The sequence below is a fragment of the Centroberyx gerrardi genome, chromosome 12 (genome assembly GCF_048128805.1).
Source record: "Centroberyx gerrardi isolate f3 chromosome 12, fCenGer3.hap1.cur.20231027, whole genome shotgun sequence".
Lineage (NCBI taxonomy): Eukaryota > Metazoa > Chordata > Actinopteri > Beryciformes > Berycidae > Centroberyx > Centroberyx gerrardi.
This window is the reverse complement of record NC_136008.1, coordinates 26451103-26523191: the sequence shown is the minus strand read 5'-3', so window position 1 is coordinate 26523191 and position 72089 is coordinate 26451103. Positions and strand designations below refer to the sequence as shown.

Here is a 72089-nt window from a genome sequence, read left to right as displayed (position 1 = left end):
CTGGCTGTGCCACATTTCAAACATCACCCTCGGTCCTGTACACACACACACACACCCACACACACGCACACACACACACACACACACACACACACACACACAATTACACAGAGATTATGGAGAGGCCACTGCAAATGACCACAGCCAGTCAGTCCTGTACACACACACACACACACACACACATACACACACACACACAGAGAGAGACAAATGTCAATTGGCTGTGGCCATTGGCAGTGGCCTTGCCATAATCTCTCTCTAATTATATACACAGCCAGGCTTACTGTTTCAGCACAGAGACCTGGGAAAATACAACCTGCTAATCTTATTTACACACAGTGGCAATAACCTGCTGGGAGAGGAGAGGAGAGGAGAGGAGAAGAGAGGAGAGGAGAGGAGAGGAGAGGAGAGGAGAGGAGAGGAGAGGAGAGGAGAGGAGAGGAGAGGAGAGGAGAGGAATTGAAGGAAGAAGGGGAAAGGAGCAAAAAGGAGAGAAGGGCTAAAAGAGCAGAAGGAATAGGAAGGAAAAACATCTCCTTTCAGTAGTCAGATGGCACAACGACTAGTTGAACATTTGGTCATTGGGACCCATGAGTTTTGTGTGGTAATAAGGCTTTTCAATTCCTCTTTAAATCAATTGAGAAAGGAAATGCTGCAGCTGTCACAATGGCTACCACTGTAATAACTATCAATTATATATTATATATATATATACTGTATCAAGTAACACAGAAAACAAATACTTCCAGACAGTAATGAATGAAGACTGAATGATCGAAGACTCTCTAATCTTCCTAATTACCTCTGACTTATGATCTTCAGTTATTAACAGGGTTTCTTCTTCCCAAACTACACACAATGCTTAAAATTGTAATCAGTATTTTAATCCACTGGACTACTCAGATCCAGTAAGGTATTCTAATTACTTTCAATATGTTTTGGATAACTGTTCACCTAAAATCCATAGATTATGAAGTTAAATGTTTTCTCGAGTTATATAGTCTTCACCAACTACAGTATCAACCTTTATTATAATATGGGGAAAAATATGACTGTTATGCCTGTAATATGATATGACAGTCTAAATGTTTGTTACCTTCAATTATATTTTTGATGAAACAAAAAAAATCACTTATTTATTTATTTTTCAAAAGTATCCCATATCTGATAACTGCATTTTTTTTTTACACTAACTGCAACTGTAAATTCCCACTTTTTTAAATATAAGAACACATGTAATTTTGCTCTCCAGCCCTGGTTATGAATAGTGTCAAAGGCGATATTTCCATTTCAACCCTGCTCTCTGGAGGTGTGTATATAGTCTATATGGAGAATGGGTGAGTCCTTGTTTCCACTTGGATGCCCTGTGATAGAATATATTCCTTCTCTAAATGAGGTGCAATGCAGACAGTGTGTCTCACACACGCTCTCTCGCTTGCACACACACACACACACACACACACAGACACACACCCTCACACATACACACACTATGTAAATAATGCATGTGTCTTAAAGGGTTTCACCCCGCCACAGCTGGCCCACTTCAATTAGAACGCTTTGCACTTGCCTTTTCCTTCCCTTCCCTTCCTCTCTCATGCCTCCTTCCTCTTCCTCCCTCGCTCATTCCAAACAGTGTGTGTGCTCTTCTATCATTCGCATCCTAAAGTTTAGCCACTGTGTTGTACTATACTGTACAATGATATCTCTATGTGAGAAATCCATTGTACAGTTCACAGGTCAATATGTTTTGCAATATGCCACATTGATGGGCATGCATGTAAGAACATTCATTCCTTTTTCCTTTTTCACTTAAATCCTCCTCTTTGAACCAGAGAAACTAAATTCAAAGTTTATGTATTGCATATGGTTAATATCCTGAAGAAACGGTATACACCCCCAAAGAAGCCAAAAATATGTCTTTATCCATTGACACCTATGCATTTTTCACATTTTACAATGCACTTTCAATGGTTTAGGCTAGGAAACATGCTGTCCTTCAAACTCTACATTTGAAGGACAACACTGTGTGAAAATTACTGTGAAAAAGAATTGAAAAAATTAGAGATAAATATATTTTTTGCAGAACCCTGACTGTAGGAAACGACTGTGCGCCCCATTTTCTCTCAAAATTTCTGCTCTCCTTCTTCTCTTCTTCTTACCTATTCGTATTTAATTGAAAGTGCTGAAGCTGCTGCATGGCATATCGCCGCATCATGTCTGAACCTCCCTGAAGAAACCACAGAAGCACCTGTCTCACCAGCTCTGCAACATGCTGAGCTGTGGCACAGTCTGCCTTGCTGTGCCGCCCAATGTTACGTTGCAGCAACTGCTAGTTCATCACCAAGACTGTAGTTGTGCAGGTCGTCGCTGATCCTTGGTTCCACTATGAAGAGGCTTTAGAATATCAATAAAGTAGCTGCAGTTTATCATTACACGCTCTCAAAACTCTCTCGTTGAAAAGCTACAAAATGCTTAACCTTACTCGTCTCTCTCTCTCTCTCTCTCTCTCTCTCTCTCTCTCTCCTGATCTCTTAAATTTAGTGGAGGCCTTGTGTGACCCTTGCGTAACCCACTCTCTCTCTGACTACCCCCCCCCCCCCCCCCCCCAAAGTGAAGCCTAGTCTTGTCTAGTCCTACTTTTTCACCTTACCTCTCTCTCTCTCTCTCTCTCTCTCTCTCTCTTTCTCCCCCCTCTCCCTTACACCCCTCTTTCCCTTCCACTCACCATAAGTGGAGGCCCTGGCCCTAGTCGAGTCTCCTCCAAACACATCTAATTACCCCGGTGCCAAGCGTTTCCCATCCATCACATTATCTTTCAGAGACGAGGTATTAGCGCTCCCCGTCCCGTCAGCCAATTACCTGCTGCCTTCTGCTTGAGTCACCTGCATTGCAAATGTGACCTTTACTTAGAGGGCTGATTGCATGTTTCCTAGGGTGTGTGAGAGAGAGCGCCGGGTGTCGGAGTGTGTGTGCGTGCGTGTGTGTGTGAGAGAGAGAGAGGGAGAGAGAGAGAGCATGTGGTGTGTGAAAGGGTGTGTTAAGAGAATGAAAATGTGTGTATGTGCACACATGCATGTGTCCGACAGTATATGTATGCAATGTGTGTGTGTGTCTAATAGTGTTCATACACATTATCTAAGAGCCTGCATGTGCTGTAACTGTGTGTCTTATGGTGTGTTTATTTCTGTGTGCCTGTGTGATGTGTATGTGCATATGAAATGCCTATGTAATGTGTGTGCGTGCGTGTGTGTGTGAAGTGTGTGTGTGTCTGGGGCGGGCCGGGGCAGTGAGCAGACCCCCTCAGACACCCTTCTGACCCCCTCACCCTCCCTCATGTGACGGGCTGTCGTGAATGTTAATGTCCTGTGATGGCTGTGGAACAAATAAGTGTTTCTGACACAGTACAGGCTCCCATTACAGCAGCAGGCCAAATGGGCTCGCTAGTGCCTTAATGAGCAGGCAGGTCAGTCAGCCGCAGCCGCTGCAGCAGTCCCACACATTGCTTATGCAGGGACGGAAGCTCAGCACCCTCAACCGGAGCAAGGTGAAAACTGTCTGTAGTTCGGCATTGTGCGAAAACCCCCTGATTCTGCTTTTAGCGATTTTCATGTTTTTTACCTGAATTGAGGGCTTACTGTGCCTTGAAGTTTTCTGACTCGCAGTCAAATGAAACCCATTCAAAACCCAATATGTGTTCTTGAAAATGGTTTCAAATATATAAACAATACAGTATTTCCAAAAGTTAACAATGTATTGGCACCGCTATTGGAGGACGATGCAATAGTTCCAGTCGCGACTAAAAGTCTACAATGTCAAAAATCCGAAAATCTCACCTCCAGGCCTCTAGTATCACAATTAAGTTAAAGTCAAACTGAAATCAACGAAGAAAACAAAGATGTAATATATTCCAAACAGAATCAACAATGTTGGAATAGATGTTCACACATTGTCCATGAGATATTGCCACTGACAAGCTGGGGAAAACAAAGTGTGCAGGTGCAGAATGTATTTATGGCTGTCATTGATGTAACATTATGTGGCGTCATTTGAATTCACAATCAACAAGCACTTTTATCAATTTTCTTTGCACTTCTTTGCATACAGAATATTTATTTATAAAGTGAATACTCCTTTATAGAGTAAATATCTCTTAGTTTCAGAAATATAAAATAATGTCCAAATGTACTTGTTCTTTATTAAACGACAAAATGCATGTTAGTGGCACATGTCAATTTTCTACATGAACGTAATGGTAATCAAAATCTCACTTTAGTCGTTCTGAAAATGTTCTGTAAAGAACATCCTTAGAAACATATTGTTTAGCATGGCAGACTTTTCCCATGGAGGAAGGAGTTAGAAGGAGTTAGTTAAGTTACACCCTTGAACATTATCAAAAACATTAGTGTCAGTTAGCACTGTAGTTTAGTTTAGTACCTCTATATTTGATGCTGTACATTATAATGTGTCTACAGAAACATAGTTACCAAACTATTCCAGTTCAAGCATTTTCTCTACACAGAATGTGACAATGTAACAACATTGACAACCAGCAGAAAGTAACCTTCAACTGCTGCAGAAGCAAGCCTTAAATTAAGCGTTTGTCATGGATCACATTTCATATCATCAGTGTCCCTCAGGAACTGAGAATAAAATGATGTGTTTTTACATTGACATCCATGCATTTTGGTGCCAGGGTTATTTGGAAGAGGGTGAATGTTAGCTGTCAGATATAGTACAGAAAACAACAAAAAAAATGGCAAAATTGGCTATACCCTTGTGAGGTTTCTGCAGAACACTGAAATTATGCCGAAAGGGAAACCGAGGCCCTTGTCCAGCTTAAAGTCCCAGTTAGCTTGATAGCCCGTGGACACAGTAAACTCAGTCACAACCAGTCTAGTGCGGCTACAAGCCCCACGAACAAAGAAGCTGTCTCTTCCCCCTCCGGGTCGTCAAGACTGGGAGCGGCTGGGAAAGAACATTAACAGCTTGTAGGCTGGAGTCGAACAGTTATTTCTAAGAAGGTGGAAACCACACCGCTTGGCTGACTCATCAAAATTTGGAGGGGAAAATGAATCCCCCTTCTTCCAGCGGAGGAGAGGAGGGAGCCGACCAAAAAAAAAAAAAAAAAAAAAAAAAAAAAAGGAGCGAGAAGGGTAGAGAGAGAGAGAAAAGCCGGGAAGCGGACATTAGGCTTGATTGAGACGCGCGGCAGACGGAGAATCACCTAGCGCGTCCGAGCACATCCTCACAGTTGGCCGGGCTGTCTCTCAAAACTCTCCAAATAGTCTAAAGTAGACCTGTTGGAGTTACTGAGTCGTCACACTACATGTTGTAGCCCGGGAGCAGTGGGCCCACCGAGGTGTCTCTTCTCCCCTCTCCGCGGGACTTGTTAGAGGCTCTATTTTGGAACCTCTCTGCCTTTCGCACTCGCTGCCAGAAAACACCTTGAGATGTGCTGCACACTTAGGACAGTTCTGCATCCGCTCCTAAAGCAGTCCAGGCAATGTTGTTTGACTTGGACGCTCAAATAACCTGTTTTCAAGGCAACTGCAGTATTTTACGCATAGCCACAAAATTACTTCAACCTGATATCACAGAAAAACGTGAAATGAACACGACTTGTTAACAGCAAATTACATGTCGGTGGCACGTAAAATGTTAAAATTACGTTTTCCCAGCACAAAATGGTTACGTGAAGGAGACACAACTATAAACAGGAAGTAGTGTCACATTGAAGTAGCACGTGGAGAGTAAGGGCGTTAGCCTTCGATGCCGGCGACTGGGGTTCAATTCCCAGTGTTTACGAAGGACATATCTACCGTGAGTCACATTTTCATTTTTAGCGAACATTTTTCTTATTTAACCATGACCAAAGCCTTTCCCTAACCTTAACCAAGTTGTTTTAGTTGCCTAACCCAAACCTTAACCAAAGTTGTTTTCCTTGCCTAAACTTAACCGTTAGCTAACCTTTGGAACGTATTTCAATTCATTGCGGGGGAACGTAATTCAATTTGTGGTAGAGAAACGTTATTTTCACATACTACGTGTTCACAGCATGTAAATCAGAGTTTGTGTGTTTTTTTGTCAGTTTTGGACGATAGCGGAAGCGGCTACATTAGCCTACCCATGATCCTCAGCGACCGTTACTATGAAAAAAAGATATAAAAGATGTATCTACTGAATATATCAAATATCTAGTACAGCCGAATTAGTAATTACACTGCATCTAGATGATCTATGTTAAGAAAAAGTAAAGATATTGGTTTACACGTTGGATGACGTGGAAGGGCTGTTGTTTGGCGGACTTGGCGCATTCGACTCCTGTTTTGGCTAAAATATCTGAAATAAACCAACATCTTTACTTTTTTTTTTAACATAGATCATCAAGATGCAGTGTAATTACTAGTTCGGCTGTACTAGATATTTGATATATTCAGTAGATATTTCTTTTATATCTTTTTTTCATAGTAACGGTCGCTGAGGATCATGGGTAGGCTAATGTAGCCGCTTCCGCTATCGTCCAAAACTGACAAAAAAACGTGATTTCTCAGAATCGAAGGTGAAATAATTAACGGATGGCCATAACATTAACCTTAACATTAACATTAACCTATCGTATCGTTGAGTTATCAAGGACACTTTCGTGTTTTTGTGTTGAGAAAAAGATATCATTAAAATCGAAGGTTATGTTACGGCTTCTGTGCTCCCGAGTCCTGACTGACAGAAAAAAAAATGTGCTGCAGGCACGAAAGATACTTCCAATTGAAATACATTAGTTTGAAAGTTGTGCTGAGTGTCACGAAAAAAATGGAAAAATCGTGTCCATGAACACGAATCGATAGATTAAATTACGTGACTATTTCACAAACTGCTGTGAGACCGGGTTGTCATTTCATGTATTTGTGCGAGATCATGTTGAACTACTTGCTCATGCTCATGTTAGAGAGAGTGAACTCTTTGCTATAGTGATAGCTCCAATGAGGAATGTCTTTGTCAGAGACGGGGATCCACTTCTGAATCAAATGTCCGCTTTCTACAAGATGGAACATGGTACTGTGCACAACAAAACTATTTGTGAAACTGCTGTGGAAATTTTGTTTACACACAGTTCCTGATACCATGTAGGACAGTTTCTGGCCTCAAAGGGTACATTCACATTAAAGGCCTTAATGCTCAATTCCCATATCTGGCATCAGTACAAACAGACCTCGACTGTGAAACAACCTACATGCGCAAATGAACAACAACAAATAATGTCATATTTGCAAGACAGTATATCATGGAAGCTGGTACTTGATCTGCTGCTGAAGATGACTTCCATCGTTGTTGCGCCCACCCAGAGTAACAACGACCTGCTGTGGAATGTGAGGTAAAAACCACATGAATTCTGATCTGACTGGGCCACATTGCCACGTATCAGATATGTATCGGATCTAGAACCACATATGAATGTGACCCAAATTGGAATTTCAAAGATATTTTTGGTGTTCACACTGCTCTGAAAAAAATCGTATTTGTGTCACTTGTAGGCAAAATAATTTGGGCCACTTCTACCTGTAGTGTGAACATAGCCTAAGAAATGCATCAGAAAAGGAGACACTTACTGCAAAACAAATGTAATTCTTACAACACTATCAACTTCCGATTAAGATAGTAAATAGGTTATGCTGACTTGACAGTATAGCCATATCACAACATGGGGAAGAGGTTTTCTCTTTTAGGTATCCTGAAAAAATGGCTTTCATAGAATTGTTAGTGTTCTTCATTGAAAACAGTGGTTTCTGCATTACAGTGAGTCATGCAAACAACGCTAATACACCATTTTCAGATAATGGAAGTGCCAATGCAGAAACCTTTCACCATAATGAGACTCAAAAGGTCACAGTATAACTTCAACAGAAAAGTCTCCACACTCTGTCAAAACGGAATGATGCACGATGAGAAATAATTATTGAAAAAGTACACAAGCAAAAACTCTAATAAGACACACCATGGGTAGACACTGACGTACTTTGGTAAAATTAAAAAAGTGCCCACAATTTTTTCACACATAGCACTGTGAGACACTATGGAGAAAAGTCCACATCAAATTTCCTCTGTCTTAAATCTTTTAGGAAATCAACTTTATTGTAGCAAAAGTAAAATATCCACACAACACCATAAGAAACCTTTTGTTTCCAGAAAAACCTGAGGGCCTCATTTGTATGTTTTGTTGGCCCTCCTGAACACAATGGAAAATGGAAGCAAAGGTCAGCGTTAAGTCTCCCTCGGCTTTTGTTCTTTAAAACAACAATATTGTATTGATCTGTCCTGAATGATAAACACAAATGTGTTGGTAAAACACAGTCTCCTTTGACCTTTAGCAATTACTTCTACATGGCTTTAACGGTGCTTGTATTGTAGATGAAAAAATATCCAACATGTTTTCTTTATTTTTTGCCTTCAGTTGTCTTTTGTTGGCTGTTGTTTGGCTGTAGTTTTGTACCACAACTGTATCAACTTCTTACATAATGTGGGATTTTAGTGGCTGTTCATTACAATTACAGGCTGTTCATTACAATCATTTAATTACAGTAAATGGTATTTTATTTGTTACATGGTGCTATAATATTGCTATACTAGTTGTAGACTTAATGGTGATCCCATATAGGTAATGTTTTTTTAAGCAACAAGATTTGACTCAGCATTGCTGCTTTAACTATAGGAACATCATATTGCTGGAGAACATTTGAATATATTTTTGACCCTTTTGTTGTCTGTCACTGGGAGTGTCACCCATCTGTATTGTCCAATGGAAGTGCCAAATATGTACCAAGTGCCCTTTTAAGGCAGTAACATATAGGAAGAGTTTTTATGCAATGCTGAGGGTTAAAATTGCTTAGCAAGTTGCGTCAGCATTGTTGCATTGCAGTGGGTGAATTGGCAATTTCTTGCTGAAAAAAGTTTAGATAACGTTTTTTAGTCATTTTGTTTCCTACTGCTGAGAATACAGTCTCAGGCACACGTCCAACTACAACACACAAATACTCTCAGTATATCCTCAGCTTTGAAATTGAATGTGCTACTCGAACAGTCTGGTGTTAGATGTCTGATGTTAGATGTCTCATTAACTTGGTGGCTCAACAGACTATTTAGGTCGAGACAATAATGACAAAACATTCAAATTTCCCTGACAGTAATGCAGAGGTTTGGTGACTCAAACCACTTCAAAGCACTTCAGCAGCAGGTTGGTCCTGTAAGACACTGGTGCCATACCAGGCCATGAATTTTTTTCTTCTGAAAATCATGATCTAACCTCATAACAACCAACACAGCTCAGAGCTACAGGAAGCCTGCTGAGACTGCTAATCTCAGTTATCTGGTAGTCGGCTTAACTCAGTCCAAACTGGGTGACAGAGTTGAAGTGTGTAGTGATGACCTGTGATTTGGCCCTCTTGACCTTCCTCTGACTATAAGAGGGTGTGGGATAACAATCCTGCACTTATTTAGGATATAACTATTGGTTGGCATAGTAATTTAAAGGGAAAAAAAGGATAATAATGAAGTTTTACGTTTTGGAAACTGGGACACTGTATCTCAGCAGTTATCTTTACAACTATGCTGTGGTTGGTTATTCCATCAATCAGTTAGCTGAAAGAATTGAGAAGTGTGGGGTCACTAGAGAATCATCATAATAAACTTTATTTACATAGCACTTTTCAAAACAAAGTTACAAAGTGCTTCACATCAGGAAAAAAAGTTTAAAAAAATATGAGCAATGTATGAGCAATATCATATCATCAATATCATATCAAACAATAAAAATAGGCTACATTAAAAATGAGACATCAAGAAAAAGTACCAATTGAGAACAACACAACAAAATTATAGATGTAAGTTATAACCCGGTAGTCATGATTATGATTATTGTTCATGAGATTTTAACTTACAAGCTGTTCAACTAAAAAGAAAATGATTTATATGGGGATGTTACAAAATATTGATATCAGGTGCACATCATTTATGCCATGATGCTATTCTCTGAACACAATAATAAGGACAAAGTCGATCTGAATATTTCAAACCTCTTGACCTATAGACTTCACAGAGGGATGGTTGTGGTTATTATTCATGAATTACAAATCATCAAAACTGGTTTCAGTGTTTCCCTGACTGTTTTATTCTTGGCAGGGTGGAAGAGCCTCTGAAACAGCATTTAGACCACGGGGTGCTAAACTCTCCACTGAAACCCAGACTAATGAAATTCTTTTAGGGTTTAGGAGCTCTTCAAGACAGGGAGAACCTTCCTCTGGGATAGAAGAGTCAGTCAATCAGACAGATGTGGCTGCATGAGACAGTTGAGAGAGGTGAAGTGTGTAGAGACTGCAGATATCCCTCCAGCTAAAACCTCTTGACCTTCTCTAGGGCTGCAGATGAAAATACAATCTGCATTATATTTGTCCATCTACATTTTGGGTCATATTTACATGTGTGCTTGAAGAACTTGGTGTGTTAAGAGAAAGAAGAAAGAATGACTTTTTAGAACTTTTTTGTCAGCCCTTTTATCTCTTTCACACATACATACACACACACATATACAGTACTGTGCAAAAGTCTCAGGCAAATTTTGTCTTAGATGTTTATTTGTTTTCTGCATTAGTGTATCAGTAGACTGCTGTTTATAGTATTTTTTTTTATATTTAGAGACTTTTCATTTCATCATTTTTGAAAGCGTCTTCGCTTTATGGATTTTTTTTTTACAAGTGCCCAAGACTTTTGCACAGTACAATATATAATGTAAAAAAATGGCACTTGATATGAATAAACTTCTATGAATTTGTTTTTCTGCTGCAATCAGTCACATTTTAGAGAGGGGTGAAGTGTGTAACAGCTGGAGATGCCCCTCTTGACCTGTGTTATGACTGCAGGGAGGTGATGGATGGGGGAAAAAAAAGTTCAAAACAGTAATGTGGAATATGGAATTTAAATGCTTATTGTTTTTACCACACAATGTAGTTCACTAACACTTCTAAAATAAATATTGAATGACCCTACAATCAATTTATTCAAAAGCAATGAATTTAAATTTGGGAAAAGTGTCTTCATTGTGTCTTGAGTCAGACTGGGCAGAGAGCTGAGAGGGAGGGAGTGTGTGTGCAGGGACTAGCGATGCCTCTCAGGCTAGAACCTCTTGACCTGTGGAATGACTGCAGGGAGGTGATGGCAGCAGGGGGCTGATAGGGGCCAGTCACTGGGGCCTAAAGGCACATCCTGGACACGTCCTGGTGGCGACAGGGCCTCTGCACACAGCCGCCAATACACGCACATACACACACGGTCAGGTGCACTTTCACGCAGACACACACACACACACCTTCTCCACTCATAAGCCATATCTGCAGCCGGTTGGAATGAGAATCAGAGGCGGTGCTTCGGATCTAAAAGTGGTGGGGTAAATATTCTACACCTCAGTATGGCTGCTGTGGAGGGGCAACCTGCGGCCCGTGAATGATGATGATGCAGAGGCAATGCTCTAAAGCAATGGAGATGGGTAATACTGCCCGCAATAGGAATGAGTTTGGCCACACACACACACACACACACAGACAAAAATATTTTCTTTCCCTCTCCACCTTAATCTGTCTCAAGAAAATGCAATGAAAACAACCTGTATAATACTAATACTAATAATTTACAACTCTTACAACTTTCCTGGACAGGTGAAACCCCTAATGAAAGGAAAATAGAGATAGAAACTGCAGCAGATTTGGTTTGTTGGTTTGATGAAAAATGGCTGTGACATGAAACATCTGACGATCATTAAATATGGCATGCAGTATGATCTTACTTTTGCGGCAGACAACAACATAACCCATAAGGTTGTCTATTTAAAATGACTATGGTAACACAAGTAATGCAGTTGAATGGTTAGGAATGTTTAATAGTAATTTTCTCACACGTTTGAATGTGTGTGTGTGTGTGGGGGGTGCTGTTGTTATACATCATTATTTGTATACCACATAAAGAAAAGTGCCATGGTTTTGATTTGAGTTCACCGCCATTCCAATGAGCATCTTCTAAATATTATTTATTGCTTTATAACGATGTAGTGCTCCTGCTTTAACATCCTTTCTGTAAATCTGAATTTGTTCTGGATGTGCCTGTCTGATTAAACAATGAGACAATTATATTAAAGTACAGAAGAGTGCATGAATACATGGTGACATAATGATATCAATAAAGCACTTTTCCAGCCTTATGCATTTTGTCTGTTATCTCAGCTGGTCCACAGCTTAGATGCAGAACCAAGTAAGCAAGCACCATCACCACCAAGCTGACACCCATAACATCACTATCTACTCTACTCTACCCTGCTCTACTCTGCTCTATTCTGCTCTGCTCTGCTCTACTCTACTCTGCTCTGCTCTGCTCTGCTCTACTTTGTACTACTCTACCCTGCTCTACTCTACTCTACTCTACTCTACTCCACTCTGCTCTGCTCTGCTCTACTTTGTACTACTCTACCCTGCTCTACTCTACTCTACTCTACTCTGCTCTGCTCTGCTCTACTTTGTACTACTCTACCCTGCTCTACTCTACTCTACTCTACTCTGCTCTGCTCTGCTCTACTTTGTACTACTCTACTCTGCTCTACTCCACTCTACTCTGCTCTGCTCTGCTGTACTTTGTACTGTTCTACCCTGCTCTACTCTACTCTGCTCTACTCCACTCTACTCTGCTCTGCTCTGCTGTACTTTGTACTGTTCTACCCTGCTCTACTCTACTCTGCTCTACTCCACTCTACTCTGCTCTGCTCTGCTGTACTTTGTACTGTTCTACCCTGCTCTACTCTACTCTGCTCTACTCCACTCTGCTCTGATCTGCTCTACTCTACTCTACTCTACTCTACTCTACTCTATACTACTCTATCCTGCTTTGCTCTACCCTACTTACTCTACTCAATTCTACTATATTGTACTTTATGTACTACTCTACTTTACTCTGTTCAACTGTACTGTACTGTACTGTACTGTACTGTACTCTACCTTGCTTTGCTCTACTCTACTAACTCTACTATACTATACTGTACTTTATGCTACTCTAGTTTACTCTATTCTGTTCAACTTTACTGTACTCCACTCTATACTACTCTACTCTACTGTACTCTACTCCAGGAGTCTTAGGAGCCTATACAGGACAAGTGTTATCCATGTTTATTGTATCAATATATTATTAGCTAAGGAGATCAACTGTGCCACGCATTCGCATCAACTGACATTTAGATATAATTTAATCCTTTTAAGAAAATGTATGTTTTTCAAATGGTATGATTACACACCTACAGGCTGTTTTGTTTATTGTAGCTGTGAATTCATATTTTCTAATAATAATGTGTTTCATCTTAATTGGAATAAAAGGCCATTCCATTGATTCTTGATGGGGCCAATGGGGGGCATAACTGTATTGTTCTTTGTGTGTGTGTGTGTGTGTGTGTGTGTGGTTGTGGCTGTCTGTGATCTCGCTACATGGCTCTTTGTGTGTGGTCATGCTTCATATTTTCATTTAAGCTTTGATCACATTATCGCTATTCTCACCATATTAAAGTTGGTCAATGAATAGATTAAATATTCAATTAAGCCCGGTGCGTGTGTGCAGTGCACATTCGTATATGTGCTTCTGTGTGTGTGTGTGTGTGTGTGTGTGTGTGTGTGTGTGTGTGTTAGGGTGTGTGTATGTTGATGTGTAATGATGTGTAAATATATTTATGGCTCAGGGTCACAGTGGTATTAACCTGACCCAGACTCTCAAGGGATGCTCTGTGCTGCTGATTGTTATGTGTTTTACTCAGCCTTTGTGGGGCCACTACACTGAAAACAGAGCATTTGACAGGAAGGAAGGAGGGAGGGAAGGAAGGAAGGAAGGAAAAGACAGAAGGGAGCATGGAGGAAAGGATGAAAAAATAATTAAGGAAGGAAGAAACGAAGGAAGGAAGGAACGAACGAACGAACGAACGAACGAAGGGAAAAAAGAGATAAGTAAGGAAGGGGGAAAGGATGGAAAAGAAGTAAGGAAGGGAGGAAGCAAGGATGGAAAAGAGGAAAGGGAGGAAGGAAGGAAGGGGGAAAGGATGGAAAAGGGGGGTGGAAGGAAGGATGGAGAGGAAGCAAGGAAGGAAGGAAGGAAGGAAAGAAAGAGTGAAGGAAGGGGGAAAGGAAGGAAAAGAGGAATGAGAGAATGGAAGGAGGGATGGAAAAGAAGGAAGGAAGGAAGGAAGGGAGGAAGGAAGGGAGGAAGGAAGGAAAAGAGAGAAGGAAGGAAGGGGGAAAGGAAGGAAAAGAAGGATGAGAGAATGGAAGAAGGGGTGGCAAGGAGGGAAGGAAGGAAGGGGGAAAGGAAGGAAAAGAAGGATGAGAGAATGGAAGAAGGGGTGGCAAGGAGGGAAGGAAGGAAGGAAGGAAAAGAGATAAGGAAAGGAAGGAAAAGAAGGATGAGAGAATGGAAGGAGGGGTGGAAGGAAGGAAGGAAGGAAGAAAGGAAAATAGATAAGGAAGGGGGAAAGGAAGGAAAAGAAGGATGAGAGAATGGAAGAAGGGATGGCAAGAAGGGAAGGTAGGAAGGAAGGAAGGGAAAGCGATAAGGAAGGAAGGGGGAAAGGAAGGAAAAGAAGGACAGGAGAATGGAAGGAGGGATTGGAAGGAAGGAAGGAAGGAAGGAAAAGAGCAAAGGAAGGAAGGAACAGAAGGGTGAGAGATCGGAAGGATGGATGGAAACGAAGAAAGGAAGGAAGGAAGGAAGTCATATTAGCAGATAGCAGTAACACATTCCTCTCCATTCTACATTAACTGGAGAGAATCTTGTTGCGTAAGACCAGTAGCCAATTTCTTTTGCAAGTGAGATAAAGCTGTGTATTAATCCCTGGGCTGGACTCCCTCACAGGAGGAACACCTTGCGCGCGGTGACGGTATTCAGCTAAATGTCCCATCAGTCAGGCATATGCCATAGGCCTACGTCTTATTCAAGTTTTAAACCTCTAATTGGGAACGTTTAAGAGGCGTTTAAGAGTGCCCTTTCTTCTCCCTTTTCTCATTTCCCATTTAATGTGTTGTGTCAAAGTCTATTACCTCAGTTGGACGTTTCTGTCCCTTAAGTTGAAAAAGCGAATGGGGAGGGGTGGAGGGTGAGAGAGAGAGAGAGAGAGAGAGAGAGAGGGAGGGAGAAAAAAAAAAGAAAAGCCATCAGCTGAGGTTTGCCAGGTCGATAAAGCTTTTAGATTTGGAGATGTTTTCAGGGGGAGCCCATTTCCTGCGGCTAAGAGTTGTTAATGGAGCTTAAGGAATTATCTTATGACTCTCGGTTTGGAGAGCAGTTTATTTCAGACCCGGACCCCCCCGCCTCCCCCCCCCCGCCTCGCTCCCTCGTCGGCGCGGCTGAATATGCTGCTGTCAAACCCGCTTAATGAAAAGTAACGCGTCGCTGATTACAGTTTTATTTGGTCTCCTATGTAAAAAGCCCCTGTTAATTTACCATCCCCGCTCCCTCTGTGTGTTCGTATTTGCCACGGCTGAATTATTTAGTTATAGCCGGGGCTGCGCTCTCTTTCTCTCTTTCTCTCTCTCTCTCTCTCTCTCTCTCTCTCTCTCTCTCTCTCTCTCTCTCTCTCTCTCTCTCTCTCAAATAAAAAGCCACTTGGTGCGATGGTCTAATAAAATCGTCTTCATATTGAATTAATTAAACGTCGCGGCTATTTTGTCTTATCAGTGGGGACTTTAGTGGGAATGTGACGATAACTATAACGCCACACTTTTCTATCAATAGCCATATTAATAAATGGCAATTGAAACGTGTTGTTCACTTCATTTTTGTATGCAGGCTAATAGAAGTGCATTCAATAAAATGTAAAGCACCTGATTCTTATAAAAAGATAAATATCCTGCATATCCCTGTCAAATATTGGCTATATGCTCTATACATTTCTGTCTTCCCTCGCATTTATTTTACGATCATGTCAACTTTGCTCTCGAAATGCCGCAGGCGAGGTTTTTCCCGACCTGAGAAAGCAAATAAAAACATACATCCTGACTCGGATATATAGAAAATCCCTTTTGTCCAGCATAGCACTTCCTTCTAGGGGGGGAGATCTCAATCGTTTGTGCTTTTTCCCATTAAAATTCATCACTGAAGGCCCCCCTTCTCCTCTCTCGCAGGACAGAGTCCCCCGAGAGCTCCACTTTCGCCATTACTGTCAAGTACCCTTGACTCCTTTCTTTTTGCCCTTTTATCTACAACAACTAATTCGAGTTCCTTTGCCCTTTTCACTTTTCGACGACGTGATAGTGCCTCTCCCGTAAAGCCCTTTCACTTTTCAGGGGAGGCGTCGGGAGCCGGGGCCGTTTTTTTCCGAGGGCCCGTCTCGAGGAAATTGAGGGGTTAGTGTCAAAACGAAAACTCCTCGCTTCAAATAATTTTTTCGCAGGGCCTCTCCGCTTTGAACCTATTAATGGACGTATGGCGAATAACTTACCCTTTTGACAGCTGCATCATGGACGAGGTTGAGATGTTTCGATAGTATTATCAGAGAGCGGAGAGGGAAAATCAATAGGCTGACATGAAATATGACTGCGAACATCCCAATTACAGCCTGTTTAGAGGGAATTAATGAGGCAGATCTTAGATACTGATATTGTTCTGTCTTCGGGGCTGAGCGGCCTCATTTTCTCGCTGTCACCGAGTGAGAGTGAATGTTTTCTCGAGAATAACACAGGCTCGGACCCATCTACGATTGGATTGGGCCTGTTTTAATGGGTTTAGAAATAAGAAAACGGCTTTATTTGAGCAGTAAAAAAAAGTAGAAGGCCCCATGTGTCCTCGTTTTAAAAGCTTGGATATTGTTTTACATTGGGGGAAAAAACAGATTTTCAAAAACAGTGCAAGGCCCAAGACAATTTTGAGGCCGCGGAATGGTAAAAGCCTTGCATTTCAGCACCATGGACAGCAACTCTTAACCATGAACCCAACATCACAAGCGCCTTTTTTCAGAAACCGACCTTTTTTATTTTCAGTGAACAAAGTTGAAACGCTCTCACTCAATTTCTAGGAGAGCTGTGCATTTGTGAGACTTTTTTTTTCCTCTTTTCTTTCAATAGTGATACTCATCGGCTGAGACCTAAATAATATTCAATTACATTTGCATGCGCATAATAAAGAACAAAAAAATACCCAAAAAATCCTGTAAACCTTTTTTTTTTTTTTTTCCCAAGATGTAAACTTTCAGTTATACATATAGATAGTTTTGTGCGTGCGTTGAAACGAATAAGCCAAACGTATCCGGATATTTCACTTGTGAAACGCCAATGGAACAGTACATAAATATATCATTGCTTTAAAAAAAAACAAAGAAGAAAACAAAACAGGGGGAAACGTGGAGACGCTGTAGGCTTTTTCCAGCTTGAATGCCATCCCACTGTCAGTCACAAAAGTCTCTCTCTTTTTGCAATAAAAGGGGCATTTTGGTTTTGTTAGGAGCAGAAAAGTTTGTTGATAGTTTTTGGGAAACTCATGCCACTGTCTTTGGAGGAGTCTTGGTGCTGCTGCAAGGCCGCCGCGCTCCTCTCCGTCTCCAGAATGGCGCCTTTGGTGGTCGTGGTCCAAGAGACGGTGGTGTTGGTCAGAGCCTGGTTCAAAGTGCTGTGCCTGAACAACGGGTCGTGGAAAACCCCGTCCACCCAGTTTCTCAGGGTCGTGACCGGCGAGTCCTGCCTGTTGTCCAGGCCGGCCACGGGTGAGGTAGCGGCGGGGGACGGGGTGAGGGAGGAGGGCGGCGGCTGGCACCTCAGCATACAGGACGGGTACTCAGTCTGGTTCAGGGACGTGGCAGTCTGGGCCAAAGACCAGATGCGGGGTTTGCCGTCTAATATCTGGTGCCCTTGTTGTTGCTGTTGCTGCTGCTGCTGATTATAACAAGCCTTCTGCTGTCTGCTGTCCTGCTGGAAATCCTCCGGGCTCGTTTTGAGGCAACTCTTGCCCAAGTCCTGCTCCCCTCCGAGAGAAACGGGGATGGAGATCTTCAGAGACGCGTCCTTGATGAGGTGCTCGGCGGGGCAGTCGGTCGTCGTCGTCATGTGCGTGTTCATGTGGTACCGGTGCTTCAGCTCGCACTCCGAGCTCTCCGACTCCAGCGTGTCGAAGTCGTCCAAGTCGCTCAGCTGGAGGTCCTTATCGGCCCGGCTTCGGTTCTCTGGGAGAAAAAAGAAATGGAGACGGAGACAGCGGAGATGTCAGTCGGAGATATGGTGTCATAAGATGCGCGATCAGATCAGAGTCAGTCTATAATAATACATAACGCTTGTAAACAAATTACAGCTGCGCCATAGCATTAATTGTCACACTATATGACCTCCAGTCGGTGATTATTATAAGGCAAACAACTATAAACGATATAATCAAAAATCAATTAAGAAAAAAACCTTCTTTTTTTTTCATTAAATACTCCATTTGCATTGTTTGCATCAGTTTGATACTGCTTGAATTAATTTATTCAGAAAGGTAAACCCATAAAAAGATGGGCAAACTCTAGTCCATAAATAAAAAGGTTAAACTGAGTTTAACTCCACTACATCCCTGACTGTCACTGAATGAGACCTATTCAATGATGTTCCATGTTTAAAAGTCGTTTACATTGACCAAAGGCCTCTATAAGCAGGCTTGTACATAAACATATCAATTGCTGATGTTATTGGCAAGTTTAATTCATTTTGCATGTGTATAGGACTAAAACTCCAGTCTTTAAAGTGCATACAGTGGTCATTATACACTGCATAACAATATGTTCAGCAAGCACATTATAAGGCAAGCCACCATGTTACAAACAAGGCCATTTGTTTCCAACCATAATCATGGTGCAGTTTAATAATAGTAATAACAACAATAATGATAACAGTAGCACACAATCCCTGTTTGTTTTAATTATAGAAGGTATTATCACTTTAATCAGCAGTGATTGTAAAATATAAGGCTAACAGGGTTTTATGAGGGTTTTGTGACACTTGCATCATTAGAATGTTTATCAGAATAATGGCAGCCTATTCAGAAAGTAAATCTGTTCAAATAAAGTATAGAAAAACACCCAAATGATTCTGATATTTCAATAATCAAATACTATTTAAGGTAAATCTTAAGCACAAATTTCAGTCTGGTATCACCATCCCAATATACAGGGTGTCATAGCTGCAGATGAAATAAATATATTTCATTTTTTCTAGATGTAGTGATTACAGGACCATAATCATTGTCCTTCTACTCATTCTCATTATTATCATCATCATCATCATCAGCATCATCATCAGCATCATATCAGCATCACTTCAAGTGCATCGCTGCCGCAGTAATGACTGTGACAGAAAAAACTGCTTATTTGCCCTTTTTGTAAATATTGTCATTTTAATCTCTAGTCTATCACAAAATAATATTTCAGTGAGGAATGTTTGCAGCCTTCTGACACTAATCATTATAACAATATCAAAGAAACATGGAGTGAAGAATTCTGAAATACACAAGTTTGTTGAACACACCTTTTGAGACAAAAGCTATGGGCCTTCTGATAGTATCGCCATGATAGTAGAATATCAACGGCTGTGCTCAAAGATCTTCTCAACACAAAGCAGAGAGGTGTTTTGATACTAACCATCCTCATTGTTCTCGCTTTTTATCTGCTCCTCCTGAGAGCCGTCCTCGTCCTCGTCGTATCGCTTCTCGTCCGATCCCTTGTTCCTGGGCGGCCACGTCATCTTGTTCTCCTTCTTGAGCCGCCGCCTGGCGTTGGCGAACCAGGTGGAGACCTGTGTCAGGGTCATCTTGGTGATGATGGCCAGCATGATCTTCTCGCCTTTGGTCGGGTACGGGTTCTTCCGGTGTTCCTGCAGCCAGGCCTTCAGCGTGCTGGTCGTCTCGCGCGTGGCGTTCTTCCGCCTCGTCCCCCCATCCATAGACCCATATCTGTGAAAGAATAGACACACCATGGTAAAGAGTTGGTATATAACAAGATGTTTGTTGCATGACATTTTTGGTGTATTGCCCCGACACAGGAGGCCAGGAGGAAATGATAGAGCCACATATTCCTTTGGATTCCCTTGAAATACTGCAGAACATCAGTCTTATAAACCTAGTCCTACCCATATTCCCATTCATTTGTTACAGAACAAACACAGCCACAGTTAGCATTGTGTAAAGACCTAAGGAAGTATATAACTAGTCATCACAAACATATCTGTCAGTGATGAGACATAATTTGGAGAGAATGGGGGTGGGGGATGTAAGGGCTAAACTGTAGATTTTAGGGGAAAAGGGAAGACGGACGAGAATTTACCTTCCCACCATCAGCCTAATATGACATAAATATGTTGTTAATACGTTGTTAACTGATAAGATGAATCTATATAATAGGGCCTTAATAGAGAACAGCCATGGCTGCTTGGACCATGTACAGTAAGTCTGAAGTCAAGGGTGTCATTGTTGACTTCTCTCAAACCCCACCAACAATCCAAAGCCCTTTGAGCAGCAACTGCACCGGTAAATAAATGAAACCCACTATCAATATCTTTTGGAAATGTGCAAAATATTCTATTGACTAAAAATGATTTATGTGCACAATAACAACTTTTTCCCAGCTTAATAAAACAGTCTCTTGGTACAGAATATGACCGCATTCCATATCCTGTCTCTCCTCCCCTCCCCTCAAATATCTAACATAGACCTACACTGTGCATTTAAAATGCACAGCGTTGATTTTCAGTCAGCGTCGAGCAGCAAAAACCCTCTCAGGGGAGGCTTTTATGAGGCCTTTATTGCCCCGTATAGCTTAGTGCAGGTCAAGCACTGCTAGGGGAATCAAAAGAAGAGGAGCGCTGCACCTTTCCTTTACCCTGTGTTGTTCCCCCACAGATAAAATAGACTGTAAAATTGCTTTATTGAGTGTAATGATGGGCCCTCAGGTAAAAGAGGGGCTCAGACTGAGCGGTGCAGCCGTAGGCCTGCTTGTTTATCTAAGTGCCACAGATTCTGTTCTGCCTTCGACTAATGATATCGCCCATATCTTAGGCCTTGAGCTGAATGCGCATTAACTAGAATTCCCTTTGACACCCATTCAGAGCTGGTTTAACCCACTATGCTTAAACAGAAGCCAGCCCATGGGGTTTAGATTGTGTCAACTCTCATTTACCAATAAAGACTAATCTAGATTCCATTAAAACAGAACACTATAGAAACAAGAACTTCATTTTTCCCATTTAGCCTATGAGAGAAGTTCTTCCCTCAGTTATGGTGGCTCTGAAATGTTGCTAGTTCCACTTATCTCCAAGAGGGCAAGGACCATGCTAATCATAATTAGCATAATGACTTAGAGTGATCATCTGGGCCCTACATCTTTACTACATCACGTATGTAATTGGGATTACATGTGATTATTGGGAGGACCTTGACATATGGCTGGCCTGCTCCTCAGAACACTGGGTGAACCCTCATGTCTAGCTGAAAGGGGCATGGTCCTCCTCAAGCACAACACTCCCAGCAAGAAAGAAATGTGTCATGGGATGAAGGCGATCACCCAGTGTTGTTAGACATGATCAGAATAGCCTTGACCTGTCAGGATGACTGACTGGACGACCATGCCAGCAAATACACACAACACACAAGAGTGCTAGACATTGGCGGACTTGGTGTTTACCTATATTTTGACCATACCCGGTTATATGTGGTCTAATCAAGTTGACATAGGCTTCTAAACTTCCTACTGAACTCATACTACTCATATTACAGTGGATCAACAAACAAAGGGGTATGGTGTTTGCACTGATAACCAAGCGTCTTAACATGAACCAGATCAACCACAGTGCGGTTCTCGTAGAAAAGCCACATACCTGTCATACTGATACTGTCCCAAGGTAGGATCATAGGGGTAGTAGGCTGCTGCAGGGGTTATTCCCGCATGCGCAGAGGCTGTGGCATCTTTAGTATCGAATGTGCCCTGCAATCATACATGGAGACAAGCATTTAGAAGAGTGACACAAATGGGAAGTCATTTTTGGCTCGTTAAAACAATTACTCATCTGTGGCTGAAATATGAGGTGACTGGGAGACAGTTGCATTGTTTGTATATTAGAGTTCTGTAATTCTTTTGGGCTATTGAATAGGCTTGAATATGGCTTATTGTATAGGAAAGTTGTATTTTAAACAAGTCACCTTGTGCCAGATGAAACATGCTGTAAGTATATAACTAATAAATTCCCGATGGCATGCTTTATACTCAAATGCATTGGCTTAAGTAACAACTGAAATGACAAAACCTTCCAAACTAAGACTTTCCACACAGACAGACTTGACTTTAAGAAATACGCTATAAAGGAAAACAATAGAAAACAGTATGGAAACTAATAAGGTTTATGTTATAAGCTAACGGTCCTCAATGCAGGGTTCGGGGGTTCAGGAGGATCTCCAGCAAAATAAGGAATGGTTTAATATCTATAGGTACTATAATTTAATTCACTAGAAATTATCCCAATTAGAGAATGTATAAGAATGTCTATTCTAATCATCACTCTCACCACTATTATCTCCCCACATACAGTGTGCACATTCATGCATTTCAATACTAAATCAACAACAAAAATCCCTGCATGGGATAAATTCTCATCAAACGGGTCTGATGTGGGCCTAACGTGTTTCTGCCTGTCTATTCATCTTAAATCATTTAATCCAAAAATCCTATTCCTCTGAAAACAAGTGAAAGAAATCTGTCAATAGGGTCAGATCTTTTCACTCAATATCAGTGGAGTGATCTGCCTGGTTTCAAGATAATAACACTTATCTCCAGAATAATCCTACAAGTGAAACTGCATTGGAAACCTATCCCAGTCTTCTTCACTTGCTTAAAGAAAAATATAAGATTTAAGGCGGATATGAGACTAACTGGCATGTAAAAATAAGGGCATTTTGCAGTGCAGTGTGTGAACAGGAGGAGAGCTGCGCCTGGCTGAAGTCTTTAACACCGCGCGGCTCCATTAATCAATGCCAAGAGGGATCAGATGAAGGGCTTACCAGCGAGTAGAAAGCCGAGGCGTCCGTGCCGTATGTAACGTAATTCCCATAGCCTTGGCCGCCGGTGTAGGGGCTCCCGTACACGCCCAGAGCGGCGGCCGAGCTGAGTTCGTGCCTCGCCGTGGCCAGCAGCCGGCTCTCGTAGACGGGGCAGTAGACCGGCGTCTGGCCGGACGCCGCTACGCCGGAGTCCGCTATGGATCTGCCGGTGGACTCGCAGCAAGTGGTCAGAGAGTTGGTTGTCATCAGGAACTGGATGGAGACCGAGAGAGAATATGATCAATTAGAATAAAGTTATTGATATGCTGCACTGCAAAAAAATGTCAATTTTAACAATTTAGTCTCATATTCAGTCTTAAAAGTCTTATTTGTCTTAAACAAGTGGAAAAATCTCCCCAGTGGAATGAGATAATTCTACTTGTTTTCAGTGCAGTTTCTAAAAACAAGTGTTATCTTCAAACAAGGCATAATAAGGCAGACAGCAAAATGGCACTTGATTCAAGAAAGTTCTTCCAATAACTTGCTTTTACAATATCTCGCCCTCACTGGCATTTTTTTCACTTGTTTTAATAAAAAATATGATTTTAAATCTAAATACTACATTAAATGACTTGTAAGGATAGATAGGCTATTTCATGGGGAAATGATGGATCAAAATCCTGTGGTAAAGTGCGCGTCAAACGTGTCCAAAACGAGCCGTCTATTAGCTCTGATCCTAATGAAACCTTTCACGACACGAGGACGCGTTACCAACAAATATCCTAACACGTTTTCGCAGCACCGTCATGCGTTCGCCCAGCAATGCCCACAGTAATGCCCAAATGATTTTTGTATGGCTCAAAGCCAAAAACAAAACAACAGCTGGGGTTATGGTGCAAAAAACACACACGGCGCGTGCGGTACAAGTTGGCATGTGTGTGTTACAGCGCAGATAAACATATGGTTGACATTACAGAGGCTATTATCTCGCAGAAATCAGTGAACGGGAGGTCGGGGGGTCTCGGTGGTTTCTGGTTACCCCCTTCTTACCCGTTTTCTATCGCTGTCGGAACACAGGTATCACTAGTCACTGGCCGTAAAGCAATACCTTTCCGATACAAGCTGCCCGACACAGAGAGAAGCCTCCCAGATTCTTGGCCAAAGTGCGTAAAAGGATCAAGCGCTGAAATCGATGAGATAATCAATCGCGGCGATATCAAAAAGCAAAACAGCCGATTCACACAACAAAGGTAGTTTTAGGAAACTTACTTGTGGAGCAGACGAATAGGGATATCCAAATTGTGGATATGACATGGTAGAGAGGTCCCCCAATATCCAGAAATAATGCGAGACTGAAGGTCTCCACTGTAACGCAGGCTGCGGCTCTGTTTGACTGTAGTGCCAATTGATTGGTAAGCACAGGCTCCTAGGATGCTTATAGGGCGAAGCAGAGTAGCATGTTTAATTTGTGTAAAATGCCCCCCACTCAAACGCCTTTCAAAGGAAAAAATAAAAAAATAAAAAAAAGCCCTTCGCTCCCCCTTTTTTTCTTTTTTATCTTTCACTTCTTTAAAAGTCTCTGATAAATACGCGAGTGAATGAAGGGGGGGGCGACGAATATAGGCTATCTTTGCCTGAAATAATCACTTTGTTGTCAAATACATATTTTTTGCCTTATAAAAAAGTAGTATAAAAGACGTCAGCAGCAGAGGCAGGTTGTTTTAAACGGCGGCGACTCTGACGTCAGAAGTTTCCCACTCTAAAAATGACCAGACTGTAACTTTAATATGCATTTTCTTTCTTAGGGATGACGAAAAAAAAAAAAAAAGAAAGAACATTCCCAACAAGAAAAGCCGTGAGTGGGGAGCGGGGAGCGGGATCACTTTTAACAGATTTTAATCGAGATTCATTTGCAGTCCCAATCAATCAATTAGACCAATCAGTATCTTGAATATGCGTATTTATCAGTTTAAATGCATTAAGCCTACAATTAACTACAATTCTCCCATTCCTGGGCACTGATGTTAATCGCATGGAGACCTAATTGATTTTAAATTAATTAGCAAAGGATGCTTTCACATGGAGCAGGGGAAACACATTGTAGCCTACTAATAGATGAGATGAATAAGTTCACAAAAATAGGCCTAATTGTTGATTTTGTTTTTTATTTTACTTATTTATTTTTGAATATTTGATATTTTAACACCCGAGTAATTCTAGGCTATATAAAAAACATCAATAATCTTTTGGTTTTATGTAAGCCTCCTATTCCACCTGGAGCAGTATGACTCCCTGGAGTCTTGTAATTACCCTGATGTTCTCCCAAAAGTGCTAAAGAGGATGTAATGAGAGTAAACTTTGCACCTCTCAACATAAACTTCACACGCGTGAAACATCCTCAGAGGATATTTTTTTCCCCCCTTTTTAGTATTTGACACCAAGTTTTCTCATGTGCCAATTTCTGCGCCTCCAAAGAATCTATCTATCTATCTATCTAGCAGAACCCTTGTTTGTAGCCTATTATAAGAACTCTTTAAGGAAGTATGTCAATGATCAGCAGTATTGAAAGAACTTCTGTATTTTTAATAATTTACCTATTTTTTTTTTTTTAATTTGAACAAATCAGTGTCCCTTGAGTCGTTGCAGTTCCAACCCTAAAAGAACCCTTTGATGATCTATCTATCTATCTATCTATCTATCTATCTATCTATCTATCTATCTACCCCCCCCCACCCCCCCCCACCCCCCACCCCCCTCTCTCTCTCTTAGCAGTGTTTTGGACCCGGTAAACATTGTAAACCCCGCAGTAGCCCCCAAAAACAGCCGGACCCGCCTTTGACTCCTTAAAGCCTCCTGTAAACTCGCCACAACGCGCGCGGCGGTGAGCGCCGACTTGCTTGGAGAATCCCGGGTTGAGACATGCGGATAGCCCCGGGGGTCACTCCTCAAATTAATGATGATGTACTCCTCCTCCTCCTCCTCCTCCTCCCTCCTCTACCTCCTCCTCCTCCAGCTGGATCTCTGCCTGCCGGTGACAGGTCGATTGAGAGTGATTGATGACTATCTGGGGGACCGGGGCCAACATAATAATATGATACCCGCACCCTCGCAATAATTGCTTGCTTTCATTTACAGATGAAAGAAGTAATGAAGAGGTATAAACGACAGAGTGGGGAGCGCGTCCTTCGATTAAGTAACTTTTTTTTTGTTGCTTTTCTTTTTTTCTGTGTTGGGACGGAGGTGGGTGGGATGGGGGGGGTTCGGCTATATAAAATGTCTGTTCTCTCACTCATTTTGACAAATTGAATTATAGGGGGTTAGTACCTCGAAGCAAATGGCCGCATTAACGCTGCGAACAGAGAGAGAGAGAGAGAGAGAGAGAGAGAGAGGGGGGGGGGGGGGGGGGGGGGGGGGGGTGTCAAAAGGGATCAGCCAGTGCTTTTTCATTTGCATTAACTCTAATGCCACCTTAACATTAACCACCCCGCCTGAACCGCTCAACCATATAGGCACACGGCTCTATTTTGTCTTATTAATTTAGACTTCTTTTTTTTTTCTTTTAATTCATCGGGGTTAGAACGTGACACGCAGTGCATTAAGGCAGGGCGGGACCCAATTTATCTTCGACATCACACCCACTGGACGAAGTGTTGACACATTGATTTGGGGGGATTTTGTGGGGTGGAGAGCGCACCTGATTCACGCGCACACACACCACACACACACGCACGCGCGCTATAACTTTATGTGCACTTATTCCTCCACAGAGATGTTTGATCTAATTCTGATCATAATTCCATAACTATAATCTATTAACACTTCCTGTGTGTTATGGCCCACATTGGAGGCAGTCTAAAGTTTGATGGACACATTCACTAAACTATATTGTCCACAAGCCCCCACCCCACCCCACCCCACCCCGCCCCCTGTATACGTTTTCATTATCCACTGCGTTGGCCGGTGTTATCGGGCGCTCCCAATAAAATATTTAGGCGCACTAGTATATGCTTTTAGACGGAAAATGAAGGCGACGGCAGGAGTTCATGCTTGTTTAGCGTTTAAAGATTAAAAGAGAAGCTCTTCTTTTTTTCTTTTTTTTTTTTTCTTGGACAGATGTAGGGAAGCAGGGATGCTCTCTGTTTAAAGTAGAGCAATGAGGGAGAAGACGAGCGGTCCCAGGTTAGGAAATGAACAAAGGGGCTTTGTGTCTGTGTCTTGTGTCTTTTTTTTTAATGAATGAATGAAATGTAAATGATAATCAGCTATCAGATGCTATCAATTATCTAGATGAATGCGCGATGTGAAGATAATTTTACTTCATAGACGAGGACAGATAGTGGTGTTCGCTGGTCTAGTGTATAGGAGCATCCATCATCATTCAATGAGCATCATAAATCAACTCCCTCACTGGAATTAACTGATGGGACAATTATCACTGTCCCGAGATTCAATTTTGCAGCTATAAATATGGGCATAGATACACAATAATGTCTCTTGCGATGGATTTAAGATTTTTTATTTTTTTTTTCAATGACACCAACTTCATCCTACTGTAATCTGAATAGCTGTGTTGCATTTTGAAGTAAGCCCCTCCTAATTTGCATCTCCTTTCAAACTAAACTTATATAGAAAAGTTCCCCAGAAACATTGTAATCATGAAGGTGTCACTTTCCTGATAATCTGTCGTTGATTAATGAGCCACAGGGTGGGGTGTGCGCGCGTGTGTGCGTGCGTGTGTGTGTGTGCGCGTGTGAGAGAGAGAGCGAGAGAGAGAGGGAGAGAGAGATAGATAGAGAGAGAGAGAGAGAGAGACACACACACACACACACACACACACACGCACGCACACACGCGCACACACACACACACACACACACACACACACACACACACACACTCCTGAATTAAAAGTGAGATTGGCTGTATGCAAAACAAAACTCAACTTTTTTAACCCCGCCCCCAAGTTGATGCTTTCCAGACAGTGTCTACATGATTCTCATTTATTACAATTTTGATGGATATTCCTGTGTTTTGATGTAAAATGGGTAATTGTTGAGGGTACTTTGAGGATAACACACAATTATTATTATTGATGATGGCGTGGAATGACACTAATTCTACACCTATTATGTATGTAGTTCCAGTATGGCCCCCATTGCACTCAAGTTTGAATAAACACGGTGGTGTTATTGAGTTTATATGCAAGTATGGAGTCTATCTCTGTACTCAGACATCAGCCAACTTACCACTGAAATATATACTGAATGTACAAAATATTAGGAACATCTTCCTGTTATTGAGCTTTTGCACAATCCATATCTCAATAGTCTCAAAGCTTCAAAATCCTTATCTTCTCTTTATCTACATCTCCTCCTTTGTGATTGACATAGATTTAATAAGGGAAATCAATAAGGGATAATGGCTTTTACCTGGATTCACCTCATCAGTGGACTTCATGAAGAGAGTAAGTGTCCCTTTTGTCCATTTAGTGTACAGAATGGAGATGTGGGGTCACAGTCTGGCTGCTTCCCCCTAGCAGTATACCCATCTCTTCAAATACTGTCATACTATTGAGTAGCACTGTTTCTTTGTTAGTAACTTACTGTATGTCATTTCATATGGAGATGGATTAATTATTTCCCTTACTGGAATCAACTAAACAAAAGTATCACAGCGCTCTCCCAAAGTTAGAAACTAGGCAACAAATAGCCTAAAATCAGTGATGCTGTCAAGTGTCAAAGTACTGTAAACTGTTAGTTCTATACTGATGTAAAGCTCATCTGCACAGCAAAGTCAGTCTTAATTGAACTATTAGACTGTAAATCTTAATACTCCACACATGTAAGAGTTAATTTAACAGTTTTAGATAGTTTTGAACAGCTGTCCCAGAGCCATATCAGCTCTATCAGTGGACTAGCATCACTCCTATCATCACTTGTCAATTCCAAATAATTGTGACTGAAAAATCAAATCACAAACACTGGAATATTTTCTGTGTGGATGTTAAAAACCACACACTTCCAATGTATTGTGACTGGAGTATTTCCATGTTTTGTCTTTTGATGACAAGATCTTCCAAGATATGTGTGATTTTCTGTGGGAGAGAGTGGTTTATGTGCACGGAGATTGGTTAAATCCTCTAGTATCATAGGTATAACTTACAGTATGTGAGTTCTAATTTAGGGAGGATTATTGGTTTATTATTAGCTGTAAGTGGCAGCCATCAGAATGTAATGAGCTGCGTCAATTAACTCCTTCACCTGAATAACAAAAAACAGCACAATTTTAGTGTTAGTATTTTAGTTTAAGTATTACTTCACTTCCAGTAATATTTCACTTGCCTCAACTGATTCGATGCCTAATAAGTTGTTCATGTTCACAGATTTTAATTGAAGTGTCTTAAAAGCACAAGAAAAATGCATGAATTCTGTTTTGAGTTTTCAGTTGATGTTCAGGAGGAAATGGACAGTGCTGAAGGCTGAGAGCAGGAATGCTTTCCTTGATGGAGTCTGGTTCAGTGTTAATGCTGGTGTTGACCTCTCCTGTGTTCCAACTCCCCAACGTGGGTTAGCATCGGGTTAAAGGAAAAACTACTTTATTGACTACTTCAAAATGGACTCATCCCTGTTTTCTATCTCTCTGTATCTCTGTATCTATCTCTTTCTGGGTTTCAGACTTGTTTGGTATGTCTCTGTCAATGTTTGTCTTTATCTTTTTCTCACTGTGTGTGTCTCTCTCTCACACAAACATTATTCAACTTTTTTCTTTCATCCCACAATCCAACAGTGCTATTTAGTTGTGCAAAGGAACACAGTCTAATGAAAACATGTTGTTGCTCTTGAGGAACCATCAGGAACATTTTGGCTCCTGAGCCTTAATTTTGACAAACATGGCCCTTAACCTCAAATTAGATTTTTGACTCAGGTTCAGAAAAGTTTGAATGAATCTGATCTAAATATTTTCTTTGCAGAAGGTAAATTCATTCTAATTATCTTCACATTCTCTTCTCTTCTCTTATCTTCTCTTCTCTTCTCTTCAGGTGGTTTATGGCTAAGAAAAGTCATGGATATTAAAGAATAAATCGTTTGCCCAATTTTGAGCTTGGTATTATTATTATCATTGTATATCATGATCTTTGATGACTGTGTGGTGCTATTACTCTTTAAAGAATATTTTGGGGTTAAATATTGAAAGATAGAAAGTTCATAACAGTTTTTCCAGCTGGTATGTCACATCATTGATGCTCAATATCTCAGAACTGCATTCCACCCAGATAGAACCTTGTAATTCCATGCTCACAAAATATCAGTTCTATTCTATTCTATTCTATTCTATTCTGCCCTCCACCATCATAATGCTCCAGCGCTCTGATGTCTTATGCTCCAGTGTCTCACGCTCTGTTTTCCGAGAGTCAACAACGCAGAAACCCAGGCTGACCTCAATAGTTGAGGACAGTTGCGCAGGCTGACTTGCTCTGTGACATGGAGCCCGGAGCTGCTCCCAGGCTCTCCAACAGCGACCATGTTCCCCTCTCTGCACCCCTAGACACAATGTCCAGGCTTACACGCAGAGATGCACACACACACACACACACACACACTGCTTATCCAGCAAAACATTAGCCTATATATTGTCTAGTCTAGTCTTGGAGTCCAAATGGAATATTGATCTCCAACGATCTTCTCAATGTATTTCTTATTTCTTCTCTCGAACACACAATGATTTTTTTTTCTCCTCCCTCGCTTCTCCTCTTTTGGCCCTAAAGCCCTAATGGTTTTTGCATGAGTTAGGTAGTAGCTTCCTCCAGGCGCTCGCTTTAAAAAAAAAATAAAAAATGGGGACTTCTTTTTTTTTTGAAGGTGTCGGAGATGCAGCCAGGTGTTAGTGAACATTATCACCTGGTGGATTGTGTGTGTTGCTGAACACTCTGCTGCATCTTTACCAGTGAAGATGGCTTTTAAAAAATACTTGTCCATCAAGTTACCTTGGTCAGTCTGCGAATTGGATCCTTTTTTATTTCATATTTGGCTGACCCACGTTAACGCCATTAAAGTGTAAATCGAAAGTAGGGAACACGGTATCTTTATATGAATAATAAAGCCAATGAAGACATATTTCCATCAAGTCAGACAACATTTGAACCTCCACAATGTGAGAATCCCTTAAACATTTTCAAGTCTGTATACAAGTCTTCCCTACCAGGTTTCTAGCTAGCATTTTCCTATTTGAAGACGCTCACTGAAGTATATGCTGCTGTACAGTAACCCAGAACATGCATTAGATGCAGTAGATTTTATGATACGCATTGAAGGTATTATGAAGGTGGACATCCAAATGCATTATGCAAATCATGTAGCATGAACTCCCTATATCAGAGCATGACCGTTATCCTGCATGTATTATCCCAAGCAGGGTGCATGCGGATGCCAGTTAAAACCCATCAAAGTGGACCTTCTCCTTTTTTTTTTTTAACAATAACATGTTAATATGCTGCTCTGTCTGAGATGAGTCTGCCCCCCCTCCTCTCTCTCTCTCTCTCTCTGTCTCTCTCTCTCCGTCTTCCTCTCACTCCCTTCTCTCTCGCTCTTCCTCCTCTCCAGCCTCTCTAAGAGGTTTAACATGTCAAAGTTCTTTCGGCTCATCCATAATTGATCACCACGACGGGAGCATCTTCGCTGCACTTAGTTAACTAGCTATCTGCAGGTGTTCCCTTAGCAACTGGCCAGGGACTGAAACACAGACATATATAGACTCCCCAGCCCCAAAAAATGTGAACCCAGTGTGTCTTGTAAATCTCGGTGTTGGCCCCCTTGTTCACCGGTTGTGTTCCTGGACTCGGTATGTATGTCTGCCGATTACACGGGCCAAAATATGGGCTAAAACAATTGAATGTCTTGTAACATTGGCGTTGGCGCCTGCTCTTCTGTGGTCATCTCTGTGGATTATGTGCTGTGTGTAAGGTATTATCTCCCTATTGTACTGTCAAAATGTAGTTAACTTCAGTTTATGTAAGAATGCTGTTGGCTCTTACTGTTGTGGAGAGAATTTTAGGAACTTAGTCAAATATGTATATTTCACACCAACACACCAAACATATGATATGATATGATGTGATACGATACAATATGACATGCTACAATGCGATACGATACAACATGATGCGACACGCCGCTATACGATACAATACGATACAATACGATGCAATACGATACGATACGATACAACGCAACACGATACAATACGATACTATATGATACAATACAATACGATACGATACAATACAATACAATACAATACAATACGATACGATACAATACGATACAATACAATATGATACGATACGATACAATACAATACAATACGATACAATACGATACAATACGATATGATACGATACAATACAATACAATACAATACAATACGATACAATACGATACGATACGATACGATACGATACGATACGATGTGATACAATACAATACAATACAATACGATACTATATGATACGATACTATATGATACAATACGATACGATACAATACAATACAATACGATACGATACGATACGATACGATGTGATACAATACAATACAATACAATACGATACAATATGATACGATACTATATGATACAATACGATACGATACGATACAATACAATACAATACATTACAATACGATACAATACACGATACGATACGATACGATACTATATGATACAACACGATACGATACGATACAATACACGATACGATACGATACGATACTATATGATACAACACGATACGATACGATACAATACAATGCGACATGATACGATACGTTACGCCATGATACAATACGATAGGGTGTGGTACAGTACAATGTGATATTATATCATATTACATTATATGCTTGAATGTCTTGTAACATTGGTGAATGGCGATAGCATAGGACTCTGCTGTGAAGTGTTCTGCAGAAACTTTGCATCTCAAATTTTCTTAAATTAAACTTTTTTTTTTTTAATTCATTATTAGTTTTTTTTTAATGGGAAACTGAAACTGTCTCCCATGTGTAGACTAAACTAATTTCTCTATGTACAGTACAGTAAATGGATTCTGTAATAAATCTGTCCTATAACTTTGTGCCAGTAGGCCAAAGGCTATCTGTCATGTAACTATTAAAGATGCTATTAAAGAACTATTAAAGTATTAAAGTATCCCTCATGCTCCTGGACATTTGATTTATGTCAAAGGACAAGTTTGGTCTTATTCTGTAATGCAAATGGGTTATTTGACAACAATTATTGCATCTAACAGTATTTTTCCTGTACTTTTGTTCTTTATGACCCACTATGATATCCACTTTGACTTTGTTCCAGCTGTTGAAGCCCTCCCATTCTTGCTGTAAGCAGCATCTCTATCCCTTTGAAAGGTTGCCTGTAAATCATCTCCTCTCCTGAGTTATTATCCTTCTGCACTTGTTTTGGACCTTTTATCTGTAATGTACAGATCTGTAATTAAATGTAATGCTTGCAGGTTATGCAGCCTATCAAAGCAGTGGCTAATCCAACAAAAATGCTTTACCTTTTAGACAGCATAACCTGCCAACCTATGCTGTTTCACTCAGATCATTTTATTTTGCTGAGCTTAGGAAGATGATGGCAACATAACACAGCTGACTCAGGCTGCTGGCAGACTGAAACAATGACTATCAACTTTTCCAAAATAATTCGGGGGCCCATTTTGTTCTTTGTGACCCACCTTTCAGTCCCAACCCGAATTTAAAAGGTACTTAATGGCAATGGTGTGCCTGTGTGCCTGGGCTTATTCCATTCACACTACATTTATATTTTTGTCTTACATGTTATACAGAGAGTATTTTACAAGGACAAATGATGGAAAAAGTGAACACTTGTATGTGCTAGAGTAAACATTACAATAAGGGAACATTTGTATGAGCGAGACGGATTGTGAATTTTCATGTATCTGATTATGATGCAGCTTTCTCTTCCCTGCTCTTCTTTAGGAGGGGGAATGCATACAGGCTGGCCCGCCAAACAATGAGACTTGTCAATCACCTTTCTGCCTGGCTGTGTCCTGTCCTGGGCGTGTGTGTGTGTGTGTGTGTGTGTGTCTCCCACTGTTGCCCCATCACCAACGGCAGACCCATCATGTCAGACAGTGGAGTGACACTGATCACACACACACACACACAGGGGCCAGGTGGCTCCTCTCTCTGTCGACAGCCTGCAGACCAGACCAGTGACTCCCTCGACACCTGCGACCACATCCAGCCCAGCCCCAACCATGTGCAGCCACCTGTAGTTGTTGAATACATTTCCAATATCTGAGGAGGGAGCATTTAATTTAACATGCAGTCATTGGTGAAAGCTTGGGATAGTGAAGTATAGGATGTTTTTTTGTTTATTTTCTGGCTATTGCCATGGTTGTAACTAATTTAAAAGATTAGTTCTCAACCATGTGCCATCAAGACCCAAGTAAGCAGGTTTTCATTCCAACCAGTCACTACAGCATAGAGTTAAAGTGATGTTGAACTTTGGTAGTATCTTGGGTTGTGTATAGCTTCCTGGCCATGATACAACCCCAAAATTGACGATTCTCTGTTATCTGTTGCTCCAATAAAGAAAGCCACTCACTTACACAGTACTGTTTTTTTAATATATATTGTCAGAATCTGCCTTCTTCGCATTCGTTTATGTGCTAGAAGTGTGATTTTCAGACCTGTTTCACTATACAATGACAGTGAATGGAGAGAGAGAAAAAACGTAATTCACGAATCTCCTCTACTGGAGCAACAGATAACAGAGAATCACTGATTTTGGGGTTATATTATGGCCAAGCTACACAACCCTGACACCTGACACAAACCCCTAACACTACCAATGTTCAACATCACTTTGAACATGGAGACCTACAGTATAATCACCCATACTCAAAGGTGACATTAGTTTGTTTGCCTCATATATATCTTTTAATGTTAAATCCATGGTGCCCAGTAGATATGTCAACAGCAACACTAATTTTAGCTCATTTTCCCTGTACTTGGACCTTAGCATTATGGACCTTTGTGTGTTGTGGACCAGCATGTCTCATTTGCGGAGGCTATACTGACTGATGTACTTGAGACCAAAAACACTGGCAAGGAGTTACAGCGTTAGAGCAACCTGCAAATACAAGCTTGAAAACAAGTGATGAAAGTTAGTACCCCTGTTTGGACTTGGGTATTACTTGAGTCCCTTACTGTCTCTGCCTGGGTCTTTTGCTTTTTATTTGTTTTTCTCTACCTGTCTATCCTCTCCCGTCCTCTACCTCTCTCACTCTCTTCTGCTCTCCTTCTCTTTGTCTAGAAATAACTGCAGAGAAGAGAGAAAGAATCTCCGAAAATGACCCGTTTTCACCCTCTGCCTCCGTCTCTCCATTTGTTCCCGCTCCCGCTGCACATGGATATTATAAAGTCATGATCCTCTTTCAATATTCACCCACATAATAGAACTAGTACACCGAGCGTAGCTGCGTTGAGGGGCAAGAGAGTGTGTTATAGGCGGTGATTATCCTCCTGAAGACGACGCGGCCCAGGCAGGCACTTACAATTATTTATTCATAATGCATCCACTGAAACACAAATGCACTTTATTGTCTCATTCTGCATCTTATTTTACCCATAAACCAGAAAATGGGCTGGGTTTCTAATGAAAGAGCCATGTTAATATCAAGGCGGATAAGGGCTGGCGTGTGCAGATGGAGGCACAATGTGGAAACCCAATCACAAGTTCCTTCAATCACTCAAAACCAGAACAAGAGGGAATGGATGCATTTGAATATTCCCCCTCTACCTGGAGGTATTAAAACTATACAATTTTAATACCTATTTAACATGCAGTTGCTTTTTGTGCCTCTCGTTTTTGCGCAATTCTGCATAAAAAGCAGGCAGGTAATGCAGGAGTAACTGTGGCAGCTATGGGCATGACATGGTTTTTCCACCAGGCACGTCTGCAGGCTCCCGTCTCTCTAATCGCCGCATTAAGACCCGACTCACTGAATGGGCCGCTCTCCCCCAGCAGTCTAATTCTGACTTCCTTCTTTGTTCCGTTGTCTTCGTTCGTTGCATCAAAATGTCAGAAAAAGTACTTTGTACCTGGGCTTCCTTCAGTACTTTTTGAATTTATTTATTTATTTATTTTTTACTTCAGTCGAGCACTTCTCTCCATATCAGAAAATAGATTTTATCCATCTCTAAAAACATATCACATATGTAATTCCCATGATCTAGGACTGCTGTACCAGTACTTAAGAAGATGAAGAACTGTCAAAATTGGCATAAAAAGAACCAAAACTCAAACATGACATTGAGAAACACATTCAGGAGTTGCACTATTAAAAATTAGGCGACTTTATGGATTCACCAAGTGTTTGCTGGAGCTTTTGCACCAAAACAAGTTTTATTTGATTGAAGCACTTATTGTGACAAAACATGAATTGTACCCATATCCCCAGAAACTCACTATGGGTACTGATACAGTGCCCATTAAATTGATCTCTGGTTTATTGTCATTGTGGCTTCCCCAGAAAGTGTTACTTGTTACTAACTTTAGATTTAAATTTTTCAAGATGACAGGAATTATGTACTTAAGTTTTGTTTCAGGTGATTTTTGCAACAATAAAAAGTATCATATCTTTCACAAGGCAATCTTAATAATAGACCAAATTTAGGAAATCAAGTGTAAAAATGTGTCTAATTTTTCCTCAATTTTGGGTTGAGTGAAAACTTAAAAGTTTTCACAGTGGCAGTTGCACTGTGATTGCTCAACTTTTGGCACTGGTGCATTGACCATTGAGCGCAAAGACTGAGCTAAATGTCCAGCATGGACTAACATGCCCCAGTGTATGACTTATATGCAGGCATCTATACAGACAGCACTGCCAATCACTGCCCTATTTGAAGGTATTGATTCAGGATTTGATTTGATTTTTTTGTATAAAACATTCTCTCCAGCCCCCACCCTGAATAGGAATAAGCAGGTAATGAAAATGAATGAATAAATGGATGAATGAATGAACACTTTATCATCATCTTGAAAAAACAACACTGCACCTCTCTAGATAGTTTTCTGCCTTGAGACAGAAGTCTTAAAGAAGACCTTGGAAAAAAAAAGCAAACACCAACTGGATGTGCACTCTGGATAAAAATATGAAACCTACACATAAATGACAAAAAGAAAGCTCATGTACTCCGATAACATTAAGTAATTTATTTATACTAATGCACACTACAGCAGAGTTTTGCTGAGTTTTGGATTGGCCACAAGCAGATAAAAATGAGTCTGGAGAATAATGTTTCTTCAGTACGTCTGTCTCGTCTATTAGCCACATTAGCTTTCTCAAAACATCAGATGTGAAGGCTTGTTTGTTCCCTCTGTGTCAGGGTCACTTTGAGAAACAAAGTGAAAGAGGAAATCAGGGCTGATATGAATATTATGAAGGAGTGCGGAGAAGGGGGAAGTCATTCCACCCGTCCACGTTCCTTTATTTTCCACTCCGCCGATCGCATTTGAATATTTTGAAAGGAGTGCCGATGTTTGCCTTATCATGCATTATTCTGAGGCATTACCTGGGCCTTAACACTGCAATAAAGATGGCTGGAAAGTCTATCTCCCTTTTTCACAGAGATGCACAACAATAATAATATTCATACACCGCCCCACCACTAGAAAAGGGGTCTTTTGTTTGACTTTATAATTCCTCTGAAGATGTGCATGTTAGTGCTGGAGGTTCGTCTGGAATGAATCATATTAAAGCTGTATTTTTAATGTGGGGGTACAAGGGCAACTTTTTGAGGCAGTGGAGAGGAGCAATTTTACCTTCAGCTGGGATGTGAATTGTCAGAAAATCATTGCGGATAACAGAAAAGCATAAGAAATGAAACTAGAATGGAAGATATGCTGCAGATTTGTCTAATCTATATTATATTAAGGCTTCTGAGTCTATTATATTTCGAATTTTCAATCATTAAGACTCAATAATTCTTCGTTTACAGCTGCTGCATCCACATCGTAGAAAGTGTGATGTTTTCGACGCTTGCTATTGCTGCTCATTATGGATTATGGATACATGAATTTCTGAATTGCTGCAAAGTTGCCCTAATCATGTCAGCAGAGCTTCAATCAGCCAGTCTTGTAGTTCGACATGATTTCTCTGAAGAGTTTTGTTTTTCCCTTTAGAATGTATTGGCTGTGGCAACGAACAATAATAGGGATCATTTGACCGTGGTCAACTGCAAGGTATATCTGTATAGTATTACATTAATTGATTCCAGAACTAATTCTCTCTCTCTCTTCCTTGCATACATACACAACCCCCCCCCCCCCCCCCCCCCCACACACACACACACACACCACAGGTTAGGCAAGGTGTCACATTATTCCCTTATCTTTTGCTTCTTTCATTAGGGTGAACAATGCCCTCAACATGTGTTTTTGCCAAAATGATAAAAGAAAACATTCCTGCTCACGGAGCCCTGCCAGAGCGACGCTGGGAAACAAGACGAGGCTGAAATGTGGCGCTGCATTGTTTTATATTTTAGATACTTTCAGAGCACAGCCACTCAAAGTGGCACGCACACGTCAACTTGGGCCTGTCACTAAATGTTCTGTCTCTCAAAAGGGTTTCCAGAATGAGATACAATATATATATGAGAGTTTTATGGGAGATGCGGTTAACTTTAATAGGAAAATATATAAAAATTTTAGAGCTTTCTCTCTATTTTTTCATATTTAAAATCAAAGTTGGAAAAGTCACTTACACCCTTTACAGCCTTTTTTGAAGCACTACTCTTTATCCACTCATAAAACTGTCTCTAGCTCTTAACGAGTCATTTAGTCTATTATTGAGTCCTAAAATCGTAATTTTCTAAAAGTAAGTGAAAAACTTAACACTTGTTTCCAATGCAAATCAACTTTTCTCAAGAATTTTGTAGAATCAAGTGTCATTTTCTTAATAATAGTGCTGTAATCTGCCTTATTCTGACTTGTTTATTGACACTAATTTCTAGAAAATCCCTGAAACTACATTGGAAACAAGTGGAGTTATCTCTCCTCACTGGCAGAATTTTTCTCTTATTTTAAGTAAAATAGGATTTGAAGTCTGAATATGAGACTAAATGACTCATTAAGATGCATGTTTTTCGCAGTGAACCTAATGATATCTAAGGAGGAATTTTGAGATCTGTTCTGTAATCTAAATTCTATTGGCAGGTATTGCCTCTTCTCTTTTTTTCCTTTTTTTTTTCGCCCCACTGCCCACCAACAAAATAATAGATTTTGGCCTTTTGCCCTCCGTGTCAAAAAGTTTGAGCTGATCTGAGAAACAATCATATTTTCGGTGGAGATAGTTGAGGGAAATGAGAGGGTCTCCTCGGCCTGCTGACTTCTGATGGAGATTTGTTGCTCGGGGGGTTTACACCTTTCCCATACACCTTCCCACTCCCAAATAAAAAAAACAGGCTTGTGTGACATTAGTCTTTGAACAAGCACAGTGCCCCGAAACCATGAATAGAAATACATTTCCCTACTTTTCACCCTGACCCTTAGCCCTATAGCCCATAGCCATTACTGTCACACACCCACCAAGGGTCAACTCTCCAAACCCCCTGAATAAAACCTTTTCTACCTTTCAGAGAGAGAGAGAGAGAGAGAGAGAGAGAGAGAGAGAGAGAGAGAACCACTCCAGTGTCCAGTGAGCTGTTGTTTGTCTCCTTGAGGATGCCTGAAGCCTTGGTGCCTTTTTTTTTTTTATCTAGCCTCTGGACCTATTTTTCTCCCTTCTCTCTCTCTCTCTCTCTCTCTCCCTCCCTCCCTCCCTCTTTCTCACCCTCCCTCCGTCTCTCAATCTCTCTACCTCGTCCACCCCATTGCTCTCCCTCCATTTGTGTCACTCCCCTCTCTCTCTCTCTCTCTCCCTCTCTCTCTCTCTCTCTCCCTCTCTCTCTCCCTGCCCACTTTTCCCTTCCCGGGGCCGAGGATTTGCCGCGGCCCCCTCGGAGGGAAGTGTGTGAAAATGCACAATGCGGGGTCCCCCGGCGTGGCCGCCCCCGGCACAGAGTGTGAGAAGAGAGGGCCCTCGCATTTGATGCCTGACTGACCAAATCTTCTGCCAAGATAGCCGGGGCCCTTTGCTATTCCCCACGGCGCGGCGGAGAGCGCGGCCAGGAGTGGTGCGGATGGAGAGGGGAAGGCACAGTAATTGTATCAAGGTCTGTAGAGATTCCCCCCACCTCTACCCCCCCTCCCCCACCCTTCACCCTCCCTCCACCCCCTCCTCCACCCTCCCCTCCTTCTCCGAACTGCTTCTCGGTTAAAAGGAAAAGGGTCCCTGGGCAGCGCGAGGCAACTTCTCTCCAGAATAACCAAAAAACAGTGTGCACTCATATATGAATAACGTTCAATTTATCACATGAAAGCCCATATATTGAATACAACACCTCGCGCCGTCCCCGACTCCATCTATTTTTCAACAGTCCAAATGACAAAAAAAAAATAACGAAAAAGAAGCGTTTAATTCCCAAAGTCGCTCTTAGATTGTATTCTGTCAGAAAATTGTCATGACAACAACAACCTTGACGTATTTATGGATGAGAACAGGATTTTCACATGTCTTAGCATTCAGCCTGATCGTGTTGCAACATTGTCCTCTAATGCCTCTTACAGATTTGATCAGGCCCCACAGTGTTTCTTATACAGTCACGCCATGGAAATTGCTGTGGTTACTTCTGATATTTTGGTAAGGTAGTGAAAAGTATTTTATCAGTTTTAACAAACAATCTTTTTCGCTGTTGTTATACTCAAATGATGTTGATACCAGTAATCAGCAAGCAGGTATGAACATGTTGCCTGTGATTGGAATTATGATGATGATGGTGGTGGCATGTAGAGAAACTACAGAGATGAGAGACAGAGATAGGTTGTATCCACAACCAAGACAATAGCCATAATGACAATAACAACAAGGAAAATTAACGATAATAACATAACCTGGTAACACTTTACAATAAGGTACACAAAAACGTGCGTAGTTACCAAGGAACGAGTAAGGAACGAACTGCTAGTTAACGAAAGGGAGTTCCTGAATGACTCTGAATCAAGTACAATATAGTACATAATGACAAGTTACTTAAGAACAGACTATTAGATACCATGTTAATGAACCAGTATCTAATGATTAGTTCCTGGATATCTGTGAATCCACATAATGACCACTTACTTAATGTATCGTTCCTGATTAGCTCTGAATAAGGTACTAAATGGCATGTAAACAATAACAAATCTTTACTTCCTTATTACCCCCATATTAGTTACTATTTTTGTGTCCCCTCAAGTAAAGTAGAGCATCATACTGAGTTGTTACTAGGGAATGCATTATTTCTTCATGATTATCTTACCATTAGTTACCATTTTTGTGTCCCCTCAAGTAAAGTAGTGCATCGCCCTACCTAACTAACAAATAACTACTAGAGTTGTTAATGGGTATGCATCATTACTTCATGATTATCTTACCATTAGTTACCATTTTTGTGTCCCCTCAAGTAAAGTTGAGCATCACCTTGTTAACAGAATAAAGCACCAACTGGTCCTCACCAAAATAATGCAGTTTAATGCTGTAAATTGTGAGCTGGCTAAATTTTGAACTATTTGGTTACTAAGTCATTACTTTATAATACCAATTGTTAAGTTTAATTGAGAACAGACAAGTACACGACTAATACACAGTATATAGATGAACATTTTATGCAATGTAATATCAAATGTAATAAAAATCGTATTAACAACAATCACCTACACAAATTTAAAAAACAAAATAACACCCATTTTACAGACATCAGAGATAAAAAAAAAATTACTAACAAAGTGTATTGAGTCTTAGCCTTTTTAAACACAAACACAACAACAGGTACACATGTGCCATCATTCAAATGTAAAAACAGTCATAAACTTGCAAAACACTGAACTGTCATGAAGCACAACAGTTAAAATGTCTGTAGTAGATACACTTAAAAAGACAGCAGCAACTGGTAAAAGACCAACACCTAATTGTGGCATGAGTGACAACTTATTTCAGCTGTAAGTAGCCTCCGCCAGGTTTCCACTGCTTTGGTCCTTGCTGAAAAACTTCTCGCCTCAGCCACTTGCCGTAAGTCGGTTTATACAGATGGTACACATAAAAATGTCCGCTGCTCTGACCATCCAGGAATGCTGATTTTAATGGGAATGACCGCTCTATCCATTCAAGTTCTGTGGGCTCATCTCATCGCAGCTCTGCATCCAGCCGATCTTCTTCCTCCATGTCCTTTCCCTCATGGTCCTCAACAATCTGCTCCACAATGATCCTCATCCACACTCAGCTGCTCTTGTCGGTGTCCATCCACCTCTGCAATACAAAGACATGTATAGACACAGTACATACAGTGTAAATTGATGTCACAGTATTCACTTTGAAACACTTACTGAATTACTTTAGCTTAGGCTCTAGACTGGAAAGAATATTCCTTTAGCAAACACTGATGTCATACTCTGTATGTGGTCATCCCTAAAATGGATTAATAAACGCCTCAGACGTCAGTCAGAGTAGTGAATGCATCAGATCCATGAATACATGAGTTGGGCTTTTAACAGTTGACTAAAACAGTAGTGAAATAATTTACGATTCAGAAATATGAGAAGACAGTCAAGAGCAACGCTTAAGAGCAAAGCTTTGTTTTTGTGTAACTTATTGTAACGTGTTACCCATAACCTTGCCCACAAAGTTTGAAATATGGACGATGAGCATCCAACACACACCACAACAGCGCAGACACACAACAATAGATCCGAGTCAGTGACACCCTCCTCCCTTAAAGAGGCTGCTATTGTAATGCTAAATATTTCATCAGTCGACGGAGGGAGAAGTTCAGAGGGCCTCAGGAGAGAATGCCAGCCGCTACAAGTCCTTGTCAAACCTGCCCGCCCCGTGTAATTTTAGGATATGGCGCTCTTTCTCAGCAGCCCATCATAGAGAGAGAAAGAGAGAGAGAGAGAGAGGTGGTCCTGACTCCTCATTATAGTGGTATAGCCTAATATTTTGAAGCACCTGAGAGAAAATCCTAATGCAATCAGCTTTTTGACCAATGGACTGATCACAGAACTAAAGATGTGTAAAGATAAGAGGGGTACACTGCAAAAAACAAACATCCATCCTAACATTTAGTCTCATATTCAGCCTTCAAATCTTATTTTTGCAGTGTTTTCTAGAAATGAGCGTCAATATCTTGAAACAAGGCAAGGCAGATCACTGCACTGCTATCAAGAAAATGACACTCGATTCTACAAAAGTCTTGAAACAAATTGATTTGCATTGGAAACAAATGAAATTATCTAATCCACTTGATTTTTTTCACTTATTTTAAGAAAATTATGATTTTAGGACTCAATAACAGATCTTAACTATATTAACTAAATGACTTGTTAAGATGGAGATTTTTTGTTAAAACATTGTACAGCATCACAGTTTTTGTTCTATTTTGATTACATTCTGCATACTAACAATGCATTGTATTTGCCATAGCTGCATGTTTTTCCATGTGTCCGTTCACCAAGATATTTTCACAAATGTTCAAGATACAGCCATGAAACTATGACCAGAATGTTCAAATAAATTATTTGCCTTTGACCTAGAATTAAGTTCAAGTTATTTTCTATGCAGTTTTATATCATACTTTTATGGCTGTGACCAATATTTTTAATCTACGACGAAGTCACAAACTATTATAGTTGCTGATTCTTTAATTAAATTGTGCATTACGCGTCTTAGTCCTAAATTGTATAGGTGACAGAAGCTAATTCATCTATCTTTCGTCAAGTGAATATTTAGCCCAACACAATAACCATCCTTATTAATGGCATAAAACATACATACATATCTGACACACCATATCCAGTAGACACAGAGAGTCGTATCATTCAGAATTAGCTTGAGGATAGCTGTCCCTCTTGGACGAAGATGCTTCAGAGGGCATCTGAGCAGTATTTTATGAGAACTCCCCATCCATTTCAAAGGGCCGTGCTCAGCACTGCACATTTTCCCCATCCCTTCCAATTCATTACCCCCTCGCCCACATGTATTATTCTGCCCGCTACGCATTCCCTCCTGTCTCTGGGGGCAAATTTATTGGTCGAAGCGTTTTGACTCCATTTACCTTTTAAAAGCCGCCGTTTAAAGCTCGATATTTTCTCTCGCAACTCCGTTCCTCGATAGCCGGGGATCTATGAGAGTGCCTTCTTTCTGCTTTGATGAGCAGTAGAACTTTACTTGCTTCCACATTATTGGAAAGACTGGAGATAATTTTAGTTAGCTGAACTGTTAGCTGGGTAAAGTTTATGCAACTCTCTGAAGCTGCAGATAGAAGATTGATAACCTTAGCCATCTTGAAATTTCATTATTGAATCTCTGAATATTTCCTTTTTATATTTCTACACAAGGGGCTGTATAAACAAAGAAATACATGCTGAGCTTGATTCAGTGGTCAGCACTTCCTTGTCCATTTAATCTACATCAGCACTTCTAATGATAGTCTGCCTGCAATAACACAACAGAATGGAGCCCTTTGACAGAGCGGGTATAATAGTTTTCTGAAAATAAAACACTACAGGAAATGGGTAACATGAGAGATAAATGCGTTGGCCATTTAATCCTATTTGTTGTCACAAAGCCAGAAAAACCAAAGCAGTAGAACAGCAATAGACTGTAAATTGTATAATGATATGGCTACTGACTAAATGAGCTAGGATGGTACAGTATATAGGACATGTCTCTCCTCTCTCTCTAGGAGGGAAGGACACACTATGCATATTTCAGATGGATTTAAGCGGTGTCCTGTGGGTCCTTTAAGAGCCCATCATATTTATGAGGTCGGCATATTATCGCCATCAGGAGGGTGTCACAGAAGCTCGGAGAGGAGATGACTCTAAGTGTTGCTGGCGTTTGGAGAATACGCTGTGGTAGCCTTACCAGTGCATGGGCAAGGAGGACAATATTCAAGCCTGAACACATATTGCGCTTGTACTAATATCAATCTGCCCTGATTCAGACTGTAAAACTGTAAATCGTAAAAAGGGGAAGAGACAAGGTGCCTAGTTCACATTGCAAAATTGTGACTGGAATCAGCCCCATTCACCCTTCCTATACCAATATATCAGTCAGGGATGGCTGTTGTCTTGTGAATAAATCTACCTCCTACTATCTATCTTTTTTTAACTTGATTTGAACATACACATGATCGTTTATGTCCCGTATAGGCTTCTTGATCCTATGGTTGAGCCATGAAATTCATTCAAAACCAATTGTATAACATCAGAAGTACATGGGTCAATCTTTCTCTTCCTTTCTGCTGCTTCTGATGGATTTCACAGCAGCGAAGTCCAACATCATAGAACCGCTCTCAGGTGACTGGGCGGTTCAATGCTTAGTTAGCTCAAGAAATCCATGCGTGTGCGTCCACTGTAAGTCATTTCCAAACTATCTGTGGCCTCTCTGCTCAGGGAGTAAAGCGTCCCATTGGAAGAGAGTCGTACATTGTTAGTTAGCCTACAGAGTTCAGCGTGATCCAATTCAAAACTTGAACTGTCCCAATAGGGAGCCCCAGTGGACTGTACGCATACACATACACACACACACACCTCAGCTACATGGGAGGAGACAGTGGCTTTGCTGTAAGCGAGGGCCACAGCGGTTCATCGGCAGGACAGAGACATAAATCTTGGTGCCCTGAGGACAGGTGTGGGAACCAGGGAGGGAGAAGTTTAAAGCCCCCCCACAGCAGCTTTGATTCACTGTAATTGTCACAGTACAGTAGAGAACAGCACAGTTACCTCCCCATAGAGGCCAAGCGCTGTTCAAATACTGTTACAAAGCTTAAAATAGAACCCGCTCGAAGGAATTAGATTGCAATTAGCAGGAAAAGAAAGTCTGTTCCCGACAATTATATCGAGTGAAAAAGAAAATGGATCTGATATAATCCTGGACTTAGGTTGAATGATGCAGATGGTACAGTAGCTTTGATTCACTTTATCAAAACTACTCACTGTAATTGTCAGGGCAGTACATAGAAGCCAATGCAAGTGAAGCCACCACAGTGACACAGCAGCTGCACAAAAGAACACAACAGTATACACTCAAAAGAATCAAAGATTCACAGTGGAAGCCATTGTAGAAGTCCCCAGTCGTGTGTCTGTCCTCCATCTGTTCTCCAGGACAATAGTGCAGCAGTGGAAAAAAACCCTACAATGATACAAGGCTTCTACAATGGCTACAACTGTAGAAATTGCAATGAATTTCAATGTCGCTAGTGATCAACTGAATAAGAAACAACTCTGATTTTGCCAATCAATTAGTGACAATGTCAAGTTTCAAGTTCCAATAATACAGTTGCACAATAGCAGCTGAATGTCATTCAAAACAGAATGATGCTTTTTGGCCATTTTTGCAGCAGATCATTTGGCATCCCTATTTGCATTTAGTTTAATTCAACAGGGGATGCAAAGTGGCACCAGCAAAAAACAACCCATATGGAATGCATCTCCCATCAAGTCCATCTCCCACAGTTCAACACTGGGAATCAATCTCCGATATACATATTCACATCAACTCATCAATTCACTTTATCGCCATCTACTTGTGTGGCGTCTCCCTGGTACTTCTATAAGATCTATAACATGATTGACAGGTAGGAATGTGCGGTGCGCACTGCTGCGTTTGTCCATGCAGGCCCCGATTGCATCAGTCACACCTGGAGACTGCCTTGGGCTTACCAGCCTGTAATTTCATGGCTCAAAAGTACAATGTCTCATTCTGTCAACACTCACTTCTGATGGGCGCTCGCTCATTTACTGCGGCATCCAGCTTGCCCATTGCTATTTTAGGTATTATTATATTGCGGCGGAATGTCGCGTAAAATGCATACGGGGTACTAAAATTAGTTTTGTCGTTTATGTTGGTGAAGTAGGAAAAAAGAAGTGAAGGCAAAGAAGAGAGATATTTTACATCTAAATAAAGAAGTGTGTGATTGATTACTTTTAGCCTTATTGGAGACAGCCAACGATGGTGGTCCGCAGTACTTTGGCTGCTTTGTCTCTCTCTCTCTCTCTCTCTCTCTCTCTCTCTCTCTCTCTTCTTCTTCTTCTGTCTCTTTCTCGCTGTTTATTGCTTAGTATGTACTAATCGCCGATGCCAATTCACCCGCAAGGGCTCTCCAAGAGCACCGTGCATAAACAAATTTATCTCTTCTTTTTTCCTCTTGCGTAATTATTAACCAAAGCACTTTGCCGCCTGTGTTAAAGACAGTCCCCCCTATCTATGTGTAAGAAATAATTAACAATAAGATATGCTTCCGCTCGTTCAATCGCTGCGTTAATGGTTTTCAGATAATCAATATGCATATAGTTGTACATTTAAATTAGGATCAATATGCTTGTGCTTAAGTAATACTTTATGCTAACAAGACATGTTGTTAGTTAATTTGGGAGCAGCATTTAAGTATCTGGATGACTTTGGTATAAGGGCTTGACAGTATTGCCTAATGAATTTATATAAGGTGGGATCACTATACTTTCTTTTGAAACAGGTAGTTCCTTACTTAACCAGGGAGTTTACAGATAAAATTGTGCCCTTTCTGCACAACTATATGGCCAAAATGACCATCGATATACTCTTAAAAGGTTATTATGTTCAATAAACACAAATTTACAAGGATGACTGTTGACTGACTGTATCAACAGCATCAACCAAAACCTTTCGCATTTACTTCCTACTCTCCCATGAGATTTGAATCTTTCATTCTCATGGAAACAGAAAAAAAACAGAATTTTGATCGTATCCAAAGCATGAGCGCACTTGAATGTCCGAATGTCATGTTGAACTTTACCGTCCACGGCCAGCGCAGAGCCAGGGGCAACAGTAGCAGGAGTTCAAAGGTTAGGCAAAGTGCGATGCTTTATTACCGATGGAAAAGCCATTTTCTATCAATCGATTTCAAATGATCATAAGCCCTGGGGGGTGTCGATGCTTTATTATCGCCTCATTCAAACCAATCTAAACTTCCTTTGGTAAACAGGAAAATAGATATTTGATCATTAATCTAGTTTATGGATTATATAATTTTGTTGCTGCGACGGTGGGTCAAATTTATCACATAATATCCGATACGCAGTTTTGATGTTGATGTTTTACTGTTATATTGGAATAAAAATATGACTATTGAAGATATTAAATACACAAAGAATAAAGTGAGTATATTGTTGTAAATTGTACAAGGGAAACTGGACAAAATAGCAAAAACACATTTTCTACAGAAACTTAATTTATTCACTACTATCAAAACTCTCATGCATATCCTATTTTTCATTGAAAAAAAGACAACAAATTTGATATAGCTGTCTATATATATTCTGTCAGGCTGGAGGACAGCATGTATGTGTGTGTACATGCATGCGCGCGTGCACAGAGGCACATAGGTGTGTCGATTCATGAATATGTGTATCCCTGTGTGTTTCCTCGCTCTGACAATGGGGCCCTCTTTAGATTTGCTGCTGACGGCGTGTCACGCTGAAATAGATCCCCCTCAGCACTGACACCAGGAGTCAGGCCGTTTGATGGTTCCCAACTTGGGTCGCCTCCCCGTGATTGACGGCTGGTAGATTGCCTGCCGACCAAACACGAGTGTGAGGGAGACACAGCCTAGTCAATATCCCCCCACCTCCTGATGTGTTTTAATGCCTGCGCTTGCATAGAGAGGAGAGCCAGCACCTGCACACACACACACACACTCACACACCCTCACATACACACACGCACACACACAGAGTTGATGCTGTTGTTGAAGTTAACTTTTCTTTTGATCTCCATGATGTCATGGAGTTTGTTGCAGCTGATGTTTTTTGTTGTTTGTTTTTTCTTTTCTTTTTTTTTTTGCACTGCAGTCACATGAGATAACAAAATGATGCACTACACCACACACATACACATACATGGAGACATACACATACATTTCTATGTGTACATATAGACACACCAGACACAGACATAAACATACACACATACAGGAACACACATAGAGACGACAACAAACAAATACACTACACCATATACTTATATGCATACATGTACATATACATGAACACACACACACACACACACACACGAACGAGGGTGCATGGGAGTGCTCAGTGATAGCTACTATTAGAAAGAGAGAGATAAAGAGAAAACAGGACTAGAACGAAAGAAAGAAAGAAAGAAAGAAAGAAAGAAAGAAAGAAAGAAAGAAAGAAAGAAAGAAAGAAAAATATATCATGAAAATAGACTGAATAATCATTGTGATGAAGAGAGAAAGATAAATAGCCATAATGGCAGACAATAAAAGAGAGAGGGAGTGTGATTGTGAGATGGAGAAAGGGAAAGAGAGAGAGACAGAGAGCGAGAATGGGTTAAACAGAGAGAAAGACAGAGAGAACTCCCCAAAACAAAGTGTAGAGAGAGAGAAAGAGAGAGAAATGATGGAGAGAGGTGATGCGACAGAGAGAGACAGCAGTAAAAAGTATATAAGGTGGAGAGAAAGAGAGAGAAAGAGAGAAAGATTGAGAGAAATAAGAAAAAAGAGAGAAAGAGTGGTAATAAGAGAGACAGGAGGGGAAATAAAGAAAAGGTAAAATAATGGAGATAAATAAGAGAGGGGAGCAAAAAAGAAAAAAAGAGAACAAGACAGGAGGGGGGAAGGGAGGGAGAAAAGAAAGAAATGAGCAACGAAATGAAAAATAATGTCAGTAAAAAAAAGGTCTAAATATTATGCAAATCAGGTGTGAGGTGAAAGTGATATGTACTTTACCTGAAGATTTCTTTTTTTATATGATCGTGTTCCTTTTGCCTTTTTTATTATTCATATTTAAAAGTGTTGTTTTCTATCTAATTATCAATTCACTCGCACATATCAGACGACATACACTTGTTCCACGGTAGAGGGGTCTGCATAGGGGAACTGAATATGCAGCCACTGTCCAAACACTGAAACACATCACACACACACACACACACACACACACACACACACACACACACACACACAGGCCGGTGAACTGAGCCCATCATCAAATCACGCTGAGCATTGTTACATTTGAACAGGGGAGGCAGTGGGCCGGAAAGACCCTGTGTTAGTCTGAGAGAGAGGGAAAGAGAGAGGGAACAGGGGAGTGTGTGTGTGTGTGTGTGTGTGTGTGGCGGTGGTGGAGGGATGCAAAAGATGGAGGGATGGAGCGAAGTAAGAGGGGAGAGAAAGGGCAAGATAGAGAGAGAGAAGGAAAGAAGAGGCAAAAGAGGGGGAAGCGGGAGACCGAAAGCAAAAAAAAAGGAGAGGAAGAGGAAGAGGAGAAGAAGGAGGAGGAGGGGGAGTATAGGGAGTGAAAGGGGAATAGAGGCGAAAGAGAGGCAGAGCGGAGAGAAAGAGGGGAGTGGAAGAGTGAAGTCAAGTGATGGAGGGAGAGAGACGCGGCGAGGGAATAGGAGAAAGAGGTGGGGGGGCGGAGGGGGAGGGGGGGTGTTATAGGAAGAGGAGACGAGGAAGAAAGTGGCGAGAGAGGGCAAAGACGAGGAAGAGAGAGGAAGAGAGAGGGCACTCAAGAGACCGACGGGAAAGGAAGACGGGAAGGAGAGAGAGGGAAAGGAAAGGAAAGGAAAGGAAAGGAAAGGAAAGGGAAGGAAGGAGACGAGAGAGAAATAGTGAGAGGGAGAGGAGAGGAGAGGAGAGGAGAGGAGAGTGAGGTCATGGGGGAATAGCCCCCCCACCCCACCCCTTCCCTCTCTCTCTCTCTCTCTCTCTCTCTCTCTCTCTCTCTCTCTCCCTCCCCAATGTGCCCATCCATGCCACTCCTGCAGGTCAGCTATATGAATTCCTCCCTGCTTTGCTTTCCAGGCGCACCATCCACATCTTCTTCTTCTCTCTCTCTTTTTCTTTTTTTCCCTTCAGTAGTATATCCTTCCATCTATCCTCCATCCCTCCATGTTTTTTTCATTTGACTATTTTCAGGAGGATTATCGTCCATTCCTGTACGGATAGAGGGGATTGCGGTTAAAAAAAAAAAAAAAAGAAAGAAATATATATATATATGTGTGTATATTTATTTATTATATTTGAAGATGGATTGTCATTGTTTAAATGGCGGGGAGGGAGTGTCAGAGAGAGAGAGAGAGAGAGAGAGAGAGAAAGAGAAAAGGTCATTCTGTTGGAAGTGACCAGAGGGGGTATTTCGTGCAGGGAAATTGCAGTGTATTGCTTTTGTGACAGAGGAATTGTAAACTGGCCGTGTGGGTGTGTGACCTCTCGGAAAGAGAGAAGAGGGGGGCGGGGTGGTGGAGTGGGGGGGCTAAATGGACACAAAACACCCCCTGGGAAGGTTCTCAACTCCTAATGTAACTAAAACAGCCATAGAGACGTCAGGATGGCTGAATGTTCCTCGGTGTGCCCGCGAGTCGCCCATCTCGCCGAGACAGAACATTTCGGAATATGATGATGACGGCGGCGCCGGTGCAGAGGCTTGAAAGTCATGGTCAGACTCTTCGAAAAGGACGGCAGAGGGAGAATTTCACCTTCAGAAAATGCATCCAGTTGCATCTTTTACAGTGGAAAATAACACTTTGAATGTTGAAATGAATAAAATTATAATGAATTTAACAGATCAATAAAAAAAAAAGGGCATATCGAACAGTAAAAATCCAGTTCAAATCAATTCAAAAGTCAGTAAAACAATGAATATAAAAAAATAAGTTTAAGTATATTTTATTTTTTATTAAAGTTTTTATTCCAAGGCTTGTAGGCAATGATGATGTGATGCTGCTCAGAGTGTGTGTGTCTCATCAGCAGTGGGTCAGGAGCTTGTGGAAACAGTATAAGAGCTGCCACCTGCTGGATCAGTGGAGTATTGCAACTGCAAGGCTGAAAATGAGGAAATAAAAGTGGTGGATCCATCATATTACAGTAGCCTGGCAAAGAAAAGTATAACTCAACCATGAAGTGTCACAAGTGTGGAGCTCAAATGAGAGAAGATCAGATGAACCAATGGCGGTGAACACCTATAGTGACGGAATAACACAGAGCAAATTATATTATATTATATTAAGCATTATCTGAAACAAATGCCAGATGCTAAAAGGAATATGTATCTATTGTCCATACTATCTCTTGCGCTGTCACAGAATTAGCATAAAGAAATAAGAATGATACAATAACTGTATAACCATGAGGCCAAAGGAGAGAGAAATAACCTATGAAAAAAAAAAAAAAGAAAATCCTCCATGTCCTAGATTAGGTATACATTGACTGATGTAAATGTAACATTCTCCTGTGCAGCAGCCCATTAACGCAGAACTAAACACTCCATAATGCGACATCAAAACCTTAACAGTTGACTGGGCCCAGTCACACCTTATCAATGCTGCGACATTTAAACAGGGGCCTGGGCCTCACGTCTGCACCATGCAAAACTTAATGTGATTTAATACCACACACGCACGTACTGCGGCGCGTGCACACACACACACACACACTCATACACACACACACGTTCCTTTCCTCATCTGCTTTCATTCAATCTACATGTGGTTTTGCAGACGCCATGCATAAGAAAAGGCACTTTTCATTTTAGTGGAACTTATTATATATGAGAAAAACACCACATCCACACACACACGTACACACACACACACACACATAGGGGGACAGAAAATGACCACCACGCTGATGTGTGTGTATGTGTAAGTGCACATGTATGTATGCATGGCATTCTTGCTGTTATATGAAATTGCATCAAATTTTGCATGGTGCAGAGGTTTGTGTGTGTGTGTGTGTGTATGTGTAAAAGGGGGTAAAAGTGTCTGACTCTATTCCATTACTGTTGATTAGTTAACCTTTAAGGGCCCAGGATCTGCTGGTCTTTAATAGGTCTCGTCCCCCGTATGCTCCCCTCTCATCCCTCTGTCAGGAAATCAATAGAGTGACAGAGAAGAGAGAGGTGAAGTTTAAAAAGAATCCTCTCTCTTCTGATATGATCCTGTGTGTAAATGTGTGTGTGTGTGTGTGTGTGTGGTCCTTATTCTGATTTAGGTGGTTGAAGGTGAAGCTCAATATTATTTGTGTCCTCTTCCAATATTTTTTACGCGTGTTGGATTTTCACATTGTTTTTTTTATATATATATTACTGTAAATCAGTTACTGAGTCTTCATGTTTGAAGTTGTGTGTTAATTATGCAGATGCAGGTGTGAATGTGTTTTATTGGGGGTCATACATCCATTTTTACATAACATACATTTTTACATACATTTTACATTACATTACATAAATATTCTTCTGAAATATGTCTTTTGTGCATTGCTATATATATTTAATCTTCACACAGTAACTACAACTAATTCCAGTTGCATTTTGTCTTTCTGTAAAGTGTATATTAGAGCTTTATTGAGGTCAGAAAGTGTGAAAAATTTGCCTACAAATCAGTTTAAACCTGAAATAAGCCTTTTTGTTAATAGTGTTTGAGTGTTAATCCAACTAAATTCCCAAATTGCTAATTATTTGTAAAAAAAAACAAAAAAAACTGCATTTTTCAATAGCGCCTACACCAAACCTACAATTAAGCTAGAGACGCAGCCTGACCCGACTCGACCCGAGCCCATCAGGTTCAGGGCACAAATGTCAACCTCTCATATGTACCTCAGCCTCCACCCCTTCCAAACACACACACACACACACATACACACACACACACGCACACATACACACACACACACACACACACATTTTTGCTCTTGTCATGAAACATGAAAAGCTTTTCACGTCTTTAAGTGTTGATTTGTCGGTCACATATGGACTGCAAACAATATTCATTTTAACAAGTAATTTAGTCTAGCATTGAGTCTGAAAATCACATTTTTCTTTAGATAAATGAAAACTTCTGCCACTGAGGTGAGTTGTTCCCAATGCAGTTTCAGGAATTTTCTTATGTCACTATCAAGCAACACGGGTGTAACAAGTGTCAGCATCTTGAAACAAGGTAGAATGAGGCAGATCACATATTGAATTTTTTTTTATTTGTATCACAAACAAGTAGAATCACTGACACAATTTGTAACTTTTTTTAAAAGGAAAAAATTGACTTTTATAACTCAATGCAAAATTAAATGAGTCGTTAGGATGAATATTACCATTTGCCTGGATTCTCCACAGTCTCCTCATTACAGCATTTAGATTGCTACAGAGAGAAAGAGAGAGAGAGAGAGAGACAGAGAGAGAGAGAGAGAGAGAGAGGGAGAGAGAGAGAGAGAGAGAGAGAGAGAGGGAGAGAGAGAGACATGTACAGATTTACAACATGAATCCATATATAGCATCATCCGCAAAGTTACACGCCCCCACTTTGTGAAACATAGGGGTGAAACTGACCCCCCCCCCCCCCCCCCCCCCCCCCCCCCCACACACACACACACACACACACACACACACACACCGGGACAATGATTTTATATATGAGCATGGTGGAGACACGGTGCGGTGGATGGGTGGGTTTGTGTTTTGGTGTTGAATTGATTTTCCTCTTCAAATAGAATTATGTTGCTGCTCTTGTTCCCCATCCAAAGCGTTACTATTTCATTTGTTCAGGATCGGGTCCCTGGGACACTCCTGATGTGTCCCGCAGATACTGTGTGTGAAATACAGAGAGGACACACACACACACACACCCACACACACACGCACACACACACACACACACACAGTCACTCACTCACAGGCAGAAATATAGGCAATACATACAGGAGAGTACACACAGACAGGCAGACATGCATACGTGCACACAGACACAGACACAGACACAGACACAGACACAGACACAGACACACACACACACACACACAAATAGAAACAAACACACAAACATCTCCTCTCCCTCCCCTCCTCTGTCCTGTCAATTATGAGGTGCTGAGTATCACAGTATCCCAGATCTCATTAGCCCCAAATCAATTTAGACATTAGCAATAATGGTGGGTGGCAATAGAGAGGGATAGAGAGAGAGAGAGAGAGAGAGAGAGAGAGAGATTGAAATGCTCAGCACATGAAGACATGCAGGGGAAAACAAAAATGGAGACGGTGGTGATCAGAGATTAAGGAGGAAAACTAAAGAAACAAAGCCATTCATTAAAATGATGGTGATCAAAATGGCACGGGAGATTAAGGAGCAAAAGAAAGAGAAGAAAAGAAAGAAGATAAGAGAGAGGGAGATGAGTTTTGGCAGCTTTAAACAGGCCAGTGGAAACTCAAACTGCCTGGTTGACATCTGGTGCCTCTGGTGCCTCTGGTGGGCTCAGATCATAATCAATAATGGAAGGAATAGAGCGCTCCGTCATTCCCTCTCCTCTTTCTCCTCCATGCCTCCACCCCTCTCTCCACTTTCTATCCTGATATCCCTCCTTCATCCCTCCTTCTCTCCATTTAGTGATTTTTCTCAGATCCTCCACTCATCTTTGTCCCCAATTCTCTCTTCCGCCATCCATATTGTCGATGTTTATTTGTTTGTTTGGCTGGTGGATTGGTTCTTTCTTTCTTTCTTTCTTTCTTTCTTTCTTTCTAGGGGAGCGTCTATGGCTCAGCTTCCTTTCATTGGTTAATTTGTTTGTTCATTTGTTAGTTCATTCATCTGTCACACACAATAGATACTGCTGATCTTTTGACAAAACTTGGGGAATGATGCATCTCACCACTGTGTTGCAGCATTTTCAACACTACACTGATTGGCCCAAGGGGGGCGCCACATTGTCCGGTCGTTTGTTCATTCGTTCGTTTGTTCGTTCATTCGTTTGTTTGTTTGTTTGTTCATTCGTTCTTGAGGGAATGATGAAACTTGAGGGAATGATGCATCTCAGCATTTAAAATTACAATGATTGGCCCAAGAGGTGTGCTACAAATCCAGGTCAAAACAAGGTGACATATTTGTCACTGACTGGCCCAGAGGGGAACTGCATCATCATCAGGACAACATGTTTACTGCTGCCTTGTTCAGTCGTGATATGTTTTTTAAAGATATTCTGAAGACGTTTCTCTGCCTACACTTTTTCTTTGTTACATGTGCATAGTCTATACCAAAATCTTACCATGCTGCCTCTTGTACTCACTTCTAGTACAAGGTCCTGACGGGTGGTCTGATCACACGACTATTCCCAAGTCAGATACCCACAAAACAACAGATTTCCCCCACCGCATTTCCCCCCTTTACTTTTTTTTCTCCCTTCTCAAGTCCCCTTCTAAAACCTTCTCTCTCACTTCTCCAAATTCTTCACCTTGGAGACCACCGTCATATTGCTTTCCTCTCCTCTCGCTTCTCCCCTAAAGTCCTCTCTATTACCCTCTCCCTCTTCTCCTCTGCCTCCTCGCCCGTCTCAGGTCCCAGACCACCCACAGCAACAGATTACCCACTATCTCTATCTGATTACCTATTACACTTCCTCTCCTTCTCCTTCTCCTCTCCTTCTCCTCTCCTCTCCTCTCCTCTCCTCTCCTCTCCTCTCCTCTCCCCTCTAAAATATTCCGCTACCCCCCTCTCTCCCATGTCTCTCCTGTTCCCTCCCCCTTTCTCCTCTCCTCTCCCCTCCCACTCGCCCCCATCTCCTGTCCTCCCCTCTCTGAACTGAGACCCCCCACACCAGTAGCAGATTGCCCCGCCATCATCCCCTCCTCTCCTCTCCAATCCCCTGGTCACTCTTTAGGTTTCAAACTCCATTTGGCTGATCTATAGGCCTCCCCTTGGCGAATGACTCTGAAGTGGTTTGGACAGTTGTAGACAGCTTGTTGGAAGGCCAGCTGCCACATGCCCCGCTTATTTATTCATCTCTACATTGATTAATGGAGAGAGGGGTCACAGGTCAACCTTTTATTGTGGAAGAAGGGTGACCCGAAAACAAATAAATACTGCTGGGATTTTTGTGGTGGAGGGGTCTGATACCTGAGTCTTGTGTTTTGATCATGTTGTCAATAGTTAAAGGGCAGCAGGAGCATCCGTTTCAGTAACAGTTGGCCAAGAAATTAGGCTAGACATCAGTCATTTGAGAATATTTTAGATGACAAAAAACAATTTTCAAACTTATTTCATTATAATATTATATGTGTCTACACGTAATATTATATGTCTACACGTAATATTATGTGTCTCGATAATATTATGTGTCTACTCTGTGTCTATTACTGTCTAACACACCAGAAAGTGCATGCATGCTTTATATGGTCATAGAGTTGTAATGTTTTGCATGTCAAATACAGGATAAAAAATGTCATGCATGTCAAATATAGGGTAAAAAAACACTGTTGCAGGACAATTTTTCATCCTGCTTATATCTTCCCTATGTTTTTACATGTGCAAACATTCACCAGGTCAAAAGCTTATTTTCTTTTGTGCATGCATTGATATCTGGGATATCTGATCACCTTGTGGCTCATGTTTTTGGTCTCAAAATATTGCAAAAACTATATATGCATCAGTGAAAGCTAGTTATTTGTTCACATTATCTGCAGACACAAAGTTGTAAACAGTGTTCCAAATCATCAGCATCCTGCGAAAACGTGATCTACTGAAAGTTTATTGACTTTGTAGCATTAGAGGATGTAATAATTTGTGTTTTTTTAAAAACACTGAGCAACAAACACCATTTAAGATTCCTTTCCAAGATGGATATATAGCATTTTGGGGGCAAAAGCCTTCAAGAACACCCACAATTTGAGAGAAATGTATTGGTCACGAGACGCTCTAAACCTTTTCTCGACACATTGGATCATGTACAACCACTTGGTTATGGACACACATCCACAGACACAGACTTGTAAGCGGTGTTTCATGCGGGCTTATAATGTGCAGCCTGTCAACAATAAGGGAAAGAATCCACAACCTGCGTGACCCAACGCTCAGCATCGAGCGCCGCTGATTGGCAGTAATGCTATTTAATCAAATGTCAAACAGCACAGGTTTATGATACACAAGCCAACCTCTGAATCACTGCTTCGAGTGAACGGGATTTATTCACACACACACACACACACACACAGAAACACATACAAACACACAAGCACAGACACGCTGCATGCTCTCATTGGACGGTAAGAGGGGAGTTTTTGAGTCAATAATTTTGATATCAGAAACAGTATTCTGTCCATTGTGTGTGTGTGTGTGAAGGGGAAGAGAAGGGGAAAAAAGTCATCATTTGAACGTCTTGTTTATGTGCCTGTCATTTATACGCTGTCTGTGGTATATATCCAGGGAAACATTCTCACATTTCAAAAACTCCCCTGCCATTTCAGAAATAATTGGCCAGTTCCTCGCGCTGAGTCGACTCCACGTCCGGCAGATTTTTTTTTTTTTTTCACAAGCGACGGAGCTGCCAATGCTCTCTCTCTCTCTCTCTCTCTCTCTCTCTCTTTTCCTGCTGACAATGTGTCAACACGGAGATGTCAGCAACAATAACAATAAAACCGTTCTGTGTGAATGATTGAGATCTCACTTTGGTCCGGGGCCATGCAACATACATTACAATGAAATACCACACAATGGAGGACGCAGTACAGTGCGGTGCAATGCAGTCAATTATGTAGAGCTTGTGGTCCTTTGGGTTATTACACTGAATGAAATAGTTCAAATGAAATGGTATATTACGGTTCCAGTTTTCATGTGTGCCATTTTTCCAGTAGAATATTTACCTTCTGCCTTCAAACTTGATATAATACTCAAGTGTTACAGAAAGGAATTGAGGCCTATAGGACCTTACGATTGTGTGTGTGTGTGTGTGTGTGTGTGTGTGTGTGTGTGTGTGCATGCATACTTGTACAGTATGTGTTTCTATTCACGTGCATGCTTTTGTGTGTCTGACTGTAAAAATCCCTGCATTTTGACATTTATCCTCATGTTGAATCAAGTCAAACTCACATGCCAAGAATTGCTGAGCTAAGGACAAATGAGAACAAACTCATTGACTCTGTTTTGATTTTCTCCCCAGGCTCACTTCTTTCATTATCTCCTCATTTGTTCCTGTCCCCAAAGTGGCTCACAGTGCCGCACACCCAATTTCAATCACAGGAGCCGTCATAAAAATTAAATGAAAAGAAAAGAAAATTCAGTGCAGATCGGTGTAGCCCACATGGCCTTCACTTCTAAGAAAATCGCCAGTGAAGTAAAATAACAGATCAAATGACATAAATGTAGACTAAACACTTACAGTATAGTGCCAATGTTTTTAACATATGAATTCTATACCATTAATAGGAGCTTATACCACTGTTTGGCATCATTTTCCATAATTGAGATATTTGGGTACCAGATACTGCGATATTTATGCTGATTTATCACCTGATTCATCAACTTTTCATAAAAAATAAATTATACCTCAGAGGTTAGCATGGAATTTTAATCAAGTTTGTGTAGATAATTGCAGTGTTTATGCTCTATTTTCACTTATGGTAGTGGTGAAATAGAACAAAACTAATATCCAAATATCCAAATATCTCAGTAATGGAAAAAATAAGTATAGCCAAACTTGATGTTTGAGCCAAAACACTGGTATTATCCTTTACAAGAGCAATTCAGTGTCAAATGAGGCTTCCCATTCTAAGATACTTGATGCATATGTGCTTTGCACTGCATGATATTTGAATCAAAATTCTCCTTCTGGCCCAGTGGGATGTGAAGTCCTTGGATGACCCTCTCTGCTCTATTTCCATTAGCAGGCCTTCAGCATTTGAGGACATATATTACTGGGAGAATAACTGGTGCTCCAAAGCGTCTCCCAATAATTGAACTGAGCCTCAACCCAGAATTATTCAGTAACTCATCCACTCTCAGTCCTGCAATCCTGCCTTAGGGGTACGGAGTAGTCATGACAGAGAGGGAGGGAGAGAGAGAGAGAGAGAGAGAGAGAGAGAGAGAGAGAGAGAGAGAGAGAGAGAGAGAGAGAGAGAGAGAGAGAGAGAGAGAGGTGAAGTGAAATACCTCATATGATAGGCTAAAGAGAGGACCTGCGAGCTATGGGCTTGCCAGCATAGCAATAGAGAGCCATGGATGAATCTTATCTAAGCAGAGTTAGGTGCGTTTGGCTTCAAGGCTCCTTGGCATTTAACTGGAGAGCTTTTCTCTGCCTTTTGCTGCACACATTTCACCTATCTGACTCTGCTGTTGGCAATTCTTCACTCTAGTACTGTTGCAGCCATTTAAAGCAGTAAAGGTACAGTACTTTACATTAGCTCCATTTTGCCCCAGAAGCACCAGTGAAACAAGTCTAACCCGACCTGTTACACAGTCAGCTGGGACACATCGCAGCACTCATTGAATTTTTCATTGACTATATCTGTATATATCAGGGATGATATGTGGAGATTTATGATATTGTAGTTAGAGCTGAAATGTAAGCTCAACAAGTTACAAGTAAAGTTTGAAGTCACATACTCACAGCGCTTATGGTGCAGTGTTGCTACTTTGAAAATATAGAAGCCAGAGGTGTGACCAAGTCAACTTTGATCAAGTCCCAAGTCAGTCTCAAGTCTTGAGGCACAAGTCTCAAGTCAAGTCTCAAGTCTAAATGTAGATTACCAAGTCAAGTCAGAACAAATCAAGAGTCCAGTATCAATTTAATATCTTAAAGAAAACTAAATATCTAGGACTTTTCAATGCAACATGGTTTTAATAGGATAAAAACTTGGTAAGAGCATCATGAGTTTGATTTCTATAATCAGTTTCAACTTCAATAAATTCAATCATTCCATACAAATTCAGAAAACAGAATTTAAATTCAGTCGTCTGCTGGAACAAATCTCATCACTTTCAATCTAAGTAATTTACACAAACACAAGATCTCAAGTCAAGACTTTAGAAACCTTTTCAAGTCATCAAAGTACAAGTCAGAGTCAAGTCCCAAGTCTCCAGAACCCAAGTCAAGTCAAGTTAGTCAAGTCTTCTCTTCATGGATCAAGTCAAGTCTCAAGCAATTAAAATTGTGACTGGAGTCTTACTTGAGTCCAAGTCATGTGACTCAAGTCAAACTGGAAGAAGATGAACTACAGAAAATCTACTCTCAAAAGAAATATATTTTTGTTAATTAAAGTTACTTTAAAGTACGTAGCTCAGATAATATATCATCAGATGATCTAGTTCAGATTCATCTATCAATCTGGAGCATTTATCAGAGTCAGCCCAAGTATCAGTTCAATTCAATTCAATTTTATTTGTATAGCACCATCTCATACAAAAGCAGTTCAAAGTGCTTTACATGAAAACAGAATAAAACAACAGAAATGTGCAAATAAACAGAAACATCCATGCATACATACACATAAAAACACATATAGCCTACATACACACATACAAACAAACATAATGTACAAATACAGTGTGTTCATTTAAGAAAATGCTCGAGTAAAAAGGAAGGTCTTTAGTTTGGTTTTGAAAGAACAGTGTTGGAGCAAGTCTAAGATCAGCAGGCAAACTGTTCCATTCTTTGTGTGCATAAATACTGAATGCCATCTCACCAGACTTTGAAAGTGCTCTAGGCACATGGAGGAGATTTCCACCTTGTGACCGGAGGGATCTGCAGGGGTTATAAACTGACAGCATGTCAGTATCGACAGGTTCTTCTTGACAGTCAATTTAGTCTCACAATAGAACCAGGTCATCAAAGCATATTAATATTGCAAGAAGCAGGCTTGTAACTCTATAGTTTAGGAAACACTAAAATATATTTGATTATCATGGTAGTTCAATTATATCAGCATGTATATGGAGAAGCAAAACTTCTTCTTAAATTAGAGTCATCTTTTGGAGAGGTATATCATTTTGGCGGGGAATAGAGACACTTGCCTCATGTTTACAGTGGAATTCCTCACCGTAGCGTCTGTGTTGCTAAAACTGACACAGAGCAGTGGAGGGACAGGGGTTCGCTTGCGTCTACAGGCAGACTGTGTGTTCTTCCATTACACACAGCCAGGCAGGGCAGCTTCTCACAAGAACACGGATGAACTGAGGAGAGAGACAGAGAGGGAGCTGCTTGTTTGCTTTTCATCCTGCATATCTGGGAGTAGTACTTGCTTGTCGTCTGGAACAACTGGCGGGCCAAAAAAAAAAAGTTCCAGCACTAGTTGTCTTGTTGTGCACCTAGACATATAAGCATAGACTCAGGTGTAGACATACAGATACAGAGGAGAGTAAAGGTGTACATGAGCATCCTAACTCTCTCTCTCTCTTGCTTTTTCTCGCTGTTTGCTTATAAATGCCTCCAGTTGTTCAAAAATGCAGAATAGTTTGATCTGCAAAGATGAAGTCATAGCTATAAGTACATTGTTATTCATTTTACAGCAAAGTTAAAAGATCCAATGTGGGGGATTTAGACTAAAAAAACAAACTTTTAAAAGGATGCATCTCCATTAGTTAGGACATCCTCTGTTTTCCCCAGGAAAAAAGTCCAAACAAATGCAAATAATGTTTTTTTTTTCCAGTCAAAAAATTACAGTATATATCTTTAAATTGAGTGTTAGACATTTATGAAATTGATGTGATTTTTTCTATATGTTTTGGAGTAAGATAAAACAGGACATACAGTGGGATATACCTCTGGCTGATGGGTATGTACAAGGTCATGGTGGCACTGGAACATTTAGGCTGGTGCTGCAGTGAGATTGGCCCACAGCCACAATTGCCCCACTTGCCTTTGCACCTCCAGACACTCTCTGGACAATACAGGGTTTATGTGATTTTCTGTTCCAAGTCTGTGTCTTGCTGCCATATTCTGTTTCCTTCACAAAGCCACAGTCTCCATGCTCATTCTTGCAGGCCCAGACAGACTTGAGGATGGACAACATTGCCTTTCATGTCCTCCATCATTGGCATTTCTTCACTGCTTTCACCTTATCTCTACTGATGCTTTCTTTCTCCTTGATCATGTCTGCCTCTTTGAGGAAGACCTCCCTCATCTTCTCTAGCCCAGCCTTCTCTTTAATACAGGCCTTCCGCATCATGGCCATCTCTGACATTTCTCGCTGGAAGGTCTCGCTTCCCTTACAGATGTTTTGAAAGGCGCTCCTCTTCATCTGCTGTTGTGTGATTTTTTTTTGGACGGTCTCTCTCTTTCATGACGTTGCCCCTCTCCAACTGGAAGGCCCTCCTCATCTCGATCATCCTCAACCTCTCTTTGAAAGAACGCTCTCTCACACTCTCTCCCTTTTCCATGCCTAGGGCCTTTCTCATTTTGTTGACATCTACCTCCACTTTTAAAAGAGTGGACCTTTTTATCATCGCTTCACTTCTGCTGATCAGGACAGAGTCAGGCTGTCCTTCTCCCTGGTAATCCTCTGCTGGAGGTGATCATATGCTGGATTTTGCTTTCTATAGAAAAAAGGCAAATTTTGTTGAAATGTCAAACAGGAGGCAAACGGCAGCTTGAAAATCCTACTTAGAACTGCTATGCCATACTGTATGTAACAACTCAACTGGTGTCACATTAGACTTCCCCCTCCTCCCTACCTCTATTCTCTCTGAGCTGAACATGGAAAGAAGATAGTCAGCACTGTTGGTCATGATGGTCTTCTGTCTTTCAAGCTGCTGGGTTTTTGAGCCAGCTTCTCCATCTCTTTGCTTAGTTCCTCCAATTGCCGAAACATACAGGGCATCCACCATCATATATAGATATGTATTATAATAAATTATACTGTATTTGTTGCATATTTCTCTGATGAAAATGAGGTGACTGTTCTTCAGTGCACCTGATTACATGTTTAGAAGGTGACAGTGGTTGCAATTGTAGAACTCCCTCATCTATTCTGCATTATTACTCACTATTTCCTGAATGTTACAACTAAATTAGCATATTGTAATACAAAACTCTAGTCTCTCTCAATCACCAGCACATTCCAGAACATTCCTTATAACATCTGATAGCTGGAAAGAGAGCAAAACCTGCAACTCTACAGTGCTGAAGACATTGTTGGTATTGACGGACCTACTAAGCAATAGCTTTAACATAAAAAGATTAATATGAAAATATATTAAAAAAAAAGATATATCCAAACTTTTTCTGATTGTGCGTTGTCAGTTATTATTGGCCACAATGTCCAATAAGAAAACATAAAAAATATATCAGCAAACAAGACCAAACAAAGCTTGCACAATACTTTAAGAGGAAAAAGGAAAAAAAATATATAAGAGTATACAAAGTATAGAAATATAAAGAAAACTGTAAGTTTGAGCAAGATTGAGATGGAGAGAACCAGTAAACAAACAAGTACGTAAATAAATAAAAACGAAAGCAAAAAATAGGAGAAAAAACAAACAAAAACAAGCCGCTCTTTTCAGCAGCCATTACCAGCCAGCCTACTGCTCTCATAATTCCCTCTGATAGTTCCCTGGGGAACAACTTTCCTTGCCAATCTGTGTCCACTCCAATATCCATTCACACACATACACACACACCCCCCACACACACACACAGTCCAATTCCATCATGACTAAAAATGAAGAGTTGCTTAAAGGCCTGCGTCAGTCAGTCCCCCCACAACCAGCCGTAATAAAATATCTCCAGTGTGCATTCTGATCAATGGAGGAGAGAGGAGACACAAGCTGGCAGGGTTAATGGGCCCCATTCCACTTAAATACCAAATGACTGACTCTGGGGAGAGAGGGATGGAGGGAGAAAAGGAGGGAAAGAAGGGGAGGGGAGGGGGGGGCTGTGACAGAGGGTGGGAGGACTGGAAGAGGAGAGAAGGAAGGAGAGAGGATGGGATGGAGGGAGGGAAAGAGGAAGGATGAGGGAAAGAGGAAGTGATGAAAGAAGAAAGGGAGGGTGATAACAATCTGTTATCATAACTGATTATTTTTATTTTTATTGAAAAAAAAACATATTGTTTAAATCAAAAGTTTTTTATTTATTTATAGATTTGTTCATTGTGGTTGTAGATTATAATTAAACTACTGATACAGCAGTCTGAAAATAGGAACATTTTCTCTTTTTAACTTCATCTTCTACAAATGAAATACAATAATGCAATAAACGCAAGTGAAATTAAATCATATTATGTTACTGAGTTGAAGCAGTAATGTGTGCGGTGCTGCTGATTACAGGCCAGTAAATAAATACATTATAAACATAGCTAACCCTGATAGTAATGATACACCAATCAGTATGATTAAATGTGAAAAGGAGATACAAAGGTAATTTAGGGATTTCCTGCATGCTGGCCTCTATAATTTCTCAATGTGTGTGTGTGTGTGTGTGTGTGTATGTGTGTGCATACATGTCCATGTGTCCAGGCATGTGTGAGGTGTGTACAGTGCCTGTGTATGTACATACATGTGTGTCAATAGATAGGTTCACTGTCTATTGCAGTAAGCCATGTGTTCCTTTGCTGTTGCTGAGAAAGGGATTGAGTGTCACTTGAAAGGATTTTCTCTCATCTGCTTGCCAATAACACTTACAATGCTAGCAGCGGGTGACTGATTATTGGCTGAATCTGCTCCCTACAGATGTAGCCACCGAAACAGTCCAACATCTGACTGCATGCATTGCATGCAACAGTGATTTACTGCCACATATTGCTCCACCCCGCCCCCCAAGTGGAACTGTTTGGAAAATCAAAATTTTGCTCTCTTTTCAGGTGGAACGATCTTGTAGCCAGTCAATTGACACATGATATAATAAAGTAGCTTATTTACATATTTACATAATAATATAATGTAGCTTTCCCAGCATAAGATCTAATTAAAAAGGAAGAGTTACCCCATCTTTTGATTTAAAATTCATCCACATTATACTCTAGACAAGTCAACAGAAAAAAAGAAACTTTTGCACTCTGTCCTAATACTTATGCGTACTTCTGAGTCCTTTTCTAAGATCACATACAGTATCCATCATTTGATACATTCAATTATAAAGTAACGGATGATTTGAAAGTTAAAAAAGAAAAAAAAAACACTGATAAAACTATTTATTTTGGTTAGTTATCATATTATCATAAAACCTTTGCTGACCAACTAGTAACACTGACGTTGTAGTCTGTGTTTTCAAATTGTGAGTATAAGGTAATTTCTTTGTTGTTGATTTCAAAATGTATATTTCACACACACACACACACACACACACACACACACACACACACACACACTCACAAATTTACCTGCATTCCCCTATGCATCTTTGTATCTGTATGGGTTGAACCAGCTGCATCTGTGAACACTGATACCAGCATTGATCCAACCTGGCTCTTTGTAATGGACTCCAATAACAACTCCATTACCGCTGGCACGCTGATTAGTGTGTGGGGCCAGCTATAAAATTAGCTGCAAAGGAGCCCTCCAGGATGCACGCACACACACATGCATATGCACACACATGCACACTCACAGACACTCACATACTGTACAACCTGGGGCTGGAGCGAATAGACACTCACAAATACACACACTCACACACACACGCACACGCACACAGTGTCAATATCCATTCAGCATGCAGGCAGAGATTAGTTGGCTACAGGAGAACAAAGGTGTCCCCTCCATTGGCAGGCCGACATCCTAACTCCTCGTCTCGTCAAATTTAAGCCCAGGTATTGATTTCCCTTAACCTCTCTTTCTCTCTCTTTCCCTCTGTCTCTCTTGTCTTTTGCAGAACCATATGAGGTGCAGTGGAAGTACATATGTATGGCGGAGCAACAGCGGCGTACTCGGCGACACTTGCATGCGCGCAAATAACCCGTGACCACTCTGCGTGAACCCGGGTTCAATGAGGGATGTGTGTGTATCCGTCGGCTCTTTTTCTATAGGCACAAAGTGGGGCCCGGGTTGCATTGGGGGGGGGGGGGGGGGGGGGGTGTTAAAACCGCAAGGCAAATTAAATCAATGGGCTTCCCGCTGGCAGATGGCTCACTTTAACACTCAGTTAGCCTTTAGATAATTGAGGCGTCGACTCCGCGGCGCTCGTAAAAAAACGGATGGCTTGTTTATACGTTTCGCCGGAATAGATCAGCGGAGGTTAAATAAATGAAATCCCATTTGTCAGGGAGAGGAACCCCGGTAATAATAAATGCCCTCCCCCCCCCCCCCCCCCTCCTCCCCCCCCCTCTCCTTCTGCAAACACCTCCACTGTTTGGCCTAATAAATAGAGAAGGAGAGGGGGAAGATGTTACCCGCTCGCCCCGGCCCCGTCCGCGCCTGCACCGCCCCGGCCCGCGACGGCGCTCCGCCATTGATAGGGTTTGCCCTGCTTAATGAAACGCTCCTTCCTTCCCCTCCTCTCCGCTTGTTTTTCGGCCCTCCTCCCTCCTGTGCGCCGTGTGATAAGTAGCGAACCAGCGAAGCCTGTAATTACAATCTTACCGAGGAACCCTGGCCCAATCTGTGTATAAATCTCGCCATCCAATTACAAGATGTAATAATTTTGCAGTCAAGCTGGTAATGAGGTCTAATACTCATGCATGTGATAATCCCCCCTGGATGCTGACTCTATCAGATGTTAGCTTTGTAATTATACTGGCAGAAAATCATTATTTCATGTTCAGCAGAAAAATGAGCTTGGTGGGGGGAAGTTAATTTTCTCTATGCTCTGCGAAGCATAGACTAAATTTTAATGATCTAATCATTACCCCCGACTATCCCCGGCTGCAATTGACCCATGTTACTTGTGTGAGGTAACATTTTGCTCGTTTAAGAGTCCCTGATATGCAGTAAAGGCTTGCCAGGTAGGAGCCTTTTTATTTTGTAATTATACCACAATAAAACTATTATGCTAATGATATGGAAATCGATATCGTTGGGCCGCAGTGTCATTTAACAGCTGTACGGAACATAAATCACATTTTTAATTGTAAGCTGTTAACATTTCCACATTATTGCTTTGTGGGTTTTTTTTTTTTTGTTTGAGTGTGTGTGTGTGTGTGTTTATTTGTGTGTGTGTGTTTGAAGGGTTGATGCCAGCAGTGAGAGAAAAGGTCAACCACTGCTCTCTACACACTGAGAACATCTCTGTTTCTTTCTCGTTCTCTCTCTCTTTCTGATGTTGACTGATGTAAATATCTCCAACATGACAGGCAGCAGCCTGAGTAATACAGTGTGAGTATATGTAGTGATATCTGTTTAGAAACCAGCAACTTAATGTATCTTTTGAAATCAGATTACTTGCTGATTGTACATACTGGTATTTTTCTTAACCTTTCTTGACCCAGATCATCTGTCTTGAATTATTTCTGCTAAATTTTCTGAACAGTTCCATCAGGGGTGGTGCAGACAAGCAATGATGAGTGGTTTTTGCAATGGCTTCATCAGTATTGTATAGTATGTGACATAAACTGATACTTTTTTTAGTTATAGTTGTAGTTTTTTGAGGTCATCAGAGGTGTCCAGAGAAGTCCTTCATAGATCCTTTCTGAATTCTTAAAGCCACTGACTGGTTTTAGAGAAGTTTAACTCCTGTTTGCACTATACAGTCAGGCCAGGACTACGTTCTTGAATTGTATTAATAACCTAGCACAGACTGGGCAAACCCTCCAGAGCAGTGCCAACATGTGAGATAAACTACAAACTACTACTGTGTTAGCATTGCAAAGGCAGTAGACAGGAGGTCATGGGTGTGTTTTTTGTATGTCTTAAGAGAAATGTGTGTATTTTCAGAATGCTTCTTAATGTTATCACAAAAATACTACAATTAACACTTGGGTCATGTGAACACCTAATTATGGTCATAAGAGCCTGAGAAATCCAATGTGTTTCTTGTCATCATAAAAAAGTTGCAGCTAGCCAGTGCTTACCAACACACACACACACACGCACGCGCACACGCGCACACACACACACACACACACACACACACACACACACATTCACAAAATAATAGTAATACTTGATCATGCATTAATTCCCTTACATAATGTAAGTTTCCACAGTAGTAAAAGTAACTGTGATAGTTTGATAGTATTTATGGAACTAATTTTTTGCAGAAATGAAATCTAAACCCTTCATAGCATTTTTAACATACAGTACAAAAATAAGTTACTGCTGTTTGTCTTTGTAGGGCAGTGTGCCATAAATTGCAAATGACATGCTATATATACAGTACTGCTCAAGTCTGTCTGGATCTGATGGCAAACTGTACAAGGTGAAACTTTTCCATGATTTGTTACAAAAATTCTCTCTCCAGTTGAAGTTACTTAAACTACTGAAGATATTTTGACTTTTGCAAGCTCACCTTTTAAAGGGGCCCTATTATAGGAATTAAAATTTTCCTCTATTCATGTATGATCAAAGGTGTTTAATGAAGACACTGCTAAAATGTGATTCTGTTGAAGTGGTTCATTTTAAAGTTATTTCATTTTCAAATATCCATCCTTTTTTGTACAGGCAGACTTAATAAGTCCGGTCAATGCATCACAACTGGACTTGGTCTTGATTCTCGTTAAACAACTGCTAACATCCTTCCAATCAGGCCAGTTTGCAACATTTGATCTGGAAAGCCTCCACTCAGCAGGTTCGCCTCATTTGAACTAAAGGAGCTGCTGTTGTCGGCCAATCCAGATCCAGTATTGTGACTGTTCTGCCTGTGAGTCTTCAAATTCTTTCAATAAATACCTTTTTAACTAAATACACATATTTGCAAAACATCATGAAGAACATTATCCTTGTCCTGAGCCATATTGTATTTGAAAATAAACTAAAAATATGGCACCTTTAAAAATCCATATTCATGTATAACCATGGACTCAGGTCAAAAGTTACTAACACTCAACACTCAATAACATACTCAAATATACTTAATAAAAATCCATGTCTGGGATTTCAAACCCTAATAAAAAGCTTTGTATTTTTACAGTGTTTAGTAGTAAGAGATATTGACTGGTTGGCTATTTAACATATTGAAGTTACTGCGGGGGCCAGGCTCAGCAGTGGTTGCACTGATAAAACACCAGTGGCTGCAGGACATGAACAGGCTAACTCACTGACCAGATCATAGTAAAATGCCAGCTCTGACACGTCTTTTCCCTGTCTTTCTTTTTGTATATACCTATTGTTGATATTCCTGAGAACAATTTTGCATTAGGTAAAAAAAGAAGAAATGGAAAAACAAAAAAACAAAACTTCTTTACAATGACAATTTAACAGTGTAGTGATTTTAGCAACAGAAACATGTTATAAGTGCACAATGATATTGGGTAAGTACATAACAAAAATCTCTTTCTTGTGCATGTAATACTGTCTTAAACTCTCTTACAAGAATGTAACAACAAAATCTAAAAGAGTACAATGTAATTGTTTGCACTCATTGGATTGTTACACTCTCATTACATTATGTGTAAAGGATATTTTCTTCAAGAACTTACACAGCATTATGGTGCACTTACATTGCTTTTGCATAGGTTGATATACACTATAATGAGGCCACTTTAAAGTAAAGTGTTCACAAAATCTTCAAATCGTTGCTTCTGTTTTGTGTAGAGTTCAGTTGTCCGAGATGTTTCGGGTTATTCGGGTTGCCGAGGGGGCCACAACGAGCCATGGCAATACCCCGATAAAACAGCTACAAGACAACAGGACGCTTAAAACACCACATGAGCAGACAGCAGAGAGAGGCGCAAGGCAGCGCAGGGGTGTCGGGGAAAGTAAAACGTGGCGTACACGCGGCGATAAAATCTGAGCTCAGCTGTCCAGGGGTCATGGCTGGCGGAGCGCGAGATATGGCCGTTAATAGAGATGATTGATTATAGCGGTGGCGACCCGACGGCGTCTGAAGCATGAGAAATTATTAAACACATGATCTGCGTCTTTCATAGAGGCTGTGTTTTTTTTTGTTTTTTTCCCCCACATATGATAGAGTCAGATGCAAAGGCTTAATATGCAGATAATATATAGACAAGGAAGGACAAAGGTTAGGCTTTCTGACAAATGTCGGCGTAATCGGAACGTCAGTAAATGTCAAAGATTACACAATGTTTTGTGTCCCGAGTGAAGTTAAATGTTGATACATATTCTGGTTGCAGTTGTTTGCTGCGTGTTAAGCCTGGCAAGTTTATATGAAGGTTACATATTTATGATATACCATGGGATTTTCATGATAACACCGTATGCTGTAATGTTATCTGAGTTTGTTGTGGCTGAAGTTTAATGCTGATACAAATTATTTTTAATGATTTGGATATAAATAAACATGTAGAGGGTTGCCTATAGTGTCACTGTGATAAAATTGGGCCATACTCTACATGGTGCTTTTGTTTTACAGGATTACAGGCACAAGATTGTGTCATTGGAACACTCAACATGCAAAATCATAGTACCTTTATCGAAATGTAAACAGTACATGCATGTTTATCATGTATGACGGGCTACATATTTATGCGCTTTAGGAAGGAAGAGCCTACACTCATAGATACTCATATCTATCTCTTACTTTACCCCATTATCCTAAACTGAACAGGTGTACAAAAGCTATAAGATTAAAGTCTATACCCAATATATCCATGTTTACCACAACTCAAAGAGAACCCCTTGTCAGGTATTTGATATGCGAAAATGTAAACACATTTAAGCCTTTGCATGTGCCCTTGACATAGTTACCGTCATAAGGGGGGGGGGGGGGGGGGGGTAACAATTTAAGCAGATTATGTTTTCATATGTGGTCTCTCCTGGAGTGATATTGAAATCAGCATGCGTTGTGCATTGGGGCGTACTTCACCTTTTTCTCAGCATGATGGATGTGCGTCCTACTCCAAAGTGATAAGAGTCATTATTTGATGATCAACCATCCATTGTATGGCATACATTTAGTAGTCCTCATAAATAAGGCTCACTAAATCTGGTGTATGGAAAAAATGCTGCATAATATTACATTGAATAGGGGCGGATTTGGGTGTAATTTCATATTTGTGATGTGTTTATTCTTGTCTGAATTAACTGGAAAAGTGGCTTGAAAGATTTATCGGTTTGTTTGTTT

At 40.9% G+C, this 72089-nt stretch overlaps 1 protein-coding gene across 1 annotated transcript; it reads right to left on the bottom strand.

Annotated features, from left to right (window-relative positions):
• Positions 1-17498: 17498 nt before the first annotated feature.
• Positions 17499-24363, bottom strand: irx4a (iroquois homeobox 4a). Its single transcript, XM_071915752.2, has 5 exons — positions 24319-24363; positions 23071-23322; positions 21894-22000; positions 19664-19974; positions 17499-18217 (listed from the first exon to the last, which is right to left on the bottom strand). The coding sequence occupies exons 1-5, from the start codon at positions 24361-24363 to the stop codon at positions 17499-17501; spliced, it is 1434 nt and encodes a 477-aa protein (XP_071771853.1).
• Between the last annotated feature and the right edge of the window lie 47726 nt (positions 24364-72089).

Excerpts from the sequence above, each read along its gene's own strand:
- irx4a (XM_071915752.2), bottom strand. The coding sequence starts at position 24,363 with ATGTCATATCCACAATTTGGATATCCCTATTCGTCTGCTCCACAA. Across the intron at positions 23,323-24,318 it reads CCTATTCGTCTGCTCCACAA|TTCCTGATGACAACCAACTC; the intron begins GTAAGTTTCCTA and ends GTCTCCATCCAG. Across the intron at positions 22,001-23,070 it reads CCTCGGCTTTCTACTCGCTG|GGCACATTCGATACTAAAGA; the intron begins GTAAGCCCTTCA and ends GTATGATTGCAG.